This window comes from Thamnophis sirtalis, unplaced genomic scaffold, assembly GCF_051295495.1.
Source record: "Thamnophis sirtalis isolate CommonGarterSnake01/CBP01778 unplaced genomic scaffold, rThaSir2_p1.2 scaffold_6, whole genome shotgun sequence".
Classification (NCBI taxonomy): domain Eukaryota; kingdom Metazoa; phylum Chordata; class Lepidosauria; order Squamata; family Natricidae; genus Thamnophis; species Thamnophis sirtalis.
The window spans coordinates 16428323-16500411 of NW_028261386.1; positions in this window are offsets into that span (position 1 = coordinate 16428323).

The window sequence follows — 72089 nt, forward strand, 5'->3', positions numbered from 1 at the left end:
GAATTCGCAGAGCAAAATGGACGTCGCAATTGGATTTGGAGCCCATCAGTATGGTTGGGAGGGAGCACAACTTTTTAACCAGACTTATGTATATTTCCTAATAAAATACATGGGGAATGCCATTGGGGAAAATTCCAGTTAGGGTTAGGGTTAGCTCTCCATGAATTCGCAGAGCAAAATGGACGTCGCCATTGGATTTGGAGCCCATCAGTATGGTTGGGAGGGAGCACAACTTTTTAACCAGACTTATGTATATTTCCTAATAAAATACATGGGGAATGCCATTGGGGAAAATTCCAGTTAGGGTTAGGGTTAGCTCTCCATGAATTCGCAGAGGAAAATGGATATTGCCATTGGATTTGGAGGCCATCAGTATAGTTAGGAGGGAGCACGACTTTTTAACCAGACTTATGTATATTTCCTTGTAAAATACATGGGGAATGCCATTGGGGAAAATTCCACTTAGGGTTAGGGTTAGCTCTCCATGAATTCGCAGAGCAAAATGGAGGTCGCCATTGGATTTGGAGCCCATCAGTATGGTTAGGAGGGAGCACAACTTTTTAACCAGACTTATGTATATTTCCTAATAAAATACATGGGGAATGCCATTGGGGAAAATTCCACTTAGGGTTAGGGTTAGCTCTCCATGAATTCGCAGAGCAAAATGGACGTCGCCATTGGATTTGGAGCCCATCAGTATGGTTAGGAGGGAGCACAACTTTTTAACCAGACTTATGTATATTTCCTAATAAAATACATGGGGAATGCCATATGGGAAAATTCCAGTTAGGGTTAGGGTTAGCTCTCCATGAATTCGCAGAGCAAAATGGACGTCGCCATTGGATTTGGAGCCCATCAGTATGGTTAGGAGGGAGCAGGACTTTTTAACCAGACTTATGTATATTTCCTAATAAAATACATGGGGAATGCCATTGGGGAAAATTCCACTTAGGGTTAGGGTTAGCTCTCCATGAATTCGCAGAGCAAAATGGACGTCGCCATTGGATTTGGAGCCCATCAGTATGGTTAGGAGGGAGCACAACTTTTTAACCAGACTTATGTATATTTCCTAATAAAATACATGGGGAATGCCATATGGGAAAATTCCAGTTAGGGTTAGGGTTAGCTCTCCATGAATTCGCAGAGCAAAATGGACGTCGCCATTGGATTTGGAGCCCATCAGTATGGTTAGGAGGGAGCACGACTTTTTAACCAGACTTATGTATATTTCCTAATAAAATACCTGGGGAATGCCATTGGGGAAAATTCTACTTAGGGTTAGGGTTAGCTCTCCATGAATTCGCAGAGCAAAATGGACGTCGCCATTGGATTTGGAGCCCATCAGTATAGTTAGGAGGGAGCACGACTTTTTAGTTGGCCTTATATACATTTCCTGGCAAAATCCATGGGGAAATGCCTTTGGGGAAAATTCCACTTAGGGTTAGGGTTAGCTCTCCATGAATTCGCAGAGCAAAATGGACGTCGCCATTGGATTTGGAGCCCATCAGTATGGTTAGGAGGGAGCACAACTTTTTAACGAGACTTTTGTATATTTCCTTGTAAAATACATGGGGAATGCCATTGGGGAAAATTCCACTTAGGGTTAGGGATAGCTCTCCATGAATTCGCAGAGCAAAATGGACGTCGCCATTGGATTTGGAGCCCATCAGTATGGTTGGGTGGGAGCACAACTTTTTAACCAGACTTATGTATATTTCCTAATAAAATACATGGGGAATGCCATTGGGGAAAATTCCAGTTAGGGTTAGGGTTAGCTCTCCATGAATTCGCAGAGGAAAATGGATATTGCCATTGGATTTGGAGGCCATCAGTATAGTTAGGAGGGAGCACGACTTTTTAGCTGGCGTTATATACATTTCCTGGCAAAATCCATGGGGAAATGCCTTTGGGGAAAATTCCACTTAGGGTTAGGGTTAGCTCTCCATGAATTCGCAGAGCAAAATGGACGTCGCCATTGGATTTGGAGCCCATCAGTATGGTTAGGAGGGAGCACAACTTTTTAACGAGACTTTTGTATATTTCCTTGTAAAATACATGGGGAATGCCATTGGGGAAAATTCCACTTAGGGTTAGGGATAGCTCTCCATGAATTCGCAGAGCAAAATGGACGTCGCAATTGGATTTGGAGCCCATCAGTATGGTTGGGAGGGAGCACAACTTTTTAACCAGACTTATGTATATTTCCTAATAAAATACATGGGGAATGCCATTGGGGAAAATTCCAGTTAGGGTTAGGGTTAGCTCTCCATGAATTCGCAGAGGAAAATGGATATTGCCATTGGATTTGGAGGCCATCAGTATAGTTAGGAGGGAGCACGACTTTTTAGCTGGCCTTATATACATTTCCTGGCAATATCCATGGGGAAATGCCTTTGGGGAAAATTCCACTTAGGGTTAGGGTTAGCTCTCCATGAATTCGCAGAGCAAAATGGACGTCGCCATTGGATTTGGAGCCCATCAGTATGGTTGGGTGGGAGCACAACTTTTTAACCAGACTTATGTATATTTCCTAATAAAATACATGGGGAATACCATTGGGGAAAATTCCAGTTAGGGTTAGGGTTAGCTCTCCATGAATTCGCAGAGGAAAATGGATATTGCCATTGGATTTGGAGGCCATCAGTATAGTTAGGAGGGAGCACGACTTTTTAGCTGGCGTTATATACATTTCCTGGCAAAATCCATGGGGAAATGCCTTTGGGGAAAATTCCACTTAGGGTTAGGGTTAGCTCTCCATGAATTCGCAGAGCAAAATGGACGTCGCCATTGGATTTGGAGCCCATCAGTATGGTTAGGAAAGAGCACAACTTTTTAACGAGACTTTTGTATATTTCCTTGTAAAATACATGGGGAATGCCATTGGGGAAAATTCCACGTAGGGTTAGGGTTAGCTCTCCATGAATTCGCAGAGCAAAATGGATGTCGCCATTGGATTTGGAGCCCATCAGTATGGTTAGGAGGGAGCACAACTTCTTAACCAGACTTATGTATATTTCCTTGTAAAATACATGGGGAATGCCATTGGGGAAAATTCCACTTAGGGTTAGGGTTAGCTCTCCATGAATTCGCAGAGCAAAATGGAGGTTGCCATTGGATTTGGAGCCCATAAGTATGGTTAGGAGGGAGCACGACTTTTTAACCAGACTTATGTATATTTCCTAATAAAATACATGTGGAATGCCATTGGGGAAAATTCCACTTAGGGTTAGGGTTAGCTCTGCATTAATTCGCAGAGCAAAATGGATGTCGCCATTGGATTTGGAGCCCATCAGTATAGTTAGGAGGGAGCACGACTTTTTAGCTGGCCTTATATACATTTCCTGGCAAAATCCATGGGGAAATGCCTTTGGGGAAAATTCCACTTAGGGTTAGGGTTAGCTCTCCATGAATTCGCAGAGCAAAATGGACGTCGCCATTGGATTTGGAGCCCATCAGTATGGTTAGGAAAGAGCACAACTTTTTAACGAGACTTTTGTATATTTCCTTGTAAAATACATGGGGAATGCCATTGGGGAAAATTCCACGTAGGGTTAGGGTTAGCTCTCCATGAATTCGCAGAGCAAAATGGATGTCGCCATTGGATTTGGAGCCCATCAGTATGGTTAGGAGGGAGCACAACTTCTTAACCAGACTTATGTATATTTCCTTGTAAAATACATGGGGAATGCCATTGGGGAAAATTCCACTTAGGGTTAGGGTTAGCTCTCCATGAATTCGCAGAGCAAAATGGAGGTTGCCATTGGATTTGGAGCCCATAAGTATGGTTAGGAGGGAGCACGACTTTTTAACCAGACTTATGTATATTTCCTAATAAAATACATGTGGAATGCCATTGGGGAAAATTCCACTTAGGGTTAGGGTTAGCTCTGCATTAATTCGCAGAGCAAAATGGATGTCGCCATTGGATTTGGAGCCCATCAGTATAGTTAGGAGGGAGCACGACTTTTTAGCTGGCCTTATATACATTTCCTGGCAAAATCCATGGGGAAATGCCTTTGGGGAAAATTCCACTTAGGGTTAGGGTTAGCTCTCCATGAATTCGCAGAGCAAAATGGACGTCGCCATTGGATTTGGAGCCCATCAGTATGGTTAGGAGGGAGCACAACTTTTTAACGAGACTTTTGTATATATCCTTGTAAAATACATGGGGAATGCCATTGGGGAAAATTCCACTTAGGGTTAGGGTTAGCTCTCCATGAATTCGCAGAGCAAAATGGACGTCGCCATTGGATTTGGAGCCCATCAGTATGGTTAGGAGGGAGCACAACTTTTTAACCAGACTTATGTATATTTCCTAATAAAATACATGGGGAATGCCATATGGGAAAATTCCAGTTAGGGTTAGGGTTAGCTCTCCATGAATTCGCAGAGCAAAATGGACGTCGCCATTGGATTTGGAGCCCATCAGTATGGTTAGGAGGGAGCAGGACTTTTTAACCAGACTTATGTATATTTCCTAATAAAATACATGGGGAATGCCATTGGGGAAAATTCCACTTAGGGTTAGGGTTAGCTCTCCATGAATTCGCAGAGCAAAATGGACGTCGCCATTGGATTTGGAGCCCATCAGTATGGTTAGGAGGGAGCACAACTTTTTAACCAGACTTATGTATATTTCCTAATAAAATACATGGGGAATGCCATATGGGAAAATTCCAGTTAGGGTTAGGGTTAGCTCTCCATGAATTCGCAGAGCAAAATGGACGTCGCCATTGGATTTGGAGCCCATCAGTATGGTTAGGAGGGAGCACGACTTTTTAACCAGACTTATGTATATTTCCTAATAAAATACATGGGGAATGCCATTGGGGAAAATTCCACTTAGGGTTAGGGTTAGCTCTCCATGAATTCGCAGAGCAAAATGGACGTCGCCATTGGATTTGGAGCCCATCAGTATAGTTAGGAGGGAGCACGACTTTTTAGCTGGCCTTATATACATTTCCTGGCAAAATCCATGGGGAAATGCCTTTGGGGAAAATTCCACTTAGGGTTAGGGTTAGCTCTCCATGAATTCGCAGAGCAAAATGGACGTCGCCATTGGATTTGGAGCCCATCAGTATGGTTAGGAGGGAGCACAACTTTTTAACGAGACTTTTGTATATATCCTTGTAAAATACATGGGGAATGCCATTGGGGAAAATTCCACTTAGGGTTAGGGTTAGCTCTCCATGAATTCGCAGAGCAAAATGGACGTCGCAATTGGATTTGGAGCCCATCAGTATGGTTGGGAGGGAGCACAACTTTTTAACCAGACTTATGTATATTTCCTAATAAAATACATGGGGAATGCCATTGGGGAAAATTCCAGTTAGGGTTAGGGTTAGCTCTCCATGAATTCGCAGAGCAAAATGGACGTCGCCATTGGATTTGGAGCCCATCAGTATGGTTAGGAGGGAGCACAACTTTTTAACCAGACTTATGTATATTTCCTAATAAAATACATGGGGAATGCCATATGGGAAAATTCCAGTTAGGGTTAGGGTTAGCTCTCCATGAATTTGCAGAGCAAAATGGACGTCGCCATTGGATTTGGAGCCCATCAGTATGGTTAGGAGGGAGCAGGACTTTTTAACCAGACTTATGTATATTTCCTAATAAAATACATGGGGAATGCCATTGGGGAAAATTCCACTTAGGGTTAGGGTTAGCTCTCCATGAATTCGCAGAGCAAAATGGACGTCGCCATTGGATTTGGAGCCCATCAGTATGGTTAGGAGGGAGCACAACTTTTTAACCAGACTTATGTATATTTCCTAATAAAATACATGGGGAATGCCATATGGGAAAATTCCAGTTAGGGTTAGGGTTAGCTCTCCATGAATTCGCAGAGCAAAATGGACGTCGCCATTGGATTTGGAGCCCATCAGTATGGTTAGGAGGGAGCACGACTTTTTAACCAGACTTATGTATATTTCCTAATAAAATACATGGGGAATGCCATTGGGGAAAATTCCACTTAGGGTTAGGGTTAGCTCTCCATGAATTCGCAGAGCAAAATGGACGTCGCCATTGGATTTGGAGCCCATCAGTATAGTTAGGAGGGAGCACGACTTTTTAGTTGGCCTTATATACATTTCCTGGCAAAATCCATGGGGAAATGCCTTTGGGGAAAATTCCACTTAGGGTTAGGGTTAGCTCTCCATGAATTCGCAGAGCAAAATGGACGTCGCCATTGGATTTGGAGCCCATCAGTATGGTTAGGAGGGAGCACAACTTTTTAACGAGACTTTTGTATATTTCCTTGTAAAATACATGGGGAATGCCATTGGGGAAAATTCCACTTAGGGTTAGGGATAGCTCTCCATGAATTCGCAGAGCAAAATGGACGTCGCAATTGGATTTGGAGCCCATCAGTATGGTTGGGAGGGAGCACAACTTTTTAACCAGACTTATGTATATTTCCTAATAAAATACATGGGGAATGCCATTGGGGAAAATTCCAGTTAGGGTTAGGGTTAGCTCTCCATGAATTCGCAGAGGAAAATGGATATTGCCATTGGATTTGGAGGCCATCAGTATAGTTAGGAGGGAGCACGACTTTTTAGCTGGCCTTATATACATTTCCTGGCAAAATCCATGGGGAAATGCCTTTGGGGAAAATTCCACTTAGGGTTAGGGTTAGCTCTCCATGAATTCGCAGAGCAAAATGGACGTCGCCATTGGATTTGGAGCCCATCAGTATGGTTAGGAGGGAGCACAACTTTTTAACGAGACTTTTGTATATATCCTTGTAAAATACATGGGGAATGCCATTGGGGAAAATTCCACTTAGGGTTAGGGTTAGCTCTCCATGAATTCGCAGAGCAAAATGGACGTCGCCATTGGATTTGGAGCCCATCAGTATGGTTGGGAGGGAGCACAACTTTTTAACCAGACTTATGTATATTTCCTAATAAAATACATGGGGAATGCCATTGGGGAAAATTCCAGTTAGGGTTAGGGTTAGCTCTCCATGAATTCGCAGAGGAAAATGGATATTGCCATTGGATTTGGAGGCCATCAGTATAGTTAGGAGGGAGCACGACTTTTTAGCTGGCGTTATATACATTTCCTGGCAAAATCCATGGGGAAATGCCTTTGGGGAAAATTCCACTTAGGGTTAGGGTTAGCTCTCCATGAATTCGCAGAGCAAAATGGACGTCGCCATTGGATTTGGAGCCCATCAGTATGGTTAGGAGGGAGCACAACTTTTTAACGAGACTTTTGTATATATCCTTGTAAAATACATGGGGAATGCCATTGGGGAAAATTCCACTTAGGGTTAGGGTTAGCTCTCCATGAATTCGCAGAGCAAAATGGACTTCGCCATTGGATTAGGAGCCCATCAGTATGGTTAGGAGGGAGCAGAACTTTTTAACCAGACTTATGTATATTTCCTAATAAAATACATGGGGAATGCCATATGGGAAAATTCCAGTTAGGGTTAGGGTTAGCTCTCCATGAATTCGCAGAGCAAAATGGACGTCGCCATTGGATTTGGAGCCCATCAGTATGGTTAGGAGGGAGCACGACTTTTTAACCAGACTTATGTATATTTCCTAATAAAATACATGGGGAATGCCATTGGGGAAAATTCCACTTAGGGTTAGGGTTAGCTCTCCATGAATTCGCAGAGCAAAATGGACGTCGCCATTGGATTTGGAGCCCATCAGTATGGTTAGGAGGGAGCACAACTTTTTAACCAGACTTATGTATATTTCCTAATAAAATACATGGGGAATGCCATATGGGAAAATTCCAGTTAGGGTTAGGGTTAGCTCTCCATGAATTCGCAGAGCAAAATGGACGTCGCCATTGGATTTGGAGCCCATCAGTATGGTTAGGAGGGAGCACGACTTTTTAACCAGACTTATGTATATTTCCTAATAAAATACATGGGGAATGCCATTGGGGAAAATTCCACTTAGGGTTAGGGTTAGCTCTCCATGAATTCGCAGAGCAAAATGGATATTGCCATTGGATTTGGAGCGCATCAGTATAGTTAGGAGGGAGCACGACTTTTTAGCTGGCATTATATACATTTCCTGGCAAAATCCATGGGGAAATGCCTTTGGGGAAAATTCCACTTAGGGTTAGGATTAGCTCTCCATGAATTCGCAGAACAAAACGGACGTCGCTATTGGATTTGGAGCCCATCAGTATGGTTACGAGGGAGCACAACTTTTTAACCAGACTTATGTATATTTCCTAATAAAATACATGGGGAATGCCATATGGGAAAATTCCAGTTAGGGTTAGGGTTAGCTCTCCATGAATTTGCAGAGCAAAATGGACGTCGCCATTGGATTTGGAGCCCATCAGTATGGTTAGGAGGGAGCACGACTTTTTAACCAGACTTATGTATATTTCCTAATAAAATACATGGGGAATGCCATTGGGGAAAATTCCACTTAGGGTTAGGGTTAGCTCTCCATGAATTCGCAGAGCAAAATGGACGTCGCCATTGGATTTGGAGCCCATCAGTATGGTTAGGAGGGAGCACAACTTTTTAACCAGACTTATGTATATTTCCTAATAAAATACATGGGGAATGCCATATGGGAAAATTCCAGTTAGGGTTAGGGTTAGCTCTCCATGAATTCGCAGAGCAAAATGGACGTCGCCATTGGATTTGGAGCCCATCAGTATGGTTAGGAGGGAGCAGGACTTTTTAACCAGACTTATGTATATTTCCTAATAAAATACATGGGGAATGCCATTGGGGAAAATTCCACTTAGGGTTAGGGTTAGCTCTCCATGAATTCGCAGAGCAAAATGGACGTCGCCATTGGATTTGGAGCCCATCAGTATGGTTAGGAGGGAGCACAACTTTTTAACCAGACTTATGTATATTTCCTAATAAAATACATGGGGAATGCCATATGGGAAAATTCCACTTAGGGTTAGGGTTAGCTCTCCATGAATTCGCAGAGCAAAATGGACGTCGCCATTGGATTTGGAGCCCATCAGTATGGTTAGGAGGGAGCACGACTTTTTAACCAGACTTATGTATATTTCCTAATAAAATACATGGGGAATGCCATTGGGGAAAATTCCACTTAGGGTTGGGGTTAGCTCTCCATGAATTCGCAGAGCAAATTGGACGTCGCCATTGGATTTGGAGCCCATCAGTATAGTTAGGAGGGAGCACGACTTTTTAGCTGGCCTTATATACATTTCCTGGCAAAATCCATGGGGAAATGCCTTTGGGGAAAATTCCACTTAGGGTTAGGGTTAGCTCTCCATGAATTCGCAGAGCAAAATGGACGTCGCCATTGGATTTGGAGCCCATCAGTATGGTTAGGAGGGAGCACAACTTTTTAACCAGACTAATGTATATTTCCTAATAAAATACATGGGGAATGCCATATGGGAAAATTCCAGTTAGGGTTAGGGTTAGCTCTCCATGAATTCGCAGAGCAAAATGGACGTCGCCATTGGATTTGGAGCCCATCAGTATGGTTAGGAGGGAGCACGACTTTTTAACCAGACTTATGTATATTTCCTAATAAAATACATGGGGAATGCCATTGGGGAAAATTCCACTTAGGGTTAGGGTTAGCTCTCCATGAATTCGCAGAGCAAAACGGACGTCGCCATTGGATTTGGAGCCCATCAGTATGGTTAGGAGGGAGCACGACTTTTTAACCAGACTTATGTATATTTCCTAATAAAATACATGGGGAATGCCATTGGGGAAAATTCCACTTAGGGTTAGGGTTAGCTCTCCATGAATTCGCAGAGCAAAACGGACGTCGCCATTGGATTTGGAGCCCATCAGTATGATTAGGAGGGAGCACGACTTTTTAACCAGACTTATGTATATTTCCTAATAAAATACATGGGGAATGCCATTGGGGAAAATTCCACTTAGGGTTAGGGTTAGCTCTCCATGAATTCGCAGAGCAAAATGGACGTTGCCATTGGATTTGGAGCCCATCAGTATGGTTAGGAGGGAGCACAACTTTTTAACCAGACTTATGTATATTTCCTTGTAAAATACATGGGGAATGCCATTGGGGAAAATTCCACTTAGGGTTAGGGTTAGCTCTCCATGAATTCGCAGAGCAAAATGGACGTCGCCATTGGATTTGGTGCCCATCAGTATGGTTAGGAGGGAGCACGACTTTTTAACTAGACTTATGTATATTTCCTTGTAAAATACATGGGGAATGCCATATGGGAAAATTCCAGTTAGGGTTAGGGTTAGCTCTCCATGAATTCGCAGAGCAAAATGGACGTCGCCATTGGATTTGGAGCCCATCAGTATGATTAGGAGGGAGCACGACTTTTTAACCAGACTTATGTATAATTCCTAATAAAATACATGGGGAATGCCATTGGGGACAATTCCACTTAGGGTTAGGGTTAGCTCTCCATGAATTCGCAGAGCAAAATGGACGTCGCCGTTGGATTTGGAGCCCATCAGTATGGTTAGGAGGGAGCACGACTTTTTAACCAGACTTATATATATTTCCTAATAAAATACATGGGGAATGCCATTGGGGAAAATTCCACTTAGGGTTAGGGTTAGCTCTCCATGAATTCGCAGAGCAAAATGGATATTGCCATTGGATTTGGAGCGCATCAGTATAGTTAGGAGGGAGCACGACTTTTTAGCTGGCCTTATATACATTTCCTGGCAAAATCCATGGGGAAATGCCTTTGGGGAAAATTCCACTTAGGGTTAGGATTAGCTCTCCATGAATTCGCAGAACAAAACGGACGTCGCTATTGGATTTGGAGCCCATCAGTATGGTTAGGAGGGAGCACGACTTTTTAACCAGACTTATGTATATTTCCTTGTGAAATACATGGGGAATGCCATTGGGGAAAATTCCAGTTAGGGTTAGGGTTAGGTCTGCATGAATTCGCAGAGCAAAATGGACGTCGCCATTGGATTTGGAGCCCATCAGTATGGTTAGGAGGGAGCACAACTTTTTAACCAGACTTATGTATATTTCCTTGTAAAATACATGGGGAATGCCATATGGGAAAATTCCAGTTAGGGTTAGGGTTAGCTCTCCATGAATTCGCAGAGCAAAATGGACGTCGCCATTGGATTTGGAGCCCTTCAGTATGGTTAGGAGGGAGCACGACTTTTTAACCAGACTTATGTATATTTCCTAATAAAATACATGGGGAATGCCATATGGGAAAATTCCAGTTAGGGTTAGGGTTAGCTCTCCATGAATTCGCAGAGCAAAATGGACGTCGCCATTGGATTTGGAGCCCATCAGTATGGTTAGGAGGGAGCACGACTTTTTAACCAGACTTATGTATATTTCCTAATAAAATACATGGGGAATGCCATTGGGGAAAATTCCAGTTAGGGTTAGGGTTAGCTCTCCATGAATTCTCAGAGCAAAATGGACGTCGCCATTGGATTTGGAGCCCATCAGTATGGTTAGGAGGGAGCACAACTTTTTAACCAGACTTATGTATATTTCCTAATAAAATACATGGGGAATGCCATATGGGAAAATTCCAGTTAGGGTTAGGGTTAGCTCTCCATGAATTCGCAGAGCAAAATGGACGTCGCCATTGGATTTGGAGCCCATCAGTATGGTTAGGAGGGAGCACGACTTTTTAACCAGACTTATGTATATTTCCTAATAAAATACATGGGGAATGCCATTGGGGAAAATTCCACTTAGGGTTAGGGTTAGCTCTCCATGAATTCGCAGAGCAAAATGGACGTCGCCATTGGATTTGGAGCCCATCAGTATGGTTAGGAGGGAGCACGACTTTTTAACCAGACTTATATATATTTCCTAATAAAATACATGGGGAATGCCATTGGGGAAAATTCCACTTAGGGTTAGGGTTAGCTCTCCATGAATTCGCAGAGCAAAATGGATATTGCCATTGGATTTGGAGCGCATCAGTATAGTTAGGAGGGAGCACGACTTTTTAGCTGGCCTTATATACATTTCCTGGCAAAATCCATGGGGAAATGCCTTTGGGGAAAATTCCACTTAGGGTTAGGGTTAGCTCTCCATGAATTCGCAGAGCAAAATGGACGTCGCCATTGGATTTGGAGCCCATCAGTATGGTTAGGAGGGAGCACAACTTTTTAACGAGACTTTTGTATATTTCCTTGTAAAATACATGGGGAATGCCATTGGGGAAAATTCCACTTGGGGTTAGGGTTAGCTCTCCATGAATTCGCAGAGCAAATTGGACGTCGCCATTGGATTTGGAGCCCATCAGTATAGTTAGGAGGGAGCACGACTTTTTAGCTGGCCTTATATACATTTCCTGGCAAAATCCATGGGGAAATGCCTTTGGGGAAAATTCCACTTAGGGTTAGGGTTAGCTCTCCATGAATTCGCAGAGCAAAATGGACGTCGCCATTGGATTTGGAGCCCATCAGTATGGTTAGGAGGGAGCACGACTTTTTAACCAGACTTATGTATATTTCCTAATAAAATACATGGGGAATGCCATTGGGGAAAATTCCACTTAGGGTTAGGGTTAGCTCTCCATGAATTCGCAGAGCAAAACGGACGTCGCCATTGGATTTGGAGCCCATCAGTATGGTTAGGAGGGAGCACGACTTTTTAACCAGACTTATGTATATTTCCTAATAAAATACATGGGGAATGCCATTGGGGAAAATTCCACTTAGGGTTAGGGTTAGCTCTCCATGAATTCGCAGAGCAAAACGGACGTCGCCATTGGATTTGGAGCCCATCAGTATGATTAGGAGGGAGCACGACTTTTTAACCAGACTTATGTATATTTCCTAATAAAATACATGGGGAATGCCATTGGGGAAAATTCCACTTAGGGTTAGGGTTAGCTCTCCATGAATTCGCAGAGCAAAATGGACGTTGCCATTGGATTTGGAGCCCATCAGTATGGTTAGGAGGGAGCACAACTTTTTAACCAGACTTATGTATATTTCCTTGTAAAATACATGGGGAATGCCATTGGGGAAAATTCCACTTAGGGTTAGGGTTAGCTCTCCATGAATTCGCAGAGCAAAATGGACGTCGCCATTGGATTTGGTGCCCATCAGTATGGTTAGGAGGGAGCACGACTTTTTAACTAGACTTATGTATATTTCCTTGTAAAATACATGGGGAATGCCATATGGGAAAATTCCAGTTAGGGTTAGGGTTAGCTCTCCATGAATTCGCAGAGCAAAATGGACGTCGCCATTGGATTTGGAGCCCATCAGTATGATTAGGAGGGAGCACGACTTTTTAACCAGACTTATGTATATTTCCTAATAAAATACATGGGGAATGCCATTGGGGACAATTCCACTTAGGGTTAGGGTTAGCTCTCCATGAATTCGCAGAGCAAAATGGACGTCGCCGTTGGATTTGGAGCCCATCAGTATGGTTAGGAGGGAGCACGACTTTTTAACCAGACTTATATATATTTCCTAATAAAATACATGGGGAATGCCATTGGGGAAAATTCCACTTAGGGTTAGGGTTAGCTCTCCATGAATTCGCAGAGCAAAATGGATATTGCCATTGGATTTGGAGCGCATCAGTATAGTTAGGAGGGAGCACGACTTTTTAGCTGGCCTTATATACATTTCCTGGCAAAATCCATGGGGAAATGCCTTTGGGGAAAATTCCACTTAGGGTTAGGATTAGCTCTCCATGAATTCGCAGAACAAAACGGACGTCGCTATTGGATTTGGAGCCCATCAGTATGGTTAGGAGGGAGCACGACTTTTTAACCAGACTTATGTATATTTCCTTGTGAAATACATGGGGAATGCCATTGGGGAAAATTCCAGTTAGGGTTAGGGTTAGGTCTGCATGAATTCGCAGAGCAAAATGGACGTCGCCATTGGATTTGGAGCCCATCAGTATGGTTAGGAGGGAGCACAACTTTTTAACCAGACTTATGTATATTTCCTTGTAAAATACATGGGGAATGCCATATGGGAAAATTCCAGTTAGGGTTAGGGTTAGCTCTCCATGAATTCGCAGAGCAAAATGGACGTCGCCATTGGATTTGGAGCCCTTCAGTATGGTTAGGAGGGAGCACGACTTTTTAACCAGACTTATGTATATTTCCTAATAAAATACATGGGGAATGCCATTGGGGAAAATTCCACTTAGTGTTAGGGTTAGCTCTCCATGAATTCGCAGAGCAAAATGGAGGTCGCCATTGGATTTGGAGCCCATCAGTATGGTTAGGAGGGAGCACGACTTTTTAACCAGACTTATGTATATTTCCTAATAAAATACATGGGGAATGCCATTGGGGAAAATTCCAGTTAGGGTTAGGGTTAGCTCTCCATGAATTCTCAGAGCAAAATGGACGTCGCCATTGGATTTGGAGCCCATCAGTATGGTTAGGAGGGAGCACAACTTTTTAACCAGACTTATGTATATTTCCTAATAAAATACATGGGGAATGCCATATGGGAAAATTCCAGTTAGGGTTAGGGTTAGCTCTCCATGAATTCGCAGAGCAAAATGGACGTCGCCATTGGATTTGGAGCCCATCAGTATGGTTAGGAGGGAGCACGACTTTTTAACCAGACTTATGTATATTTCCTAATAAAATACATGGGGAATGCCATTGGGGAAAATTCCACTTAGGGTTAGGGTTAGCTCTCCATGAATTCGCAGAGCAAAATGGACGTCGCCATTGGATTTGGAGCCCATCAGTATGGTTAGGAGGGAGCACGACTTTTTAACCAGACTTATATATATTTCCTAATAAAATACATGGGGAATGCCATTGGGGAAAATTCCACTTAGGGTTAGGGTTAGCTCTCCATGAATTCGCAGAGCAAAATGGATATTGCCATTGGATTTGGAGCGCATCAGTATAGTTAGGAGGGAGCACGACTTTTTAGCTGGCCTTATATACATTTCCTGGCAAAATCCATGGGGAAATGCCTTTGGGGAAAATTCCACTTAGGGTTAGGGTTAGCTCTCCATGAATTCGCAGAGCAAAATGGACGTCGCCATTGGATTTGGAGCCCATCAGTATGGTTAGGAGGGAGCACAACTTTTTAACGAGACTTTTGTATATTTCCTTGTAAAATACATGGGGAATGCCATTGGGGAAAATTCCACTTGGGGTTACGGTTAGCTCTCCATGAATTTGCAGAGCAAAATGGATGTCGCCATTGGATTTGGAGCCCATCAGTATGGTTAGGAGGGAGCACGACTTTTTAACCAGACTTATGTATATTTCCTTGTAAAATACATGGGGAATGTCATTGGGGAAAATTCCACTTAGGGTTAGGGTTAGCTCTCCATGAATTCGCAGAGCAAAATGGAGGTCGCCATTGGATTTGGAGCCCATCAGTATGGTTAGGAGGGAGCAGGACTTTTTACCCAGACTTATTTATATTTCCTAATAAAATACATGGGGAATGCCATTGGGGAAAATTCCACTTAGGGTTAGGGTTAGCTCTCCATGAATTCGCAGAGCAAAATGGACGTCGCCATTGGATTTGGAGCCCATCAGTATGGTTAGGAGGGAGCACAACTTTTTAACCAGACTTATGTATATTTCCTAATAAAATACATGGGGAATGCCATTGGGGAAAATTCCACTTAGGGTTAGGGTTAGCTCTCCATGAATTCGCAGAGCAAAATGGACGTCGCCATTGGATTTGGAGCCCATCAGTATGGTTAGGAGGGAGCAAAACTTTTTAACGAGACTATTGTATATTTCCTTGTAAAATACATGGGGAATGCCATTGGGGAAAATTCCAGTTAGGGTTAGGGTTAGCTCTCCATGAATTCGCAGAGCAAAATGGACTTCGCCATTGGATTTGGAGCCCATCAGTATGGTTAGGAGGGAGCACAACTTTTTAACCAGACTTATGTATATTTCCTTGTAAAATACATGGGGAATGCCATTGGGGAAAATTCCACTTAGGGTTAGGGTTAGCTCTCCATGAATTCGCAGAGCAAAATGGAGGTCGCCATTGGATTTGGAGCCCATCAGTATGGTTAGGAGGGAGCACGACTTTTAAACCAGACTTATGTATATTTCCTAATAAAATACATGGGGAATGCCATTGGGGAAAATTCCACTTAGGGTTAGGGTTAGCTCTCCATGAATTCGCAGAGCAAAATGGAGGTCGCCATTGGATTTGGAGCCCATCAGTATGGTTAGGAGGGAGCACGACTTTTAAACCAGACTTATGTATATTTCCTAATAAAATACATGGGGAATGCCATTGGGGAAAATTCCACTTAGGGTTAGGGTTAGCTCTCCATGAATTCGCAGAGCAAAATGGACGTCGCCATTGGATTTGGAGCCCATCAGTATGGTTAGGAGGGAGCACGACTTTTTAACCAGACTTATGTATATTTCCTAATAAAATACATGGGGAATGCCATTGGGGAAAATTCCACTTAGGGTTAGGGTTAGCTCTCCATGAATTGGCAGAGCAAAATGGATATTGCCATTGGATTTGGAGCGCATCAGTATAGTTAGGAGGGAGCACGACTTTTTAGCTGGCCTTATATACATTTCCTGGCAAAATCCATGGGGAAATGCCTTTGGGGAAAATTCCACTTAGGGTTAGGATTAGCTCTCCATGAATTCGCAGAACAAAACGGACGTCGCTATTGGATTTGGAGCCCATCAGTATGGTTAGGAGGGAGCACGACTTTTTAACGAGACTTATGTATATTTCCTAATAAAATACATGGGGAATGCCATTGGGGAAAATTCCTCTTAGGGTTAGGGTTAGCTCTCCATGAATTCGCAGAGCAAAATGGACGTCGCCATTGGATTTGGAGCCCATCAGTATGGTTAGGAGGGAGCACGACTTTTTAACTAGACTTATGTATATTTCCTTGTAAAATACATGGGGAATGCCATATGGGAAAATTCCAGTTAGGGTTAGGGTTAGCTCTCCATGAATTCGCAGAGCAAAATGGACGTCGCCATTGGATTTGGAGCCCATCAGAATGGTTAGGAGGGAGCACAACTTTTTAACTAGACTTTTGTATATTTCCTTGTAAAATACATGGGGAATGCCATTGGGGAAAATTCCACTTAGGGTTAGGGTTAGCTCTCCATGAATTCGCAGAGCAAAATGGACGTTGCCATTGGATTTGGAGCCCATCAGTATGGTTAGGAGGGAGCACGACTTTTTAACGAGACTTTTGTATATTTCCTTGTAAAATACAAGGGAAATGCCATTGGGGAAAATTCCACTTAGGGTTTGGGTTAGCTCTCCATGAATTCGCAGAGCAAAATGGACTTCGCCATTGGATTTGGAGCCCATCAGTATGGTTAGGAGGGAGCACAACTTTTTAACCAGACTTATGTATATTTCCTTGTAAAATACATGGGCAATGCCATTGGGGAAAATTCCACTTAGGGTTAGGGTTAGCTCTCCATGAATTCGCAGAGCAAAATGGAGGTCGCCATTGGATTTGGAGCCCATCAGTATGGTTAGGAGGGAGCACGACTTTTTAACCAGACTTATGTATATTTCCTAATAAAATACATGGGGAATGCCATTGGGGAAAATTCCAGTTAGGGTTAGGGTTAGCTCTCCATGAATTCTCAGAGCAAAATGGACGTCGCCATTGGATTTGGAGCCCATCAGTATGGTTAGGAGGGAGCACAACTTTTTAACCAGACTTATGTATATTTCCTAATAAAATACATGGGGAATGCCATATGGGAAAATTCCAGTTAGGGTTAGGGTTAGCTCTCCATGAATTCGCAGAGCAAAATGGACGTCGCCATTGGATTTGGAGCCCATCAGTATGGTTAGGAGGGAGCACGACTTTTTAACCAGACTTATGTATATTTCCTAATAAAATACATGGGGAATGCCATTGGGGAAAATTCCACTTAGGGTTAGGGTTAGCTCTCCATGAATTCGCAGAGCAAAATGGACGTCGCCATTGGATTTGGAGCCCATCAGTATGGTTAGGAGGGAGCACGACTTTTTAACCAGACTTATATATATTTCCTAATAAAATACATGGGGAATGCCATTGGGGAAAATTCCACTTAGGGTTAGGGTTAGCTCTCCATGAATTCGCAGAGCAAAATGGATATTGCCATTGGATTTGGAGCGCATCAGTATAGTTAGGAGGGAGCACGACTTTTTAGCTGGCCTTATATACATTTCCTGGCAAAATCCATGGGGAAATGCCTTTGGGGAAAATTCCACTTAGGGTTAGGGTTAGCTCTCCATGAATTCGCAGAGCAAAATGGACGTCGCCATTGGATTTGGAGCCCATCAGTATGGTTAGGAGGGAGCACAACTTTTTAACGAGACTTTTGTATATTTCCTTGTAAAATACATGGGGAATGCCATTGGGGAAAATTCCACTTGGGGTTACGGTTAGCTCTCCATGAATTTGCAGAGCAAAATGGATGTCGCCATTGGATTTGGAGCCCATCAGTATGGTTAGGAGGGAGCACGACTTTTTAACCAGACTTATGTATATTTCCTTGTAAAATACATGGGGAATGTCATTGGGGAAAATTCCACTTAGGGTTAGGGTTAGCTCTCCATGAATTCGCAGAGCAAAATGGAGGTCGCCATTGGATTTGGAGCCCATCAGTATGGTTAGGAGGGAGCAGGACTTTTTACCCAGACTTATTTATATTTCCTAATAAAATACATGGGGAATGCCATTGGGGAAAATTCCACTTAGGGTTAGGGTTAGCTCTCCATGAATTCGCAGAGCAAAATGGACGTCGCCATTGGATTTGGAGCCCATCAGTATGGTTAGGAGGGAGCACAACTTTTTAACCAGACTTATGTATATTTCCTAATAAAATACATGGGGAATGCCATTGGGGAAAATTCCACTTAGGGTTAGGGTTAGCTCTCCATGAATTCGCAGAGCAAAATGGACGTCGCCATTGGATTTGGAGCCCATCAGTATGGTTAGGAGGGAGCAAAACTTTTTAACGAGACTATTGTATATTTCCTTGTAAAATACATGGGGAATGCCATTGGGGAAAATTCCAGTTAGGGTTAGGGTTAGCTCTCCATGAATTCGCAGAGCAAAATGGACTTCGCCATTGGATTTGGAGCCCATCAGTATGGTTAGGAGGGAGCACAACTTTTTAACCAGACTTATGTATATTTCCTTGTAAAATACATGGGGAATGCCATTGGGGAAAATTCCACTTAGGGTTAGGGTTAGCTCTCCATGAATTCGCAGAGCAAAATGGAGGTCGCCATTGGATTTGGAGCCCATCAGTATGGTTAGGAGGGAGCACGACTTTTAAACCAGACTTATGTATATTTCCTAATAAAATACATGGGGAATGCCATTGGGGAAAATTCCACTTAGGGTTAGGGTTAGCTCTCCATGAATTCGCAGAGCAAAATGGAGGTCGCCATTGGATTTGGAGCCCATCAGTATGGTTAGGAGGGAGCACGACTTTTAAACCAGACTTATGTATATTTCCTAATAAAATACATGGGGAATGCCATTGGGGAAAATTCCACTTAGGGTTAGGGTTAGCTCTCCATGAATTCGCAGAGCAAAATGGACGTCGCCATTGGATTTGGAGCCCATCAGTATGGTTAGGAGGGAGCACGACTTTTTAACCAGACTTATGTATATTTCCTAATAAAATACATGGGGAATGCCATTGGGGAAAATTCCACTTAGGGTTAGGGTTAGCTCTCCATGAATTGGCAGAGCAAAATGGATATTGCCATTGGATTTGGAGCGCATCAGTATAGTTAGGAGGGAGCACGACTTTTTAGCTGGCCTTATATACATTTCCTGGCAAAATCCATGGGGAAATGCCTTTGGGGAAAATTCCACTTAGGGTTAGGATTAGCTCTCCATGAATTCGCAGAACAAAACGGACGTCGCTATTGGATTTGGAGCCCATCAGTATGGTTAGGAGGGAGCACGACTTTTTAACGAGACTTATGTATATTTCCTAATAAAATACATGGGGAATGCCATTGGGGAAAATTCCTCTTAGGGTTAGGGTTAGCTCTCCATGAATTCGCAGAGCAAAATGGACGTCGCCATTGGATTTGGAGCCCATCAGTATGGTTAGGAGGGAGCACGACTTTTTAACTAGACTTATGTATATTTCCTTGTAAAATACATGGGGAATGCCATATGGGAAAATTCCAGTTAGGGTTAGGGTTAGCTCTCCATGAATTCGCAGAGCAAAATGGACGTCGCCATTGGATTTGGAGCCCATCAGAATGGTTAGGAGGGAGCACAACTTTTTAACTAGACTTTTGTATATTTCCTTGTAAAATACATGGGGAATGCCATTGGGGAAAATTCCACTTAGGGTTAGGGTTAGCTCTCCATGAATTCGCAGAGCAAAATGGACGTTGCCATTGGATTTGGAGCCCATCAGTATGGTTAGGAGGGAGCACGACTTTTTAACGAGACTTTTGTATATTTCCTTGTAAAATACAAGGGAAATGCCATTGGGGAAAATTCCACTTAGGGTTTGGGTTAGCTCTCCATGAATTCGCAGAGCAAAATGGACTTCGCCATTGGATTTGGAGCCCATCAGTATGGTTAGGAGGGAGCACAACTTTTTAACCAGACTTATGTATATTTCCTTGTAAAATACATGGGCAATGCCATTGGGGAAAATTCCACTTAGGGTTAGGGTTAGCTCTCCATGAATTCGCAGAGCAAAATGGAGGTCGCCATTGGATTTGGAGCCCATCAGTATGGTTAGGAGGGAGCACAACTTTTTAACCAGACTTATGTATATTTCCTTGTAAAATACATGGGGAATGCCATTGGGGAAAATTCCACTTAGGGTTAGGGTTAGCTCTCCATGAATTCGCAGAGCAAAATGGACGTCGCCATTGGATTTGGAGCCCATCAGTATGGTTAGGAGGGAGCACAACTTTTTAACCAGACTTATGTATATTTCCTAATAAAATACATGGGGAATGCCATATGGGAAAATTCCAGTTAGGGTTAGGGTTAGCTCTCCATGAATTCGCAGAGCAAAATGGACGTCGCCATTGGATTTGGAGCCCATCAGTATGGTTAGGAGGGAGCACGACTTTTTAACCAGACTTATGTATATTTCCTAATAAAATACATGGGGAATGCCATTGGGGAAAATTCCACTTAGGGTTAGGGTTAGCTCTCCATGAATTCCCAGAGCAAAACGCACGTCGCCATTGCATTTGGAGCCCATCAGTATGATTAGGAGGGAGCACGACTTTTTAACCAGACTTATGTATATTTCCTAATAAAATACATGGGGAATGCCATTGGGGAAAATTCCACTTAGGGTTAGGGTTAGCTCTCCATGAATTCGCAGAGCAAAATGGACGTCGCCATTGGATTTGGAGCCCATCAGTATGGTTAGGAGGGAGCACAACTTTTTAACCAGACTTATGTATATTTCCTAATAAAATACATGGGGAATGCCATTGGGGAAAATTCCACTTAGGGTTAGGGTTAGCTCTCCATGAATTCGCAGAGCAAAATGGACGTCGCCATTGGATTTGGAGCCCATCAGTATGGTTAGGAGGGAGCAAAACTTTTTGACGAGACTATTGTATATTTCCTTGTAAAATACATGGGGAATGCCATTGGGGAAAATTCCAGTTAGGGTTAGGGTTAGCTCTCCATGAATTCGCAGAGCAAAATGGACTTCGCCATTGGATTTGGAGCCCATCAGTATGGTTAGGAGGGAGCACAACTTTTTAACCAGACTTATGTATATTTCCTTGTAAAATACATGGGGAATGCCATTGGGGAAAATTCCACTTAGGGTTAGGGTTAGCTCTCCATGAATTCGCAGAGCAAAATGGACGTCGCCATTGGATTTGGAGCCCATCAGTATGGTTAGGAGGGAGCACAACTTTTTAACCAGACTTATGTATATTTCCTAATAAAATACATGGGGAATGCCATATGGGAAAATTCCAGTTAGGGTTAGGGTTAGCTCTCCATGAATTCGCAGAGCAAAATGGACGTCGCCATTGGATTTGGAGCCCATCAGTATGGTTAGGAGGGAGCACGACTTTTTAACCAGACTTATGTATATTTCCTAATAAAATACATGGGGAATGCCATTGGGGAAAATTCCACTTAGGGTTAGGGTTAGCTCTCCATGAATTCCCAGAGCAAAACGCACGTCGCCATTGCATTTGGAGCCCATCAGTATGATTAGGAGGGAGCACGACTTTTTAACCAGACTTATGTATATTTCCTAATAAAATACATGGGGAATGCCATTGGGGAAAATTCCACTTAGGGTTAGGGTTAGCTCTCCATGAATTCGCAGAGCAAAATGGACGTCGCCATTGGATTTGGAGCCCATCAGTATGGTTAGGAGGGAGCACAACTTTTTAACCAGACTTATGTATATTTCCTTGTAAAATACATGGGGAATGCCATTGGGGAAAATTCCTCTTAGGGTTAGGGTTAGCTCTCCATGAATTCGCAGAGCAAAATGGACGTCGCCATTGGATTTGGTGCCCATCAGTATGGTTAGGAGGGAGCACGACTTTTTAACTAGACTTATGTATATTTCCTTGTAAAATACATGGGGAATGCCATATGGGAAAATTCCAGTTAGGGTTAGGGTTAGCTCTCCATGAATTCGCAGAGCAAAATGGACGTCGCCATTGGATTTGGAGCCCATCAGTATGGTTAGGAGGGAGCACGACTTTTTAACCAGACTTATGTATATTTCCTAATAAAATACATGGGGAATGCCATTGGGGAAAATTCCACTTAGGGTTAGGGTTAGCTCTCCATGAATTCGCAGAGCAAAATGGACGTTGCCATTGGATTTGGAGCCCATCAGTATGGTTAAGAGGGAGCACAACTTTTTAACCAGACTTATGTATATTTCCTTGTAAAATACATGGGGAATGCCATTGGGGAAAATTCCACTTAGGGTTAGGGTTAGCTCTCCATGAATTCGCAGAGCAAAATGGACGTCGCCATTGGATTTGGTGCCCATCAGTATGGTTAGGAGGGAGCACGACTTTTTAACTAGACTTATGTATATTTCCTTGTAAAATACATGGGGAATGCCATATGGGAAAATTCCAGTTAGGGTTAGGGTTAGCTCTCCATGAATTCGCAGAGCAAAATGGACGTCGCCATTGGAATTGGAGCCCATCAGTATGATTAGGAGGGAGCACGACTTTTTAACCAGACTTATGTATATTTCCTAATAAAATACATGGGGAATGCCATTGGGGACAATTCCACTTAGGGTTAGGGTTAGCTCTCCATGAATTCGCAGAGCAAAATGGACGTCGCCGTTGGATTTGGAGCCCATCAGTATGGTTAGGAGGGAGCACGACTTTTTAACCAGACTTATATATATTTCCTAATAAAATACATGGGGAATGCCATTGGGGAAAATTCCACTTAGTGTTAGGGTTAGCTCTCCATGAATTCGCAGAGCAAAATGGAGGTCGCCATTGGATTTGGAGCCCATCAGTATGGTTAGGAGGGAGCACGACTTTTTAACCAGACTTATGTATATTTCCTAATAAAATACATGGGGAATGCCTTTGGGGAAAATTCCACTTAGGGTTAGGGTTAGCTCTCCATGAATTCTCAGAGCAAAATGGACGTCGCCATTGGATTTGGAGCCCATCAGTATGGTTAGGAGGGAGCACAACTTTTTAACCAGACTTATGTATATTTCCTAATAAAATACATGGGGAATGCCATATGGGAAAATTCCAGTTAGGGTTAGGGTTAGCTCTCCATGAATTCGCAGAGCAAAATGGACGTCGCCATTGGATTTGGAGCCCATCAGTATGGTTAGGAGGGAGCACGACTTTTTAACCAGACTTATGTATATTTCCTAATAAAATACATGGGGAATGCCATTGGGGAAAATTCCACTTAGGGTTAGGGTTAGCTCTCCATGAATTCGCAGAGCAAAATGGACGTCGCCATTGGATTTGGAGCCCATCAGTATGGTTAGGAGGGAGCACGACTTTTTAACCAGACTTATATATATTTCCTAATAAAATACATGGGGAATGCCATTGGGGAAAATTCCACTTAGGGTTAGGGTTAGCTCTCCATGAATTCGCAGAGCAAAATGGATATTGCCATTGGATTTGGAGCGCATCAGTATAGTTAGGAGGGAGCACGACTTTTTAGCTGGCCTTATATACATTTCCTGGCAAAATCCATGGGGAAATGCCTTTGGGGAAAATTCCACTTAGGGTTAGGGTTAGCTCTCCATGAATTCGCAGAGCAAAATGGACGTCGCCATTGGATTTGGAGCCCATCAGTATGGTTAGGAGGGAGCACAACTTTTTAACGAGACTTTTGTATATTTCCTTGTAAAATACATGGGGAATGCCATTGGGGAAAATTCCACTTGGGGTTAGGGTTAGCTCTCCATGAATTTGCAGAGCAAAATGGATGTCGCCATTGGATTTGGAGCCCATCAGTATGGTTAGGAGGGAGCACGACTTTTTAACCAGACTTATGTATATTTCCTTGTAAAATACATGGGGAATGTCATTGGGGAAAATTCCACTTAGGGTTAGGGTTAGCTCTCCATGAATTCGCAGAGCAAAATGGAGGTCGCCATTGGATTTGGAGCCCATCAGTATGGTTAGGAGGGAGCAGGACTTTTTACCCAGACTTATTTATATTTCCTAATAAAATACATGGGGAATGCCATTGGGGAAAATTCCACTTAGGGTTAGGGTTAGCTCTCCATGAATTCGCAGAGCAAAATGGACGTCGCCATTGGATTTGGAGCCCATCAGTATGGTTAGGAGGGAGCACAACTTTTTAACCAGACTTATGTATATTTCCTAATAAAATACATGGGGAATGCCATTGGGGAAAATTCCACTTAGGGTTAGGGTTAGCTCTCCATGAATTCGCAGAGCAAAATGGACGTCGCCATTGGATTTGGAGCCCATCAGTATGGTTAGGAGGGAGCAAAACTTTTTAACGAGACTATTGTATATTTCCTTGTAAAATACATGGAGAATGCCATTGGGGAAAATTCCACTTAGGGTTAGGGTTAGCTCTCCATGAATTCGCAGAGCAAAATGGACTTCGCCATTGGATTTGGAGCCCATCAGTATGGTTAGGAGGGAGCACAACTTTTTAACCAGACTTATGTATATTTCCTTGTAAAATACATGGGGAATGCCATTGGGGAAAATTCCACTTAGAGTTAGGGTTAGCTCTCCATGAATTCGCAGAGCAAAATGGAGGTCGCCATTGGATTTGGAGCCCATCAGTATGGTTAGGAGGGAGCACGACTTTTAAACCAGACTTATGTATATTTCCTAATAAAATACATGGGGAATGCCATTGGGGAAAATTCCACTTAGGGTTAGGGTTAGCTCTCCATGAATTCGCAGAGCAAAATGGACGTCGCCATTGGATTTGGAGCCCATCAGTATGGTTAGGAGGGAGCACGACTTTTTAACCAGACTTATGTATATTTCCTAATAAAATACATGGGGAATGCCATTGGGGAAAATTCCACTTAGGGTTAGGGTTAGCTCTCCATGAATTGGCAGAGCAAAATGGATATTGCCATTGGATTTGGAGCGCATCAGTATAGTTAGGAGGGAGCACGACTTTTTAGCTGGCCTTATATACATTTCCTGGCAAAATCCATGGGGAAATGCCTTTGGGGAAAATTCCACTTAGGGTTAGGATTAGCTCTCCATGAATTCGCAGAACAAAACGGACGTCGCTATTGGATTTGGAGCCCATCAGTATGGTTAGGAGGGAGCACGACTTTTTAACGAGACTTATGTATATTTCCTAATAAAATACATGGGGAATGCCATTGGGGAAAATTCCTCTTAGGGTTAGGGTTAGCTCTCCATGAATTCGCAGAGCAAAATGGACGTCGCCATTGGATTTGGAGCCCATCAGTATGGTTAGGAGGGAGCACGACTTTTTAACTAGACTTATGTATATTTCCTTGTAAAATACATGGGGAATGCCATATGGGAAAATTCCAGTTAGGGTTAGGGTTAGCTCTCCATGAATTCGCAGAGCAAAATGGACGTCGCCATTGGATTTGGAGCCCATCAGAATGGTTAGGAGGGAGCACAACTTTTTAACTAGACTTTTGTATATTTCCTTGTAAAATACATGGGGAATGCCATTGGGGAAAATTCCACTTAGGGTTAGGGTTAGCTCTCCATGAATTCGCAGAGCAAAATGGACGTCGCCATTGGATTTGGAGCCCATCAGTATGGTTAGGAGGGAGCACGACTTTTTAACGAGACTTTTGTATATTTCCTTGTAAAATACAAGGGCAATGCCATTGGGGAAAATTCCACTTAGGGTTTGGGTTAGCTCTCCATGAATTCGCAGAGCAAAATGGACTTCGCCATTGGATTAGGAGCCCATCAGTATGGTTAGGAGGGAGCACAACTTTTTAACCAGACTTATGTATATTTCCTTGTAAAATACATGGGCAATGCCATTGGGGAAAATTCCACTTAGGGTTAGGGTTAGCTCTCCATGAATTCGCAGAGCAAAATGGAGGTCGCCATTGGATTTGGAGCCCATCAGTATGGTTAGGAGGGAGCACAACTTTTTAACCAGACTTATGTATATTTCCTTGTAAAATACATGGGGAATGCCATTGGGGAAAATTCCACTTAGGGTTAGGGTTAGCTCTCCATGAATTCGCAGAGCAAAATGGACGTCGCCATTGGATTTGGAGCCCATCAGTATGGTTAGGAGGGAGCACAACTTTTTAACCAGACTTATGTATATTTCCTAATAAAATACATGGGGAATGCCATATGGGAAAATTCCAGTTAGGGTTAGGGTTAGCTCTCCATGAATTCGCAGAGCAAAATGGACGTCGCCATTGGATTTGGAGCCCATCAGTATGGTTAGGAGGGAGCACGACTTTTTAACCAGACTTATGTATATTTCCTAATAAAATACATGGGGAATGCCATTGGGGAAAATTCCACTTAGGGTTAGGGTTAGCTCTCCATGAATTCCCAGAGCAAAACGGACGTCGCCATTGCATTTGGAGCCCATCAGTATGATTAGGAGGGAGCACGACTTTTTAACCAGACTTATGTATATTTCCTAATAAAATACATGGGGAATGCCATTGGGGAAAATTCCACTTAGGGTTAGGGTTAGCTCTCCATGAATTCGCAGAGCAAAATGGACGTCGCCATTGGATTTGGAGCCCATCAGTATGGTTAGGAGGGAGCACAACTTTTTAACCAGACTTATGTATATTTCCTTGTAAAATACATGGGGAATGCCATTGGGGAAAATTCCTCTTAGGGTTAGGGTTAGCTCTCCATGAATTCGCAGAGCAAAATGGACGTCGCCATTGGATTTGGTGCCCATCAGTATGGTTAGGAGGGAGCACGACTTTTTAACTAGACTTATGTATATTTCCTTGTAAAATACATGGGGAATGCCATATGGGAAAATTCCAGTTAGGGTTAGGGTTAGCTCTCCATGAATTCGCAGAGCAAAATGGACGTCGCCATTGGATTTTGAGCCCATCAGTATGATTAGGAGGGAGCACGACTTTTTAAACAGACTTATGTATATTTCCTAATAAAATACATGGGGAATGCCATTGGGGAAAATTCCACTTAGGGTTAGGGTTAGCTCTCCATGAATTCGCAGAGCAAAATGGACGTCGCCGTTGGATTTGGAGCCCATCAGTATGGTTAGGAGGGAGCACGACTTTTTAACCAGACTTATATATATTTCCTAATAAAATACATGGGGAATGCCATTGGGGAAAATTCCACTTAGGGTTAGGGTTAGCTCTCCATGAATTCGCAGAGCAAAATGGATATTGCCATTGGATTTGGAGCCCATCAGTATAGTTAGGAGGGAGCACGACTTTTTAGCTGGTCTTATGTACATTTCCTGGCAAAATCCATGGGGAAATGCCTTTGGGGAAAATTCCACTTAGGGTTAGGATTAGCTCTCCATGAATTCGCAGAACAAAACGGACGTCGCTATTGGATTTGGAGCCCATCAGTATGGTTAGGAGGGAGCACGACTTTTTAACCAGACTTATGTATATTTCCTTGTGAAATACATTGGGAATGCCATTGGGGAAAATTCCAGTTAGGGTTAGGGTTACGTCTGCATGAATTCGCAGAGCAAAATGGACGTCGCCATTGGATTTGGAGCCCATCAGTATGGTTAGGAGGGAGCACAACTTTTTAACCAGACTTATGTATATTTCCTTGTAAAATACATGGGGAATGCCATATGGGAAAATTCCGGTTAGGGTTAGCTCTCCATGAATTTGCAGAGCAAAATGGACGTCGCCATTGGATTTGGAGCCCATCAGTATGGTTAGGAGGGAGCACGACTTTTTAACCAGACTTATGTATATTTCCTAATAAAATACATGGGGAATGCCATTGGGGAAAATTCCACTTAGGTTTAGGGTTAGCTCTCCATGAATTCGCAGAGCAAAATGGAGGTCGCCATTGGATTTCGAGCCCATCAGTATGGTTAGGAGGGAGCACGACCTTTTAACCAGAGTTATGTATATTTCCTAATAAAATACATGGGGAATGCCATTGGGGAAAATTCCACTTAGGGTTAGGGTTAGCTCTCCATGAATTCGCAGAGCAAAATGGACGTCGCCATTGGATTTGGAGCCCATCAGTATGGTTAGGAGGGAGCACAACTTTTTAACCAGACTTATGTATATTTCCTAATAAAATACATGGGGAATGCCATATGGGAAAATTCCAGTTTGGGTTAGGGTTAGCTCTCCATGAATTCGCAGAGCAAAATGGACGTCGCCATTGGATTTGGAGCCCATCAGTATGGTTAGGAGGGAGCACGACTTTTTAACCAGACTTATGTATATTTCCTAATAAAATACATGAGGAATGCCATTGGGGAAAATTCCACTTAGGGTTAGGGTTAGCTCTCCATGAATTCGCAGAGCAAAATGGACGTCGCCGTTGGATTTGGAGCCCATCAGTATGGTTAGGAGGGAGCACGACTTTTTAACCAGACTTATGTATATTTCCTTGTAAAATACATGGGGAATGCCATTGGGGAAAATTCCACTTAGGGTTAGGATTAGCTCTCCATGAATTCGCAGAGCAAAATGGACGTCGCCATTGGATTTGGAGCCCATCAGTATGGTTAGGAGGGAGCACGACTTTTTAACCAGACTTATGTATATTTCCTTGTGAAATACATGGGGAATGCCATTGGGGAAAATTCCAGTTAGGGTTAGGGTTAGCTCTCCATGAATTCGCAGAGCAAAATGGAGGTCGCCATTGGATTTGGAGCCCATAAGTATGGTTAGGAGGGAGCACAACTTTTTAACCAGACTTATGTATATTTCCTTGTAAAATACATGGGGAATGCCATTGGGGAAAATTCCACTTAGGGTTAGGGTTAGCTCTCCATGAATTCGCAGAGCAAAATGGACGTCGCCATTGGATTTGGAGCCCATCAGTATGGTTAGGAGGGAGCACGACTTTTTAACTAGACTTATGTATATTTCCTTGTAAAATACATGGGGAATGCCATATGGGAAAATTAAAGTTAGGGTTAGGGTTAGCTCTCCATGAATTCGCAGAGCAAAATGGACGTCGCCATTGGATTTGGAGCCAATCAGAATGGTTAGGAGGGAGCACAACTTTTTAACTAGACTTTTGTATATTTCCTTGTAAAATACATGGGGAATGCCATTGGGGAAAATTCCACTTAGGGTTAGGGTTAGCTCTCCATGAATTCGCAGAGCAAAATGGACGTCGCCATTGGATTTGGAGCCCATCAGTATGGTTAGGAGGGAGCACGACTTTTTAACGAGACTTTTGTATATTTCCTTGTAAAATACATGGGGAATGCCATTGGGGAAAATTCCACTTAGGGTTAGGGTTAGCTCTCCATGAATTCGCAGAGCAAAATGGACTTCGCCATTGGATTTGGAGCCCATCAGTATGGTTAGGAGGGAGCACAACTTTTTAACCAGACTTATGTATATTTCCTTGTAAAATACATGGGGAATGCCATTGGGGAAAATTCCACTTAGGGTTAGGGTTAGCTCTCCATGAATTCGCAGAGCAAAATGGAGGTCGCCATTGGATTTGGAGCCCATCAGTATGGTTAGGAGGGAGCACAACTTTTTAACCAGACTTATGTATATTTCCTTGTAAAATACATGGGGAATGCCATTGGGGAAAATTCCACTTAGGGTTAGGGTTAGCTCTCCATGAATTCGCAGAGCAAAATGGAGGTCGCCATTGGATTTGGAGCCCATCAGTATGGTTAGGAGGGAGCACGACTTTTTAACCAGACTTATGTATATTTCCTTGTGAAATACATGGGGAATGCCATTGGGGAAAATTCCAGTTAGGGTTAGGGTTAGGTCTCCATGAATTCGCTGAGCAAAATGGACGTCGCCATTGGATTTGGAGCCCATCAGTATGGTTAGGAGGGAGCACAACTTTTTAACCAGACTTATGTATATTTCCTTGTAAAATACATGGGGAATGCCATATGGGAAAATTCCAGTTAGGGTTAGGGTTAGCTCTCCATGAATTCGCAGAGCAAAATGGACGTCGCCATTGGATTTGGAGCCCATCAGTATGGTTAGGAGGGAGCACGACTTTTTAACCAGACTTATGTATATTTCCTTGTGAAATACATGGGGAATGCCATTGGGGAAAATTCCAGTTAGGGTTAGGGTTAGGTCTCCATGAATTCGCAGAGCAAAATGGACGTCGCCATTGGATTTGGAGCCCATCAGTATGGTTAGGAGGGAGCACAACTTTTTAACCAGACTTATGTATATTTCCTTGTGAAATACATGGGGAATGCCATTGGTGAAAATTCCAGTTAGGGTTAGGGTTAGCTCTCCATGAATTCGCAGAGCAAAATGGAGGTCGCCATTGGATTTGGAGCCCATAAGTATGGTTAGGAGGGAGCACAACTTTTTAACCAGACTTATGTATATTTCCTTGTAAAATACATGGGGAATGCCATTGGGGAAAATTCCACTTAGGGTTAGGGTTAGCTCTCCATGAATTCGCAGAGCAAAATGGACGTCGCCATTGGATTTGGAGCCCATCAGTATGGTTAGGAGGGAGCACGACTTTTTAACTAGACTTATGTATATTTCCTTGTAAAATACATGGGGAATGCCATATGGGAAAATTAAAGTTAGGGTTAGGGTTAGCTCTCCATGAATTCGCAGAGCAAAATGGACGTCGCCATTGGATTTGGAGCCAATCAGAATGGTTAGGAGGGAGCACAACTTTTTAACTAGACTTTTGTATATTTCCTTGTAAAATACATGGGGAATGCCATTGGGGAAAATTCCACTTAGGGTTAGGGTTAGCTCTCCATGAATTCGCAGAGCAAAATGGACGTCGCCATTGGATTTGGAGCCCATCAGTATGGTTAGGAGGGAGCACGACTTTTTAACGAGACTTTTGTATATTTCCTTGTAAAATACATGGGGAATGCCATTGGGGAAAATTCCACTTAGGGTTAGGGTTAGCTCTCCATGAATTCGCAGAGCAAAATGGACTTCGCCATTGGATTTGGAGCCCATCAGTATGGTTAGGAGGGAGCACAACTTTTTAACCAGACTTATGTATATTTCCTTGTAAAATACATGGGGAATGCCATTGGGGAAAATTCCACTTAGGGTTAGGGTTAGCTCTCCATGAATTCGCAGAGCAAAATGGAGGTCGCCATTGGATTTGGAGCCCATCAGTATGGTTAGGAGGGAGCACAACTTTTTAACCAGACTTATGTATATTTCCTTGTAAAATACATGGGGAATGCCATTGGGGAAAATTCCACTTAGGGTTAGGGTTAGCTCTCCATGAATTCGCAGAGCAAAATGGAGGTCGCCATTGGATTTGGAGCCCATCAGTATGGTTAGGAGGGAGCACGACTTTTTAACCAGACTTATGTATATTTCCTTGTGAAATACATGGGGAATGCCATTGGGGAAAATTCCAGTTAGGGTTAGGGTTAGGTCTCCATGAATTCGCAGAGCAAAATGGACGTCGCCATTGGATTTGGAGCCCATCAGTATGGTTAGGAGGGAGCACAACTTTTTAACCAGACTTATGTATATTTCCTTGTAAAATACATGGGGAATGCCATATGGGAAAATTCCAGTTAGGGTTAGGGTTAGCTCTCCATGAATTCGCAGAGCAAAATGGACGTCGCCATTGGATTTGGAGCCCATCAGTATGGTTAGGAGGGAGCACGACTTTTTAACCAGACTTATGTATATTTCCTTGTGAAATACATGGGGAATGCCATTGGGGAAAATTCCAGTTAGGGTTAGGGTTAGGTCTCCATGAATTCGCAGAGCAAAATGGACGTCGCCATTGGATTTGGAGCCCATCAGTATGGTTAGGAGGGAGCACAACTTTTTAACCAGACTTATGTATATTTCCTTGTAAAATACATGGGGAATGCCATATGGGAAAATTCCAGTTAGGGTTAGGGTTAGCTCTCCATGAATTCGCAGAGCAAAATGGACGTCGCCATTGGATTTGGAGCCCATCAGTATGGTTAGGAGGGAGCACGACTTTTTAACCAGACTTATGTATATTTCCTAATAAAATACATGGGGAATGCCATTGGGGAAAATTCCACTTAGGGTTAGGGTTAGCTCTCCATGAATTCGCAGAGCAAAATGGAGGTCGCCATTGGATTTCGAGCCCATCAGTATGGTTAGGAGGGAGCACGACTTTTTAACCAGACTTATGTATATTTCCTAATAAAATACATGGGGAATGCCATTGGGGAAAATTCCACTTAGGGTTAGGGTTAGCTCTCCATGAATTCACAGAGCAAAATGGACGTCACCATTGGATTTGGAGCCCATCAGTATGGTTAGGAGGGAGCACAACTTTTTAACCAGACTTATGTATATTTCCTAATAAAATACATGGGGAATGCCATATGGGAAAATTCCAGTTAGGGTTAGGGTTAGCTCTCCATGAATTCGCAGAGCAAAATGGATATTGCCATTGGATTTGGAGCCCATCAGTATAGTTAGGAGGGAGCACGACTTTTTAGCTGGTCTTATATACATTTCCTGGCAAAATCCATGGGGAAATGCCTTTGGGGAAAATTCCACTTAGGGTTAGGATTAGCTCTCCATGAATTCGCAGAACAAAACGGACGTCGCTATTGGATTTGGAGCCCATCAGTATGGTTAGGAGGGAGCACGACTTTTTAACCAGACTTATGTATATTTCCTTGTGAAATACATTGCGAATGCCATTGGGGAAAATTCCAGTTAGGGTTAGGGTTACGTCTGCATGAATTCGCAGAGCAAAATGGACGTCGCCATTGGATTTGGAGCCCATCAGTATGGTTAGGAGGGAGCACAACTTTTTAACCAGACTTATGTATATTTCCTTGTAAAATACATGGGGAATGCCATATGGGAAAATTCCGGTTAGGGTTAGCTCTCCATGAATTTGCAGAGCAAAATGGACGTCGCCATTGGATTTGGAGCCCATCAGTATGGTTAGGAGGGAGCACGACTTTTTAACCAGACTTATGTATATTTCCTAATAAAATACATGGGGAATGCCATTGGGGAAAATTCCACTTAGGTTTAGGGTTAGCTCTCCATGAATTCGCAGAGCAAAATGGAGGTCGCCATTGGATTTCGAGCCCATCAGTATGGTTAGGAGGGAGCACGACCTTTTAACCAGAGTTATGTATATTTCCTAATAAAATACATGGGGAATGCCATTGGGGAAAATTCCACTTAGGGTTAGGGTTAGCTCTCCATGAATTCGCAGAGCAAAATGGACGTCGCCATTGGATTTGGAGCCCATCAGTATGGTTAGGAGGGAGCACAACTTTTTAACCAGACTTATGTATATTTCCTAATAAAATACATGGGGAATGCCATATGGGAAAATTCCAGTTTGGGTTAGGGTTAGCTCTCCATGAATTCGCAGAGCAAAATGGACGTCGCCATTGGATTTGGAGCCCATCAGTATGGTTAGGAGGGAGCACGACTTTTTAACCAGACTTATGTATATTTCCTAATAAAATACATGAGGAATGCCATTGGGGAAAATTCCACTTAGGGTTAGGGTTAGCTCTCCATGAATTCGCAGAGCAAAATGGACGTCGCCGTTGGATTTGGAGCCCATCAGTATGGTTAGGAGGGAGCACGACTTTTTAACCAGACTTATGTATATTTCCTTGTAAAATACATGGGGAATGCCATTGGGGAAAATTCCACTTAGGGTTAGGATTAGCTCTCCATGAATTCGCAGAGCAAAATGGACGTCGCCATTGGATTTGGAGCCCATCAGTATGGTTAGGAGGGAGCACGACTTTTTAACCAGACTTATGTATATTTCCTTGTGAAATACATGGGGAATGCCATTGGGGAAAATTCCAGTTAGGGTTAGGGTTAGCTCTCCATGAATTCGCAGAGCAAAATGGAGGTCGCCATTGGATTTGGAGCCCATAAGTATGGTTAGGAGGGAGCACAACTTTTTAACCAGACTTATGTATATTTCCTTGTAAAATACATGGGGAATGCCATTGGGGAAAATTCCACTTAGGGTTAGGGTTAGCTCTCCATGAATTCGCAGAGCAAAATGGACGTCGCCATTGGATTTGGAGCCCATCAGTATGGTTAGGAGGGAGCACGACTTTTTAACTAGACTTATGTATATTTCCTTGTAAAATACATGGGGAATGCCATATGGGAAAATTAAAGTTAGGGTTAGGGTTAGCTCTCCATGAATTCGCAGAGCAAAATGGACGTCGCCATTGGATTTGGAGCCAATCAGAATGGTTAGGAGGGAGCACAACTTTTTAACTAGACTTTTGTATATTTCCTTGTAAAATACATGGGGAATGCCATTGGGGAAAATTCCACTTAGGGTTAGGGTTAGCTCTCCATGAATTCGCAGAGCAAAATGGACGTCGCCATTGGATTTGGAGCCCATCAGTATGGTTAGGAGGGAGCACGACTTTTTAACGAGACTTTTGTATATTTCCTTGTAAAATACATGGGGAATGCCATTGGGGAAAATTCCACTTAGGGTTAGGGTTAGCTCTCCATGAATTCGCAGAGCAAAATGGACTTCGCCATTGGATTTGGAGCCCATCAGTATGGTTAGGAGGGAGCACAACTTTTTAACCAGACTTATGTATATTTCCTTGTAAAATACATGGGGAATGCCATTGGGGAAAATTCCACTTAGGGTTAGGGTTAGCTCTCCATGAATTCGCAGAGCAAAATGGAGGTCGCCATTGGATTTGGAGCCCATCAGTATGGTTAGGAGGGAGCACAACTTTTTAACCAGACTTATGTATATTTCCTTGTAAAATACATGGGGAATGCCATTGGGGAAAATTCCACTTAGGGTTAGGGTTAGCTCTCCATGAATTCGCAGAGCAAAATGGAGGTCGCCATTGGATTTGGAGCCCATCAGTATGGTTAGGAGGGAGCACGACTTTTTAACCAGACTTATGTATATTTCCTTGTGAAATACATGGGGAATGCCATTGGGGAAAATTCCAGTTAGGGTTAGGGTTAGGTCTCCATGAATTCGCAGAGCAAAATGGACGTCGCCATTGGATTTGGAGCCCATCAGTATGGTTAGGAGGGAGCACAACTTTTTAACCAGACTTATGTATATTTCCTTGTAAAATACATGGGGAATGCCATATGGGAAAATTCCAGTTAGGGTTAGGGTTAGCTCTCCATGAATTCGCAGAGCAAAATGGACGTCGCCATTGGATTTGGAGCCCATCAGTATGGTTAGGAGGGAGCACGACTTTTTAACCAGACTTATGTATATTTCCTTGTGAAATACATGGGGAATGCCATTGGGGAAAATTCCAGTTAGGGTTAGGGTTAGGTCTCCATGAATTCGCAGAGCAAAATGGACGTCGCCATTGGATTTGGAGCCCATCAGTATGGTTAGGAGGGAGCACAACTTTTTAACCAGACTTATGTATATTTCCTTGTGAAATACATGGGGAATGCCATTGGTGAAAATTCCAGTTAGGGTTAGGGTTAGCTCTCCATGAATTCGCAGAGCAAAATGGAGGTCGCCATTGGATTTGGAGCCCATAAGTATGGTTAGGAGGGAGCACAACTTTTTAACCAGACTTATGTATATTTCCTTGTAAAATACATGGGGAATGCCATTGGGGAAAATTCCACTTAGGGTTAGGGTTAGCTCTCCATGAATTCGCAGAGCAAAATGGACGTCGCCATTGGATTTGGAGCCCATCAGTATGGTTAGGAGGGAGCACGACTTTTTAACTAGACTTATGTATATTTCCTTGTAAAATACATGGGGAATGCCATATGGGAAAATTAAAGTTAGGGTTAGGGTTAGCTCTCCATGAATTCGCAGAGCAAAATGGACGTCGCCATTGGATTTGGAGCCAATCAGAATGGTTAGGAGGGAGCACAACTTTTTAACTAGACTTTTGTATATTTCCTTGTAAAATACATGGGGAATGCCATTGGGGAAAATTCCACTTAGGGTTAGGGTTAGCTCTCCATGAATTCGCAGAGCAAAATGGACGTCGCCATTGGATTTGGAGCCCATCAGTATGGTTAGGAGGGAGCACGACTTTTTAACGAGACTTTTGTATATTTCCTTGTAAAATACATGGGGAATGCCATTGGGGAAAATTCCACTTAGGGTTAGGGTTAGCTCTCCATGAATTCGCAGAGCAAAATGGACTTCGCCATTGGATTTGGAGCCCATCAGTATGGTTAGGAGGGAGCACAACTTTTTAACCAGACTTATGTATATTTCCTTGTAAAATACATGGGGAATGCCATTGGGGAAAATTCCACTTAGGGTTAGGGTTAGCTCTCCATGAATTCGCAGAGCAAAATGGAGGTCGCCATTGGATTTGGAGCCCATCAGTATGGTTAGGAGGGAGCACAACTTTTTAACCAGACTTATGTATATTTCCTTGTAAAATACATGGGGAATGCCATTGGGGAAAATTCCACTTAGGGTTAGGGTTAGCTCTCCATGAATTCGCAGAGCAAAATGGAGGTCGCCATTGGATTTGGAGCCCATCAGTATGGTTAGGAGGGAGCACGACTTTTTAACCAGACTTATGTATATTTCCTTGTGAAATACATGGGGAATGCCATTGGGGAAAATTCCAGTTAGGGTTAGGGTTAGGTCTCCATGAATTCGCAGAGCAAAATGGACGTCGCCATTGGATTTGGAGCCCATCAGTATGGTTAGGAGGGAGCACAACTTTTTAACCAGACTTATGTATATTTCCTTGTAAAATACATGGGGAATGCCATATGGGAAAATTCCAGTTAGGGTTAGGGTTAGCTCTCCATGAATTCGCAGAGCAAAATGGACGTCGCCATTGGATTTGGAGCCCATCAGTATGGTTAGGAGGGAGCACGACTTTTTAACCAGACTTATGTATATTTCCTTGTGAAATACATGGGGAATGCCATTGGGGAAAATTCCAGTTAGGGTTAGGGTTAGGTCTCCATGAATTCGCAGAGCAAAATGGACGTCGCCATTGGATTTGGAGCCCATCAGTATGGTTAGGAGGGAGCACAACTTTTTAACCAGACTTATGTATATTTCCTTGTAAAATACATGGGGAATGCCATATGGGAAAATTCCAGTTAGGGTTAGGGTTAGCTCTCCATGAATTCGCAGAGCAAAATGGACGTCGCCATTGGATTTGGAGCCCATCAGTATGGTTAGGAGGGAGCACGACTTTTTAACCAGACTTATGTATATTTCCTAATAAAATACATGGGGAATGCCATTGGGGAAAATTCCACTTAGGGTTAGGGTTAGCTCTCCATGAATTCGCAGAGCAAAATGGAGGTCGCCATTGGATTTCGAGCCCATCAGTATGGTTAGGAGGGAGCACGACTTTTTAACCAGACTTATGTATATTTCCTAATAAAATACATGGGGAATGCCATTGGGGAAAATTCCACTTAGGGTTAGGGTTAGCTCTCCATGAATTCACAGAGCAAAATGGACGTCACCATTGGATTTGGAGCCCATCAGTATGGTTAGGAGGGAGCACAACTTTTTAACCAGACTTATGTATATTTCCTAATAAAATACATGGGGAATGCCATATGGGAAAATTCCAGTTAGGGTTAGGGTTAGCTCTCCATGAATTCGCAGAGCAAAATGGACGTCGCCATTGGATTTGGAGCCCATCAGTATGGTTAGGAGGGAGCACGACTTTTTAACCAGACTTATGTATATTTCCTAATAAAATACATGGGGAATGCCATTGGGGAAAATTCCACTTAGGGTTAGGGTTAGCTCTCCATGAATTCGCAGAGCAAAATGGACGTCGCCGTTGGATTTGGAGCCCATCAGTATGGTTAGGAGGGAGCACAACTTTTTAACCAGACTTATGTATATTTCCTTGTAAAATACATGGGGAATGCCATTGGGGAAAATTCCACTTAGGGTTAGGGTCAGCTCTCCATGAATTCGCAGAGCAAAATGGACGTTGCCATTGGATTTGGAGCCCATCAGTATGGTTAGGAGGGAGCACGACTTTTTAACCAGACTTATGTATATTTCCTAATAAAATACATGGGGAATGCCATTGGGGAAAATTCCACTTAGGGTTAGGGTTAGCTCTCCATGAATTCGCAAAGCAAAATGGACGTCGCCATTGGATTTGGAGCCTATCAGTATGGTTAGGGGAGAGCACAACTTTTTAACCAGACTTATGTATATTTCCTTGTAAAATACATGGGGAATGCCATTGGGGAAAATTCCACTTAGGGTTAGGGTTAGCTCTCCATGAATTCGCAGAACAAAACGGACGTCGCCATTGGATTTGGAGCCCATCAGTATGGTTAGGAGGGAGCACGACTTTTTAACTAGACTTATGTATATTTCCTTGTAAAATACATGGGGAATGCCATTGGGGAAAATTCCACTTAGGGTTAGGGTTAGCTCTCCATGAATTCGCAGAGCAAAATGGAGGTCGCCATTGGATTTGGAGCCCATCAGTATGGTTAGGAGGGAGCACGACTTTTTAACTAGACTTATGTATATTTCCTTGTAAAATACATGGGGAATGCCATATGGGAAAATTCCAGTTAGGGTTAGGGTTAGCTCTCCATGAATTCGCAGAGCAAAATGGACGTCGCCATTGGATTTGGAGCCCATCAGAATGGTTAGGAGGGAGCACAACTTTTTAACTAGACTTTTGTATATTTCCTTGTAAAATACATGGGGAATGCCATTGGGGAAAATTCCACTTAGGGTTAGGGTTAGCTCTCCATGAATTCGCAGAGCAAAATGGACGTCGCCATTGGATTTGGAGCCCATCAGTATGGTTAGGAGGGAGCACGACTTTTTAACGAGACTTTTGTATATTTCCTTGTAAAATACATGGGGAATGCCATTGGGGAAAATTCCACTTAGGGTTAGGGTTAGCTCTCCATGAATTCGCAGAGCAAAATGGACTTCGCCATTGGATTTGGAGCCCATCAGTATGGTTAGGAGGGAGCACAACTTTTTAACCAGACTTATGTATATTTCCTTGTAAAATACATGGGGAATGCCATTGGGGAAAATTCCACTTAGGGTTAGGGTTAGCTCTCCATGAATTCGCAGAGCAAAATGGAGGTCGCCATTGGATTTGGAGCCCATCAGTATGGTTAGGAGGGAGCACGACTTTTTAACTAGACTTATGTATATTTCCTTGTAAAATACATGGGGAATGCCATATGGGAAAATTCCAGTTAGGGTTAGGGTTAGCTCTCCATGAATTCGCAGAGCAAAATGGACGTCGCCATTGGATTTGGAGCCCATCAGAATGGTTAGGAGGGAGCACAACTTTTTAACTAGACTTTTGTATATTTCCTTGTAAAATACATGGGGAATGCCATTGGGGAAAATTCCACTTAGGGTTAGGGTTAGCTCTCCATGAATTCGCAGAACAAAACGGACGTCGCTATTGGATTTGGATCCCATCAGTATGGTTAGGAGGGAGCACGACTTTTTAACCAAACTTATGTATATTTCCTTGTGAAATACATGGGGAATGCCATTGGGGAAAATTCCAGTTAGGGTTAGGGTTAGCTCTCCATGAATTCGCAGAGCAAAATGGAGGTCGCCATTGGATTTGGAGCCCATCAGTATGGTTAGGAGGGAGCACAACTTTTTAACCAGACTTATGTATATTTCCTTGTAAAATACATGGGGAATGCCATTGGGGAAAATTCCAGTTAGGGTTAGGGTTAGGTCTCCATGAATTCGCAGAGCAAAATGGACGTCGCCATTGGATTTGGAGCCCATCAGTATGGTTAGGAGGGAGCACAACTTTTTAACCAGACTTATGTATATTTCCTTGTAAAATACATGGGGAATGCCATATGGGAAAATTCCAGTTAGGGTTAGGGTTAGCTCTCCATGAATTCGCAGAGCAAAATGGACGTCGCCATTGGATTTGGAGCCCATCAGTATGGTTAGGAGGGAGCACGACTTTTTAACCAGACTTATGTATATTTCCTAATAAAATACATGGGGAATGCCATTGGGGAAAATTCCACTTAGGGTTAGGGTTAGCTCTCCATGAATTCGCAGAGCAAAATGGAGGTCGCCATTGGATTTCGAGCCCATCAGTATGGTTAGGAGGGAGCACGACTTTTTAACCAGACTTATGTATATTTCCTAATAAAATACATGGGGAATGCCTTTGGGGAAAATTCCACTTAGGGTTAGGGTTAGCTCTCCATGAATTCACAGAGCAAAATGGACGTCACCATTGGATTTGGAGCCCATCAGTATGGTTAGGAGGGAGCACAACTTTTTAACCAGACTTATGTATATTTCCTAATAAAATACATGGGGAATGCCATATGGGAAAATTCCAGTTAGGGTTAGGGTTAGCTCTCCATGAATTCGCAGAGCAAAATGGACGTCGCCATTGGATTTGGAGCCCATCAGTATGGTTAGGAGGGAGCACGACTTTTTAACCAGACTTATGTATATTTCCTAATAAAATACATGGGGAATGCCATTGGGGAAAATTCCACTTAGGGTTAGGGTTAGCTCTCCATGAATTCGCAGAGCAAAATGGACGTCGCCGTTGGATTTGGAGCCCATCAGTATGGTTAGGAGGGAGCACAACTTTTTAACCAGACTTATGTATATTTCCTTGTAAAATACATGGGGAATGCCATTGGGGAAAATTCCACTTAGGGTTAGGGTTAGCTCTCCATGAATTCGCAGAGCAAAATGGACGTCGCCATTGGATTTGGAGCCATCAGTATGGTTAGGAGGGAGCACGACTTTTTAACCAGACTTATGTATATTTCCTAATAATATACATGGGGAATGCCATTGGGGAAAATTCCACTTAGGGTTAGGGTTAGCTCTCCATGAATTCGCAGAACAAAACGGACGTCGCTATTGGATTTGGATCCCATCAGTATGGTTAGGAGGGAGCACGACTTTTTAACCAAACTTATGTATATTTCCTTGTGAAATACATGGGGAATGCCATTGGGGAAAATTCCAGTTAGGGTTAGGGTTAGCTCTCCATGAATTCGCAGAGCAAAATGGAGGTCGCCATTGGATTTGGAGCCCATCAGTATGGTTAGGAGGGAGCACAACTTCTTAACCAGACTTATGTATATTTCCTTGTAAAATACATGGGGAATGCCATTGGGGAAATTCCACTTAGGGTTAGGGTTAGCTCTCCATGAATTCGCAGAGCAAAATGGACGTCGCCATTGGATTTGGAGCCCATCAGTATGGTTAGGAGGGAGCACGACTTTTTAACTAGACTTATGTATATTTCCTTGTAAAATACATGGGGAATGCCATATGGGAAAATTCCAGTTAGGGTTAGGGTTAGCTCTCCATGAATTCGCAGAGCAAAATGGTCGTCGCCATTGGATTTGGAGCCCATCAGAATGGTTAGGAGGAGCACAACTTTTTAACTAGACTTTTGTATATTTCCTTGTAAAATACATGGGGAATGCCATTGGGGAAAATTCCACTTAGGGTTAGGGTTAGCTCTCCATGAATTCGCAGAACAAAACGGACGTCGCTATTGGATTTGGATCCCATCAGTATGGTTAGGAGGGAGCACGACTTTTTAACCAAACTTATGTATATTTCCTTGTGAAATACATGGGGAATGCCATTGGGGAAAATTCCAGTTAGGGTTAGGGTTAGCTCTCCATGAATTCGCAGAGCAAAATGGACGTCGCAATTGGATTTGGAGCCCATAAGTATGGTTAGGAGGGAGCACAACTTCTTAACCAGACTTATGTATATTTCCTTGTAAAATACATGGGGAATGCCATTGGGGAAAAATTCCACTTAGGGTTAGGGTTAGCTCTCCATGAATTCGCAGAGCAAAATGGACGTCGCCATTGGATTTGGAGCCCATCAGTATGGTTAGGAGGGAGCACGACTTTTTAACTAGACTTATGTATATTTCCTTGTAAATACATGGGGAATGCCATATGGGAAAATTCCAGTTAGGGTTAGGGTTAGCTCTCCATGAATTCGCAGAGCAAAATGGACGTCGCCATTGGATTTGGAGCCCATCAGAATGGTTAGGAGGGAGCACAACTTTTTAACTAGACTTTTGTATATTTCCTTGTAAAATACATGGGGAATGCCATTGGGGAAAATTCCACTTAGGGTTAGGGTTAGCTCTCCATGAATTCGCAGAGCAAAATGGACGTCGCCATTGGATTTGGAGCCCATCAGTATGGTTAGGAGGGAGGCACAACTTTTTAACCAGACTTATGTATATTTCCTTGTAAAATACATGGGGAATGCCATATGGGAAAATTCCAGTTAGGGTTAGGGTTAGCTCTCCATGAATTCGCAGAGCAAAATGGACGTCGCCATTGGATTTGGAGCCCATCAGTATGGTTAGGAGGGAGCACGACTTTTTAACCAGACTTATGTATATTTCCTAATAAAATACATGGGGAATGCCATTGGGGAAATTCCACTTAGGGTTAGGGTTAGCTCTCCATGAATTCGCAGAGCAAAATGGAGGTCGCCATTGGATTTCGAGCCCATCAGTATGGTTAGGAGGGAGCACGACTTTTTAACCAGACTTATGTATATTTCCTAATAAAATACATGGGGAATGCCTTTGGGGGAAAATTCCACTTAGGGTTAGGGTTAGCTCTCCATGAATTCACAGAGCAAAATGGACATCACCATTGGATTTGGAGCCCATCAGTATGGTTAGGAGGGAGCACAACTTTTTAACCAGACTTATGTATATTTCCTAATAAAATACATGGGGAATGCCATATGGGAAAATTCCAGTTAGGGTTAGGGTTAGCTCTCCATGAATTCGCAGAGCAAAATGGACGTCGCCATTGGATTTGGAGCCCATCAGTATGGTTAGGAGGGAGCACGACTTTTTAACCAGACTTATGTATATTTCCTAATAAAATACATGGGGAATGCCATTGGGGAAAATTCCACTTAGGGTTAGGGTTAGCTCTCCATGAATTCGCAGAGCAAAATGGACGTCGCCGTTGGATTTGGAGCCCATCAGTATGGTTAGGAGGAGCACAACTTTTTAACCAGACTTATGTATATTTCCTTGTAAAATACATGGGGAATGCCATTGGGGAAAATTCCACTTAGGGTTAGGGTTAGCTCTCCATGAATTCGCAGAGCAAAATGGACGTCGCCATTGGATTTGGAGCCCATCAGTATGGTTAGGAGGGAGCACGACTTTTTAACCAGACTTATGTATATTTCCTAATAAAATACATGGGGAATGCCATTGGGGAAAATTCCACTTAGGGTTAGGGTTAGCTCTCCATGAATTCGCAGAACAAAACGGACGTCGCTATTGGATTTGGATCCCATCAGTATGGTTAGGAGGGAGCACGACTTTTTAACCAAACTTATGTATATTTCCTTGTGAAATACATGGGGAATGCCATTGGGGAAAATTCCAGTTAGGGTTAGGGTTAGCTCTCCATGAATTCGCAGAGCAAAATGGAGGTCGCCATTGGATTTGGAGCCCATCAGTATGGTTAGGAGGGAGCACAACTTCTTAACCAGACTTATGTATATTTCCTTGTAAAATACATGGGGAATGCCATTGGGGAAAATTCCACTTAGGGTTAGGGTTAGCTCTCCATGAATTCCGCAGAGCAAAATGGACGTCGCCATTGGATTTGGAGCCCATCAGTATGGTTAGGAGGGAGCACGACTTTTTAACTAGACTTATGTATATTTCCTTGTAAAATACATGGGGAATGCCATATGGGAAAATTCCAGTTAGGGTTAGGGTTAGCTCTCCATGAATTCGCAGAGCAAAATGGACGTCGCCATTGGATTTGGAGCCCATCAGAATGGTTAGGAGGGAGCACAACTTTTTAACTAGACTTTTGTATATTTCCTTGTAAAATACATGGGGAATGCCATTGGGGAAAATTCCACTTAGGGTTAGGGTTAGCTCTCCATGAATTCGCAGAGCAAAATGGACGTCGCCATTGGATTTGGAGCCCATCAGTATGGTTAGGAGGGAGCACGACTTTTTAACGAGACTTTTGTATATTTCCTTGTAAAATACATGGGGAATGCCATTGGGGAAAATTCCACTTAGGGTTAGGGTTAGCTCTCCATGAATTCGCAGAGCAAAATGGACTTCGCCATTGGATTTGGAGCCCATCAGTATGGTTAGGAGGGAGCACAACTTTTTAACCAGACTTATGTATATTTCCTTGTAAAATACATGGGGAATGCCATTGGGGAAAATTCCACTTAGGGTTAGGGTTAGCTCTCCATGAATTCGCAGAGCAAAATGGAGGTCGCCATTGGATTTGGAGCCCATCAGTATGGTTAGGAGGGAGCACGACTTTTTAACCAGACTTATGTATATTTCCTTGTGAAATACATGGGGAATGCCATTGGGGAAAATTCCAGTTAGGGTTAGGGTTAGGTCTCCATGAATTCGCAGAGCAAAATGGACGTCGCCATTGGATTTGGAGCCCATCAGTATGGTTAGGAGGGAGCACAACTTTTTAACCAGACTTATGTATATTTCCTTGTAAAATACATGGGGAATGCCATATGGGAAAATTCCAGTTAGGGTTAGGGTTAGCTCTCCATGAATTCGCAGAGCAAAATGGACGTCGCCATTGGATTTGGAGCCCATCAGTATGGTTAGGAGGGAGCACGACTTTTTAACCAGACTTATGTATATTTCCTAATAAAATACATGGGGAATGCCATTGGGGAAAATTCCACTTAGGGTTAGGGTTAGCTCTCCATGAATTCGCAGAGCAAAATGGAGGTCGCCATTGGATTTCGAGCCCATCAGTATGGTTAGGAGGGAGCACGACTTTTTAACCAGACTTATGTATATTTCCTAATAAAATACATGGGGAATGCCTTTGGGGAAAATTCCACTTAGGGTTAGGGTTAGCTCTCCATGAATTCACAGAGCAAAATGGACGTCACCATTGGATTTGGAGCCCATCAGTATGGTTAGGAGGGAGCACAACTTTTTAACCAGACTTATGTATATTTCCTAATAAAATACATGGGGAATGCCATATGGGAAAATTCCAGTTAGGGTTAGGGTTAGCTCTCCATGAATTCGCAGAGCAAAATGGAGGTCGCCATTGGATTTGGAGCCCATCAGTATGGTTAGGAGGGAGCACGACTTTTTAACTAGACTTATGTATATTTCCTTGTAAAATACATGGGGAATGCCATATGGGAAAATTCCAGTTAGGGTTAGGGTTAGCTCTCCATGAATTCGCAGAGCAAAATGGACGTCGCCATTGGATTTGGAGCCCATCAGAATGGTTAGGAGGGAGCACAACTTTTTAACTAGACTTTTGTATATTTCCTTGTAAAATACATGGTGAATGCCATTGGGGAAAATTCCACTTAGGGTTAGGGTTAGCTCTCCATGAATTCGCAGAACAAAACGGACGTCGCTATTGGATTTGGATCCCATCAGTATGGTTAGGAGGGAGCACGACTTTTTAACCAAACTTATGTATATTTCCTTGTGAAATACATGGGGAATGCCATTGGGGAAAATTCCAGTTAGGGTTAGGGTTAGCTCTCCATGAATTCGCAGAGCAAAATGGACGTCGCAATTGGATTTGGAGCCCATAAGTATGGTTAGGAGGGAGCACAACTTCTTAACCAGACTTATGTATATTTCCTTGTAAAATACATGGGGAATGCCATTGGGGAAAATTCCACTTAGGGTTAGGGTTAGCTCTCCATGAATTCGCAGAGCAAAATGGACGTCGCCATTGGATTTGGAGCCCATCAGTATGGTTAGGAGGGAGCACGACTTTTTAACTAGACTTATGTATATTTCCTTGTAAAATACATGGGGAATGCCATTGGGGAAAATTCCACTTAGGGTTAGGGTTAGCTCTCCATGAATTCGCAGAGCAAAATGGAGGTCGCCATTGGATTTGGAGCCCATCAGTATGGTTAGGAGGGAGCACAACTTTTTAACCAGACTTATGTATATTTCCTTGTAAAATACATGGGGAATGCCATTGGGGAAAATTCCACTTAGGGTTAGGGTTAGCTCTCCATGAATTCGCAGAGCAAAATGGAGGTCGCCATTGGATTTGGAGCCCATCAGTATGGTTAGGAGGGAGCACGACTTTTTAACCAGACTTATGTATATTTCCTTGTGAAATACATGGGGAATGCCATTGGGGAAAATTCCAGTTAGGGTTAGGGTTAGGTCTCCATGAATTCGCAGAGCAAAATGGACGTCGCCATTGGATTTGGAGCCCATCAGTATGGTTAGGAGGGAGCACAACTTTTTAACCAGACTTATGTATATTTCCTTGTAAAATACATGGGGAATGCCATATGGGAGAATTCCAGTTAGGGTTAGGGTTAGCTCTCCATGAATTCGCAGAGCAAAATGGACGTCGCCATTGGATTTGGAGCCCATCAGTATGGTTAGGAGGGAGCACGACTTTTTAACCAGACTTATGTATATTTCCTAATAAAATACATGGGGAATGCCATTGGGGAAAATTCCACTTAGGGTTAGGGTTAGCTCTCCATGAATTCGCAGAGCAAAATGGAGGTCGCCATTGGATTTCGAGCCCATCAGTATGGTTAGGAGGGAGCACGACTTTTTAACCAGACTTATGTATATTTCCTAATAAAATACATGGGGAATGCCTTTGGGGAAAATTCCACTTAGGGTTAGGGTTAGCTCTCCATGAATTCAGAGAGCAAAATGGACGTCACCATTGGATTTGGAGCCCATCAGTATGGTTAGGAGGGAGCACAACTTTTTAACCAGACTTATGTATATTTCCTAATAAAATACATGGGGAATGCCATATGGGAAAATTCCAGTTAGGGTTAGGGTTAGCTCTCCATGAATTCGCAGAGCAAAATGGACGTCGCCATTGGATTTGGAGCCCATCAGTATGGTTAGGAGGGGGCACGACTTTTTAACCAGACTTATGTATATTTCCTAATAAAATACATGGGGAATGCCATTGGGGAAAATTCCACTTAGGGTTAGGGTTAGCTCTCCATGAATTCGCAGAGCAAAATGGACGTCGCCGTTGGATTTGGAGCCCATCAGTATGGTTAGGAGGGAGCACAACTTTTTAACCAGACTTATGTATATTTCCTTGTAAAATACATGGGGAATGCCATTGGGGAAAATTCCACTTAGGGTTAGGGTTAGCTCTCCATGAATTCGCAGAGCAAAATGGACGTCGCCATTGGATTTGGAGCCCATCAGTATGGTTAGGAGGGAGCACGACTTTTTAACCAGACTTATGTATATTTCCTAATAATATACATGGGGAATGCCATTGGGGAAAATTCCACTTAGGGTTAGGGTTAGCTCTCCATGAATTCGCAGAACAAAACGGACGTCGCTATTGGATTTGGATCAAATCAGTATGGTTAGGAGGGAGCACGACTTTTTAACCAAACTTATGTATATTTCCTTGTGAAATACATGGGGAATGCCATTGGGGAAAATTCCAGTTAGGGTTAGGGTTAGCTCTCCATGAATTCGCAGAGCAAAATGGAGGTCGCCATTGGATTTGGAGCCCATCAGTATGGTTAGGAGGGAGCACAACTTCTTAACCAGACTTATGTATATTTCCTTGTAAAATACATGGGGAATGCCATTGGGGAAAATTCCACTTAGGGTTAGGGTTAGCTCTCCATGAATTCGCAGAGCAAAATGGACGTCGCCATTGGATTTGGAGCCCATCAGTATGGTTAGGAGGGAGCACGACTTTTTAACTAGACTTATGTATATTTCCTTGTAAAATACATGGGGAATGCCATATGGGAAAATTCCAGTTAGGGTTAGGGTTAGCTCTCCATGAATTCGCAGAGCAAAATGGACGTCGCCATTGGATTTGGAGCCCATCAGAATGGTTAGGAGGGAGCACAACTTTTTAACCAAACTTATGTATATTTCCTTGTGAAATACATGGGGAATGCCATTGGGGAAAATTCCAGTTAGGGTTAGGGTTAGCTCTCCATGAATTCGCAGAGCAAAATGGACGTCGCAATTGGATTTGGAGCCCATAAGTATGGTTAGGAGGGAGCACAACTTCTTAACCAGACTTATCTATATTTCCTTGTAAAATACATGGGGAATGCCATTGGGGAAAATTCCACTTAGGGTTAGGGTTAGCTCTCCATGAATTCGCAGAGCAAAATGGACGTCGCCATTGGATTTGGAGCCCATCAGTATGGTTAGGAGGGAGCACGACTTTTTAACTAGACTTATGTATATTTCCTTGTAAAATACATGGGGAATGCCATATGGGAAAATTCCATTTAGGGTTAGGGTTAGCTCTCCATGAATTCGCAGAGCAAAATGGACGTCGCCATTGGATTTGGAGCCCATCAGAATGGTTAGGAGGGAGCACAACTTTTTAACTAGACTTTTGTATATTTCCTTGTAAAATACATGGGGAATGCCATTGGGGAAAATTCCACTTAGGGTTAGGGTTAGCTCTCCATGAATTCGCAGAGCAAAATGGACGTCGCCATTGGATTTGGAGCCCATCAGTATGGTTAGGAGGGAGCACGACTTTTTAACGAGACTTTTGTATATTTCCTTGTAAAATACATGGGGAATGCCATTGGGGAAAATTCCACTTAGGGTTAGGGTTAGCTCTCCATGAATTCGCAGAGCAAAATGGACTTCGCCATTGGATTTGGAGCCCATCAGTATGGTTAGGAGGGAGCACAACTTTTTAACCAGACTTATGTATATTTCCTTGTAAAATACATGGGGAATGCCATTGGGGAAAATTCCACTTAGGGTTAGGGTTAGCTCTCCATGAATTCGCAGAGCAAAATGGAGGTCGCCATTGGATTTGGAGCCCATCAGTATGGTTAGGAGGGAGCACAACTTTTTAACCAGACTTATGTATATTTCCTTGTAAAATACATGGGGAATGCCATTGGGGAAAATTCCACTTAGGGTTAGGGTTAGCTCTCCATGAATTCGCAGAGCAAAATGGAGGTCGCCATTGGATTTGGAGCCCATCAGTATGGTTAGGAGGGAGCACGACTTTTTAACCAGACTTATGTATATTTCCTTGTGAAATACATGGGGAATGCCATTGGGGAAAATTCCACTTAGGGTTAGGGTTAGGTCTCCATGAATTCGCAGAGCAAAATGGACGTCGCCATTGGATTTGGAGCCCATCAGTATGGTTAGGAGGGAGCACAACTTTTTAACCAGACTTATGTATATTTCCTTGTAAAATACATGGGGAATGCCATATGGGAAAATTCCAGTTAGGGTTAGGGTTAGCTCTCCATGAATTCGCAGAGCAAAATGGACGTCGCCATTGGATTTGGAGCCCATCAGTATGGTTAGGAGGGAGCACACCTTTTTAACCAGACTTATGTATATTTCCTAATAAAATACATGGGGAATGCCATTGGGGAAAATTCCACTTAGGGTTAGGGTTAGCTCTCCATGAATTCGCAGAGCAAAATGGAGGTCGCCATTGGATTTCGAGCCCATCAGTATGGTTAGGAGGGAGCACGACTTTTTAACCAGACTTATGTATATTTCCTAATAAAATACATGGGGAATGCCTTTGGGGAAAATTCCACTTAGGGTTAGGGTTAGCTCTCCATGAATTCACAGAGCAAAATGGACATCACCATTGGATTTGGAGCCCATCAGTATGGTTAGGAGGGAGCACAACTTTTTAACCAGACTTATGTATATTTCCTAATAAAATACATGGGGAATGCCATATGGGAAAATTCCAGTTAGGGTTAGGGTTAGCTCTCCATGAATTCGCAGAGCAAAATGGACGTCGCCATTGGATTTGGAGCCCATCAGTATGGTTAGGAGGGAGCACGACTTTTTAACCAGACTTATGTATATTTCCTAATAAAATACATGGGGAATGCCATTGGGGAAAATTCCACTTAGGGTTAGGGTTAGCTCTCCATGAATTCGCAGAGCAAAATGGACGTCGCCGTTGGATTTGGAGCCCATCAGTATGGTTAGGAGGGAGCACAACTTTTTAACCAGACTTATGTATATTTCCTTGTAAAATACATGGGGAATGCCATTGGGGAAAATTCCACTTAGGGTTAGGGTTAGCTCTCCATGAATTCGCAGAGCAAAATGGACGTCGCCATTGGATTTGGAGCCCATCAGTATGGTTAGGAGGGAGCACGACTTTTTAACCAGACTTATGTATATTTCCTAATAAAATACATGGGGAATGCCATTGGGGAAAATTCCACTTAGGGTTAGGGTTAGCTCTCCATGAATTCGCAGAACAAAACGGACGTCGCTATTGGATTTGGATCCCATCAGTATGGTTAGGAGGGAGCACGACTTTTTAACCAAACTTATGTATATTTCCTTGTGAAATACATGGGGAATGCCATTGGGGAAAATTCCAGTTAGGGTTAGGGTTAGCTCTCCATGAATTCGCAGAGCAAAATGGAGGTCGCCATTGGATTTGGAGCCCATCAGTATGGTTAGGAGGGAGCACAACTTCTTAACCAGACTTATGTATATTTCCTTGTAAAATACATGGGGAATGCCATTGGGGAAAATTCCACTTAGGGTTAGGGTTAGCTCTCCATGAATTCGCAGAGCAAAATGGACGTCGCCATTGGATTTGGAGCCCATCAGTATGGTTAGGAGGGAGCACGACTTTTTAACTAGACTTATGTATATTTCCTTGTAAAATACATGGGGAATGCCATATGGGAAAATTCCAGTTAGGGTTAGGGTTAGCTCTCCATGAATTCGCAGAGCAAAATGGACGTCGCCATTGGATTTGGAGCCCATCAGAATGGTTAGGAGGGAGCACAACTTTTTAACTAGACTTTTGTATATTTCCTTGTAAAATACATGGGGAATGCCATTGGGGAAAATTCCACTTAGGGTTAGGGTTAGCTCTCCATGAATTCGCAGAGCAAAATGGACGTCGCCATTGGATTTGGAGCCCATCAGTATGGTTAGGAGGGAGCACGACTTTTTAACGAGACTTTTGTATATTTCCTTGTAAAATACATGGGGAATGCCATTGGGGAAAATTCCACTTAGGGTTAGGGTTAGCTCTCCATGAATTCGCAGAGCAAAATGGACTTCGCCATTGGATTTGGAGCCCATCAGTATGGTTAGGAGGGAGCACAACTTTTTAACCAGACTTATGTATATTTCCTTGTAAAATACATGGGGAATGCCATTGGGGAAAATTCCACTTAGGGTTAGGGTTAGCTCTCCATGAATTCGCAGAGCAAAATGGAGGTCGCCATTGGATTTGGAGCCCATCAGTATGGTTAGGAGGGAGCACAACTTTTTAACCAGACTTATGTATATTTCCTTGTAAAATACATGGGGAATGCCATTGGGGAAAATTCCACTTAGGGTTAGGGTTAGCTCTCCATGAATTCGCAGAGCAAAATGGAGGTCGCCATTGGATTTGGAGCCCATCAGTATGGTTAGGAGGGAGCACGACTTTTTAACCAGACTTATGTATATTTCCTTGTGAAATACATGGGGAATGCCATTGGGGAAAATTCCAGTTAGGGTTAGGGTTAGGTCTCCATGAATTCGCAGAGCAAAATGGACGTCGCCATTGGATTTGGAGCCCATCAGTATGGTTAGGAGGGAGCACAACTTTTTAACCAGACTTATGTATATTTCCTTGTAAAATACATGGGGAATGCCATATGGGAAAATTCCAGTTAGGGTTAGGGTTAGCTCTCCATGAATTCGCAGAGCAAAATGGACGTCGCCATTGGATTTGGAGCCCATCAGTATGGTTAGGAGGGAGCACGACTTTTTAACCAGACTTATGTATATTTCCTAATAAAATACATGGGGAATGCCATTGGGGAAAATTCCACTTAGGGTTAGGGTTAGCTCTCCATGAATTCGCAGAGCAAAATGGAGGTCGCCATTGGATTTCGAGCCCATCAGTATGGTTAGGAGGGAGCACGACTTTTTAACCAGACTTATGTATATTTCCTAATAAAATACATGGGGAATGCCTTTGGGGAAAATTCCACTTAGGGTTAGGGTTAGCTCTCCATGAATTCACAGAGCAAAATGGACGTCACCATTGGATTTGGAGCCCATCAGTATGGTTAGGAGGGAGCACAACTTTTTAACCAGACTTATGTATATTTCCTAATAAAATACATGGGGAATGCCATATGGGAAAATTCCAGTTAGGGTTAGGGTTAGCTCTCCATGAATTCGCAGAGCAAAATGGACGTCGCCATTGGATTTGGAGCCCATCAGTATGGTTAGGAGGGAGCACGACTTTTTAACCAGACTTATGTATATTTCCTAATAAAATACATGGGGAATGCCATTGGGGAAAATTCCACTTAGGGTTAGGGTTAGCTCTCCATGAATTCGCAGAGCAAAATGGACGTCGCCGTTGGATTTGGAGCCCATCAGTATGGTTAGGAGGGAGCACAACTTTTTAACCAGACTTATGTATATTTCCTTGTAAAATACATGGGGAATGCCATTGGGGAAAATTCCACTTAGGGTTAGGGTTAGCTCTCCATGAATTCGCAGAGCAAAATGGACGTCGCCATTGGATTTGGAGCCCATCAGTATGGTTAGGAGGGAGCACGACTTTTTAACCAGACTTATGTATATTTCCTAATAAAATACATGGGGAATGCCATTGGGGAAAATTCCACTTAGGGTTAGGGTTAGCTCTCCATGAATTCGCAAAGCAAAATGGACGTCGCCATTGGATTTGGAGCCTATCAGTATGGTTAGGGGAGAGCACAACTTTTTAACCAGACTTATGTATATTTCCTTGTAAAATACATGGGGAATGCCATTGGGGAAAATTCCAGTTAGGGTTAGGGTTAGGTCTCCATGAATTCGCAGAGCAAAATGGACGTCGCCATTGGATTTGGAGCCCATCAGTATGGTTAGGAGGGAGCACAACTTTTTAACCAGACTTATGTATATTTCCTTGTAAAATACATGGGGAATGCCATATGGGAAAATTCCAGTTAGGGTTAGGGTTAGCTCTCCATGAATTCGCAGAGCAAAATGGACGTCGCCATTGGATTTGGAGCCCATCAGTATGGTTAGGAGGGAGCACGACTTTTTAACCAGACTTATGTATATTTCCTAATAAAATACATGGGGAATGCCATTGGGGAAAATTCCACTTAGGGTTAGGGTTAGCTCTCCATGAATTCGCAGAGCAAAATGGAGGTCGCCATTGGATTTCGAGCCCATCAGTATGGTTAGGAGGGAGCACGACTTTTTAACCAGACTTATGTATATTTCCTAATAAAATACATGGGGAATGCCTTTGGGGAAAATTCCACTTAGGGTTAGGGTTAGCTCTCCATGAATTCACAGAGCAAAATGGACGTCACCATTGGATTTGGAGCCCATCAGTATGGTTAGGAGGGAGCACAACTTTTTAACCAGACTTATGTATATTTCCTAATAAAATACATGGGGAATGCCATATGGGAAAATTCCAGTTAGGGTTAGGGTTAGCTCTCCATGAATTCGCAGAGCAAAATGGACGTCGCCATTGGATTTGGAGCCTATCAGTATGGTTAGGGGAGAGCACAACTTTTTAACCAGACTTATGTATATTTCCTTGTAAAATACATGGGGAATGCCATTGGGGAAAATTCCACTTAGGGTTAGGGTTAGCTCTCCATGAATTCGCAGAACAAAACGGACGTCGCTATTGGATTTGGATCCCATCAGTATGGTTAGGAGGGAGCACGACTTTTTAACCAAACTTATGTATATTTCCTTGTGAAATACATGGGGAATGCCATTGGGGAAAATTCCAGTTAGGGTTAGGGTTAGCTCTCCATGAATTCGCAGAGCAAAATGGAGGTCGCCATTGGATTTGGAGCCCATCAGTATGGTTAGGAGGGAGCACAACTTCTTAACCAGACTTATGTATATTTCCTTGTAAAATACATGGGGAATGCCATTGGGGAAAATTCCACTTAGGGTTAGGGTTAGCTCTCCATGAATTCGCAGAGCAAAATGGACGTCGCCATTGGATTTGGAGCCCATCAGTATGGTTAGGAGGGAGCACGACTTTTTAACTAGACTTATGTATATTTCCTTGTAAAATACATGGGGAATGCCATATGGGAAAATTCCAGTTAGGGTTAGGGTTAGCTCTCCATGAATTCGCAGAGCAAAATGGACGTCGCCATTGGATTTGGAGCCCATCAGAATGGTTAGGAGGGAGCACAACTTTTTAACTAGACTTTTGTATATTTCCTTGTAAAATACATGGGGAATGCCATTGGGGAAAATTCCACTTAGGGTTAGGGTTAGCTCTCCATGAATTCGCAGAGCAAAATGGACGTCGCCATTGGATTTGGAGCCCATCAGTATGGTTAGGAGGGAGCACGACTTTTTAACGAGACTTTTGTATATTTCCTTGTAAAATACATGGGGAATGCCATTGGGGAAAATTCCACTTAGGTATGGGTTAGCTCTCCATGAATTCGCAGAGCAAAATGGACTTCGCCATTGGATTTGGAGCCCATCAGTATGGTTAGGAGGGAGCACAACTTTTTAACCAGACTTATGTATATTTCCTTGTAAAATACATGGGGAATGCCATTGGGGAAAATTCCACTTAGGGTTAGGGTTAGCTCTCCATGAATTCGCAGAGCAAAATGGAGGTCGCCATTGGATTTGGAGCCCATCAGTATGGTTAGGAGGGAGCACAACTTTTTAACCAAACTTATGTATATTTCCTTGTAAAATACATGGGGAATGCCATTGGGGAAAATTCCACTTAGGGTTAGGGTTAGCTCTCCATGAATTCGCAGAGCAAAATGGAGGTCGCCATTGGATTTGGAGCCCATCAGTATGGTTAGGAGGGAGCACGACTTTTTAACCAGACTTATGTATATTTCCTAATAAAATACATGGGGAATGCCATTGGGGAAAATTCCACTTAGGGTTAGGGTTAGCTCTCCATGAATTCGCAGAGCAAAATGGACGTCGCCATTGGATTTGGAGCCCATCAGTATGGTTAGGAGGGAGCACAACTTTTTAACCAGACTTATGTATATTTCCTAATAAAATACATGGGGAATGCCATTTGGGAAAATTCCAGTTAGGGTTAGGGTTAGCTCTCCATGAATTCGCAGAGCAAAATGGACGTCGCCATTGGATTTGGAGCCCATCAGTATGGTTAGGAGGGAGCACGACTTTTTAACCAGACTTATGTATATTTCCTAATAAAATACATGGGGAATGCCATTGGGGAAAATTCCACTTAGGGTTAGGGTTAGCTCTCCATGAATTCGCAGAGCAAAATGGACGTCGCCATTGGATTTGGAGCCCATCAGTATGGTTAGGAGGGAGCACGACTTTTTAAGTAGACTTATGTATATTTCCTTGTAAAATACATGGGGAATGCCATATGGGAAAATTCCACTTAGGGTTAGGGTTAGCTCTCCATGAATTCGCAGAGCAAAATGGATATTGCCATTGGATTTGGAGCGCATCAGTATAGTTAGGAGGGAGCACAACTTTTTAGCTGGCCTTATATACATTTCCTGGCAAAATCCATGGGGAAATGCCTTTGGGGAAAATTCCACTTAGGGTTAGGATTAGCTCTCCATGAATTCGCAGAACAAAACGGACGTCGCTATTGGATGTGGAGCCCATCAGTATGGTTAGGAGGGAGCACGACTTTTTAACCAGACTTATGTATATTTCCTAATAAAATACATGGGGAATGCCTTTGGGGAAAATTCCACTTAGGGTTAGGGTTAGCTCTCCATGAATTCACAGAGCAAAATGGACGTCACCATTGGATTTGGAGCCCATCAGTATGGTTAGGAGGGAGCACAACTTTTTAACCAGACTTATGTATATTTCCTAATAAAATACATGGGGAATGCCATATGGGAAAATTCCAGTTAGGGTTAGGGTTAGCTCTCCATGAATTCACAGAGCAAAATGGACGTCGCCATTGGATTTGGAGCCCATCAGAATGGTTAGGAGGGAGCACAACTTTTTAACTAGACTTTTGTATATTTCCTTGTAAAATACATGGGGAATGCCATTGGGGAAAATTCCACTTAGGGTTAGGGTTAGCTCTCCATGAATTCGCAGAGCAAAATGGACGTCGCCATTGGATTTGGAGCCCATCAGTATGGTTAGGAGGGAGCACGACTTTTTAACGAGACTTTTGTATATTTCCTTGTAAAATACATGGGGAATGCCATTGGGGAAAATTCCACTTAGGGTTAGGGTTAGCTCTCCATGAATTCGCAGAGCAAAATGGACTTCGCCATTGGATTTGGAGCCCATCAGTATGGTTAGGAGGGAGCACAACTTTTTAACCAGACTTATGTATATTTCCTTGTAAAATACATGGGGAATGCCATTGGGGAAAATTCCACTTAGGGTTAGGGTTAGCTCTCCATGAATTCGCAGAGCAAAATGGACTTCGCCATTGGATTTGGAGCCCATCAGTATGGTTAGGAGGGAGCACAACTTTTTAACCAGACTTATGTATATTTCCTTGTAAAATACATGGGGAATGCCATTGGGGAAAATTCCACTTAGGGTTAGGATTAGCTCTCCATGAATTCGCAGAGCAAAATGGAGGTCGCCATTGGATTTGGAGCCCATCAGTATGGTTAGGAGGGAGCACAACTTTTTAACCAGACTTATGTATATTTCCTTGTAAAATACATGGGGAATGCCATTGGGGAAAATTCCACTTAGGGTTAGGGTTAGCTATCCATGAATTCGCAGAGCAAAATGGAGGTCGCCATTGGATTTGGAGCCCATCAGTATGGTTAGGAGGGAGCACGACTTTTTAACCAGACTTATGTATATTTCCTTGTGAAATACATGGGGAATGCCATTGGGGAAAATTCCAGTTAGGGTTAGGGTTAGGTCTCCATGAATTCGCAGAGCAAAATGGACGTCGCCATTGGATTTGGAGCCCATCAGTATGGTTAGGAGGGAGCACAACTTTTTAACCAGACTTATGTATATTTCCTTGTAAAATACATGGGGAATGCCATATGGGAAAATTCCAGTTAGGGTTAGGGTTAGCTCTCCATGAATTCGCAGAGCAAAATGGACGTCGCCATTGGATTTGGAGCCCATCAGTATGGTTAGGAGGGAGCACGACTTTTTAACCAGACTTATGTATATTTCCTAATAAAATACATGGGGAATGCCATTGGGGAAAATTCCACTTAGGGTTAGGGTTAGCTCTCCATGAATTCGCAGAGCAAAATGGACGTCGCCGTTGGATTTGGAGCCCATCAGTATGGTTAGGAGGGAGCACAACTTTTTAACCAGACTTATGTATATTTCCTTGTAAAATACATGGGGAATGCCATTGGGGAAAATTCCACTTAGGGTTAGGGTTAGCTCTCCATGAATTCGCAGAGCAAAATGGAGGTCGCCATTGGATTTGGAGCCCATCAGTATGGTTAGGAGGGAGCACAACTTTTAAACCAGACTTATGTATATTTCCTAATAAAATACATGGGGAATGCCATATGGGAAAATTCCACTTAGGGTTAGGGTTAGCTCTCCATGAATTCGTAGAGCAAAATGGATATTGCCATTGGATTTGGAGCGCATCAGTATAGTTAGGAGGGAGCACGACTTTTTAGCTGGCCTTATATACATTTCCTGGCAAAATCCATGGGGAAATGCCTTTGGGGAAAATTCCACTTAGGGTTAGGATTAGCTCTCCATGAATTCACAGAACAAAACGGACGTCGCTATTGGATGTGGAGCCCATCAGTATGGTTAGGAGGGAGCACGACTTTTTAACCAGACTTATGTATATTTCCTTGTGAAATACATGGGGAATGCCATTGGGGAAAATTCCAGTTAGGGTTAGGGTTAGGTCTGCATGAATTCGCAGAGCAAAATGGACGTCGCCATTGGATTTGGAGCCCATCAGTATGGTTAGGAGGGAGCACAACTTTTTAACCAGACTTATGTATATTTCCTTGTAAAATACATGGGGAATGCCATTGGGGAAAATTCCACTTAGGGTTAGGGTTAGCTCTCCATGAATTCGCAGAGCAAAATGGACGTCGCCATTGGATTTGGAGCCCATCAGTATGGTTAGGAGGGAGCACGACTTTTTAACTAGACTTATGTCTATTTCCTTGTAAAATACATGCGGAATGCCATATGGGAAAATTCCAGTTAGGGTTAGGGTTAGCTCTCCATGAATTCGCAGAGCAAAATGGACATCGCCATTGGATTTGGAGCCCATCAGTATGGTTAGGAGGGAGCACAACTTTTTAACCAGACTTTTGTATATTTCCTTGTAAAATACATGGGGAATGCCATTGGGGAAAATTCCACTTAGGGTTAGGGTTAGCTCTCCATGAATTCGCAGAGCAAAATGGAGGTCGCCATTTGATTTGGAGCCCATCAGTATGGTTAGGAGGGAGCACGACTTTTTAACCAGACTTATGTATATTTCCTAATACAATACATGGGGAATGCCATTGGGGAAAATTCCACTTAGGGTTAGGGTTAGCTCTCCATGAATTCGCAGAGCAAAATGGACGTCGCCATTGGATTTGGAGCCCATCAGTATGGTTAGGAGGGAGCACAACTTTTTAACCAGACTTATGTATATTTCCTAATAAAATACATGGGGAATGCCATATGGGAAAATTCCAGTTAGGGTTAGGGTTAGCTCTCCATGAATTCGCAGAGCAAAATGGACGTCGCCGTTGGATTTGGAGCCCATCAGTATGGTTAGGAGGGAGCACAACTTTTTAACCAGACTTATGTATATTTCCTTGTAAAATACATGGGGAATGCCATTGGGGAAAATTCCACTTAGGGTTAGGGTTAGTTCTCCATGAATTCGCAGAGCAAAATGGACGTCGCCATTGCATTTGGAGCCCATCAGTATGGTTAGGAGGGAGCACGACTTTTTAATCAGACTTATGTATATTTCCTAATAAAATACATGGGGAATGCCATTGGGGAAAATTCCACTTAGGGTTAGGGTTAGCTCTCCATGAATTCGCAGAGCAAAATGGACGTCGCCATTGGATTTGGAGCCTATCAGTATGGTTAGGGGAGAGCACAACTTTTTAACCAGACTTATGTATATTTCCTAATAAAATACATGGGGAATGCCATATGGGAAAATTCCAGTTAGGGTTAGGGTTAGCTGTCCATGAATTCGCAGAGCAAAATGGACGTCGCCATTGGATTTGGAGCCCATCAGTATGGTTAGGAGGGAGCACGACTTTTTAACCAGACTTATGTATATTTCCTTGTAAAATACATGGGGAATGCCATTGGGGAAAATTCCACTTAGGGTTAGGGTTAGCTCTCCATGAATTCGCAGAGCAAAATGGACGTCGCCATTGGATTTGGAGCCTATCAGTATGGTTAGGGGAGAGCACAACTTTTTAACCAGACTTATGTATATTTCCTAATAAAATACATGGGGAATGCCATATGGGAAAATTCTAGTTAGGGTTAGGGTTAGCTCCCCATGAATTCGCACAGGAAAATGGATATTGCCATTGGATTTGGAGCGCATCAGTATAGTTAGGAGGGAGCACGACTTTTTAGCTGGCCTTATATACATTTCCTGGCAAAATCCATGGGGAAATGCCTTTGGGGAAAATTCCACTTAGGGTTAGGGTTAGCTCTCCATGAATTCGCAGAGCAAAATGGATATTGCCATTGGATTTGGAGCGCATCAGTATAGTTAGGAGGGAGCACGACTTTTTAGCTGGCCTTATATACATTTCCTGGCAAAATCCATGGGGAAATGCCTTTGGGGAAAATTCCACTTAGGGTTAGGATTAGCTCTCCATGAATTCGCAGAACAAAACGGACGTCGCTATTGGATGTGGAGCCCATCAGTATGGTTAGGAGGGAGCACGACTTTTTAACCAGATTTATGTATATTTCCTTGTGAAATACATGGGGAATGCCATTGGGGAAAATTCCAGTTAGGGTTAGGGTTAGGTCTGCATGAATTCGCAGAGCAAAATGGACGTCGCCATTGGATTTGGAGCCCATCAGTATGGTTAGGAGGGAGCACAACTTTTTAACCAGACTTATGTATATTTCCTTGTAAAATACATGGGGAATGCCATTGGGGAAAATTCCACTTAGGGTTAGGGTTAGCTCTCCATGAATTCGCAGAGCAAAATGGACGTCGCCATTGGATTTGGAGCCCATCAGTATGGTTAGGAGGGAGCACGACTTTTTAACTAGACTTATGTATATTTCCTTGTAAAATACATGCGGAATGCCATATGGGAAAATTCCAGTTAGGGTTAGGGTTAGCTCTCCATGAATTCGCACAGGAAAATGGATATTGCCATTGGATTTGGAGCGCATCAGTATAGTTAGGAGGGAGCACGACTTTTTAGCTGGCTTATATACATTTCCTGGCAAAATCCATGGGGAAATGCCTTTGGGGAAAATTCCACTTAGGGTTAGGGTTAGCTCTCCATGAATTCGCAGAGCAAAATGCATATTGCCATTGGATTTGGAGCGCATCAGTATAGTTAGGAGGGAGCACGACTTTTTACCTGGCCTTATATACATTTCCTGGCAAAATCCATGGGGAAATGCCTTTGGGGAAAATTCCACTTAGGGTTAGGATTAGCTCTCCATGAATTCGCAGAACAAAACGGACGTCGCTATTGGATGTGGAGCCCATCAGTATGGTTAGGAGGGAGCACGACTTTTTAACCAGACTTATGTATATTTCCTTGTGAAATACATGGGGAATGCCATTGGGGAAAATTCCAGTTAGGGTTAGGGTTAGGTCTGCATGAATTCGCAGAGCAAAATGGACATCGCCATTGGATTTGGAGCCCATCAGTATGGTTAGGAGGGAGCACAACTTTTTAACCAGACTTATGTATATTTCCTTGTAAAATACATGGGGAATGCCATTGGGGAAAATTCCACTTAGGGTTAGGGTTAGCTCTCCATGAATTCGCAGAGCAAAATGGACGTCGCCATTGGATTTGGAGCCCATCAGTATGGTTAGGAGGGAGCACGACTTTTTAACTAGACTTATGTATATTTCCTTGTAAAATACATGCGGAATGCCATATGGGAAAATTCCAGTTAGGGTTAGGGTTAGCTCTCCATGAATTCGCAGAGCAAAATGGACATCGCCATTGGATTTGGAGCCCATCAGTATGGTTAGGAGGGAGCACAACTTTTTAACCAGACTTTTGTATATTTCCTTGTAAAATACATGGGGAATGCCATTGGGGAAAATTCCACTTAGGGTTAGGGTTAGCTCTCCATGAATTCGCAGAGCAAAATGGAGGTCGCCATTGGATTTGGAGACCATCAGTATGGTTAGGAGGGAGCACGACTTTTTAACCAGACTTATGTATATTTCCTAATAAAATACATGGGGAATGCCATTGGGGAAAATTCCACTTAGGGTTAGGGTTAGCTCTCCATGAATTCGCAGAGCAAAATGGATGTCGCCATTGGATTTGGAGCCCATCAGTATGGTTAGGAGGGAGCACAACTTTTTAACCAGACTTATGTATATTTCCTAATAAAATACATGGGGAATGCCATATGGGAAAATTCCAGTTAGGGTTAGGGTTAGCTCTCCATGAATTCGCAGAGCAAAATGGACGTCGCCGTTGGATTTGGAGCCCATCAGTATGGTTAGGAGGGAGCACAACTTTTTAACCAGACTTATGTATATTTCCTTGTAAAATACATGGGGAATGCCATATGGGAAAATTCTAGTTAGGGTTAGGGTTAGCTCTCCATGAATTCGCACAGGAAAATGGATATTGCCATTGGATTTGGAGCGCATCAGTATAGTTAGGAGGGAGCACGACTTTTTAGCTGGCCTTATATACATTTCCTGGCAAAATCCATGGGGAAATGCCTTTGGGGAAAATTCCACTTAGGGTTAGGGTTAGCTCTCCATGAATTCGCAGAGCAAAATGGATATTGCCATTGGATTTGGAGCGCATCAGTATAGTTAGGAGGGAGCACGACTTTTTAGCTGGCCTTATATACATTTCCTGGCAAAATCCATGGGGAAATGCCTTTGGGGAAAATTCCACTTAGGGTTAGGATTAGCTCTCCATGAATTCGCAGAACAAAACGGACGTCGCTATTGGATGTGGAGCCCATCAGTATGGTTAGGAGGGAGCACGACTTTTTAACCAGATTTATGTATATTTCCTTGTGAAATACATGGGGAATGCCATTGGGGAAAATTCCAGTTAGGGTTAGGGTTAGGTCTGCATGAATTCGCAGAGCAAAATGGACGTCGCCATTGGATTTGGAGCCCATCAGTATGGTTAGGAGGGAGCACAACTTTTTAACCAGACTTATGTATATTTCCTTGTAAAATACATGGGGAATGCCATTGGGGAAAATTCCACTTAGGGTTAGGGTTAGCTCTCCATGAATTCGCAGAGCAAAATGGACGTAGCCATTGGATTTGGAGCCCATCAGTATGGTTAGGAGGGAGCACGACTTTTTAACTAGACTTATGTATATTTCCTTGTAAAATACATGCGGAATGCCATATGGGAAAATTCCAGTTAGGGTTAGGGTTAGCTCTCCATGAATTCGCACAGGAAAATGGATATTGCCATTGGATTTGGACCGCATCAGTATAGTTAGGAGGGAACACGACTTTTTAGCTGGCTTATATACATTTCCTGGCAAAATCCATGGGGAAATGCCTTTGGGGAAAATTCCACTTAGGGTTAGGGTTAGCTCTCCATGAATTCGCAGAGCAAAATGCATATTGCCATTGGATTTGGAGCGCATCAGTATAGTTAGGAGGGAGCACGACTTTTTACCTGGCCTTATATACATTTCCTGGCAAAATCCATGGGGAAATGCCTTTGGGGAAAATTCCACTTAGGGTTAGGATTAGCTCTCCATGAATTCGCAGAACAAAACGGACGTCGCTATTGGATGTGGAGCCCATCAGTATGGTTAGGAGGGAGCACGACTTTTTAACCAGACTTATGTATATTTCCTTGTGAAATACATGGGGAATGCCATTGGGGAAAATTCCACTTAGGGTTAGGGTTAGCTCTCCATGAATTCGCAGAGCAAAATGGACGTCGCCATTGGATTTGGAGCCCATCAGTATGGTTAGGAGGGAGCACGACTTTTTAACTAGACTTATGTATATTTCCTTGTAAAATACATGCGGAATGCCATATGGGAAAATTCCAGTTAGGGTTAGGGTTAGCTCTCCATGAATTCGCAGAGCAAAATGGACATCGCCATTGGATTTGGAGCCCATCAGTATGGTTAGGAGGGAGCACAACTTTTTAACCAGACTTTTGTATATTTCCTTGTAAAATACATGGGGAATGCCATTGGGGAAAATTCCACTTAGGGTTAGGGTTAGCTCTCCATGAATTCGCAGAGCAAAATGGAGGTCGCCATTGGATTTGGAGACCATCAGTATGGTTAGGAGGGAGCACGACTTTTTAACCAGACTTATGTATATTTCCTAATAAAATACATGGGGAATGCCATTGGGGAAAATTCCACTTAGGGTTAGGGTTAGCTCTCCATGAATTCGCAGAGCAAAATGGATGTCGCCATTGGATTTGGAGCCCATCAGTATGGTTAGGAGGGAGCACAACTTTTTAACCAGACTTATGTATATTTCCTAATAAAATACATGGGGAATGCCATATGGGAAAATTCCAGTTAGGGTTAGGGTTAGCTCTCCATGAATTCGCAGAGCAAAATGGACGTCGCCGTTGGATTTGGAGCCCATCAGTATGGTTAGGAGGGAGCACAACTTTTTAACCAGACTTATGTATATTTCCTTGTAAAATACATGGGGAATGCCATTGGGGAAAATTCCACTTAGGGTTAGGGTTAGCTCTCCATGAATTCGCAGAGCAAAATGGACGTCGCCGTTGGATTTGGAGCCCATCAGTATGGTTAGGAGGGAGCACAACTTTTTAACCAGACTTATGTATATTTCCTTGTAAAATACATGGGGAATGCCATTGGGGAAAATTCCAGTTAGGGTTAGGGTTAGCTCTCCATGAATTCGCAGAGCAAAATGGACGTCGCCTTTGGATTTGGAGCCTATCAGTATGGTTAGGGGAGAGCACAACTTTTTAACCAGACTTATGTATATTTCCTAATAAAATACATGGGGAATGCCATATGGGAAAATTCTAGTTAGGGTTAGGGTTAGCTCTCCATGAATTCGCACAGGAAAATGGATATTGCCATTGGATTTGGAGCGCATCAGTATAGTTAGGAGGGAGCACGACTTTTTAGCTGGCCTTATATACATTTCCTGGCAAAATCCATGGGGAAATGCCTTTGGGGAAAATTCCACTTAGGGTTAGGGTTAGCTCTCCATGAATTCGCAGAGCAAAATGGATATTGCCATTGGATTTGGAGCGCATCAGTATAGTTAGGAGGGAGCACGACTTTTTAGCTGGCCTTATATACATTTCCTGGCAAAATCCATGGGGAAATGCCTTTGGGGAAAATTCCACTTAGGGTTAGGATTAGCTCTCCATGAATTCGCAGAACAAAACGGACGTCGCTATTGGATGTGGAGCCCATCAGTATGGTTAGGAGGGAGCACGACTTTTTAACTAGACTTATGTATATTTCCTTGTGAAATACATGGGGAATGCCATTGGGGAAAATTCCAGTTAGGGTTAGGGTTAGGTCTGCATGAATTCGCAGAGCAAAATGGACGTCGCCATTGGATTTGGAGCCCATCAGTATGGTTAGGAGGGAGCACAACTTTTTAACCAGACTTATGTATATTTCCTTGTAAAATACATGGGGAATGCCATTGGGGAAAATTCCACTTAGGGTTAGGGTTAGCTCTCCATGAATTCGCAGAGCAAAATGGACGTCGCCATTGGATTTGGAGCCCATCAGTATGGTTAGGAGGGAGCACGACTTTTTAACTAGACTTATGTATATTTCCTTGTAAAATACATGCGGAATGCCATATGGGAAAATTCCAGTTAGGGTTAGGGTTAGCTCTCCATGAATTTGCACAGGAAAATGGATATTGCCATTGGATTTGGAGCGCATCAGTATAGTTAGGAGGGAGCACGACTTTTTAGCTGGCCTTATATACATTTCCTGGCAAAATCCATGGGGAAATGCCTTTGGGGAAAATTCCACTTAGGGTTAGGGTTAGCTCTCCATGAATTCACAGAACAAAACGGACGTCGCTATTGGATGTGGAGCCCATCAGTATGGTTAGGAGGGAGCACGACTTTTTAACTAGACTTATGTATATTTCCTTGTAAAATACATGCGGAATGCCATATGGGAAAATTCCAGTTAGGGTTAGGGTTAGCTCTCCATGAATTCGCAGAGCAAAATGGACGTCGCCATTGGATTTGGAGGCCATCAGTATGGTTAGGAGGGAGCACGACTTTTTAACTAGACTTATGTATATTTCCTTGTAAAATACATGCGGAATGCCATATGGGAAAATTCCAGTTAGGGTTAGGGTTAGCTCTCCATGAATTCGCAGAGCAAAATGGACGTCGCCATTGGATTTGGAGCCCATCAGTATGGTTAGGAGGGAGCACAACTTTTTAACTAGACTTATGTATATTTCCTTGTAAAATACATGCGGAATGCCATATGGGAAAATTCCAGTTAGGGTTAGGGTTAGCTCTCCATGAATTCGCAGAGCAAAATGGACGTCGCCATTGGATTTGGAGCCCATCAGTATGGTTAGGAGGGAGCACAACTTTTTAACCAGACTTTTGTATATTTCCTTGTAAAATACATGGGGAATGCCATTGGGGGAAATTCCACTTAGGGTTAGGGTTAGCTCTCCATGAATTCGCAGAGCAAAATGGAGGTCGCCATTGGATTTGGAGCCCATCAGTATGGTTAGGAGGGAGCACGACTTTTTAACCAGACTTATGTATATTTCCTAATAAAATACATGGGGAATGCCATTGGGGAAAATTCCACTTAGGGTTAGGGTTAGCTCTCCATGAATTCGCAGAGCAAAATGGACGTCGCCATTGGATTTGGAGCCCATCAGTATGGTTAGGAGGGAGCACAACTTTTTAACCAGACTTATGTATATTTCCTAATAAAATACATGGGGAATGCCATATGGGAAAATTCCAGTTAGGGTTAGGGTTAGCTCTCCATGAATTCGCAGAGCAAAATGGACGTCGCCATTGGATTTGGAGCCCATCAGTATGGTTAGGAGGGAGCACGACTTATTAACCAGACTTATGTATATTTCCTAATAAAATACATAGGGAATGCCATTGGGGAAAATTCCACTTAGGGTTAGGGTTAGCTCTCCATGAATTCGCAGAGCAAAATGGACGTCGCCATGGGATTTGGAGCCCATCAGTATGATTAGGAGGGAGCACGACTTTTTAACCAGACTTATGTATATTTCCTAATAAAATACATGGGGAATGCCATTGGGGAAAATTCCACTTAGGGTTAGGGTTAGCTCTCCATGAATTCGCAGAGCAAAATGGACGTCGCCGTTGGATTTGGAGCCCATAAGTATGGTTAGGAGGGAGCACAACTTTTTAACCAGACTTATGTATATTTCCTTGTAAAATACATGGGGAATGCCATATGGGAAAATTCCAGTTAGGGTTAGGGTTAGCTCTCCATGAATTCGCAGAGCAAAATGGACGTCGCCATTGGATTTGGAGCCCATCAGTATGGTTAGGAGGGAGCACGACTTTTTAACCAGACTTATGTATATTTCCTATTAAAATACATGGGGAATGCCATTGGGGAAAATTCCACTTAGGGTTAGGGTTAGCTCTCCATGAATTCGCAGAGCAAAATGGACGTCGCCATTGGATTTGGAGCCCATCAGTATGATTAGGAGGGAGCACGACTTTTTAACCAGACTTATGTATATTTCCTAATAAAATACATGGGGAATGCCATTGGGGAAAATTCCACTTAGGGTTAGGGTTAGCTCTCCATGAATTCGCAGAGCAAAATGGACGTCGCCGTTGGATTTGGAGCCCATCAGTATGGTTAGGATGGAGCACGACTTTTTAATCAGACTTATGTATATTTCCTAATAAAATACATGGGGAATGCCATATGGGAAAATTCCAGTTAGGGTTAGGGTTAGCTCTCCATGAATTCGCAGAGCAAAATGGACGTCGCCATTGGATTTGGAGCCCATCAGTATGGTTAGGAGGGAGCACGACATTTTAACCAGACTTACGTATATTTCCTAATAAAATACATGGGAATGCCATTGGGGAAAATTCCACTTAGGGTTAGGGTTAGCTCTCCATGAATTCGCAGAGCAAAATGGACGTCGCCTTTGGATTTGGAGCCTATCAGTATGGTTAGGGGAGAGCACAACTTTTTAACCAGACTTATGTATATTTCCTAATAAAATACATGGGGAATGCCATATGGGAAAATTCTAGTTAGGGTTAGGGTTAGCTCTCCATGAATTCGCACAGGAAAATGGATATTGCCATTGGATTTGGAGCGCATCAGTATAGTTAGGAGGGAGCACGACTTTTTAGCTGGCCTTATATACATTTCCTGGCAAAATCCATGGGGAAATGCCTTTGGGGAAAATTCCACTTAGGGTTAGGGTTAGCTCTCCATGAATTCGCAGAGCAAAATGGATATTGCCATTGGATTTGGAGCGCATCAGTATAGTTAGGAGGGAGCACGACTTTTTAGCTGGCCTTATATACATTTCCTGGCAAAATCCATGGGGAAATGCCTTTGGGGAAAATTCCACTTAGGGTTAGGATTAGCTCTCCATGAATTCGCAGAACAAAACGGACGTCGCTATTGGATGTGGAGCCCATCAGTATGGTTAGGAGGGAGCACGACTTTTTAACGAGACTTATGTATATTTCCTAATAAAATACATGGGGAATGCCATATGGGAAAATTCCAGTTAGGGTTAGGGTTAGCTCTCCATGAATTCGCAGAGCAAAATGGACGTCGCCATTGGATTTGGAGCCCATCAGTATGGTTAGGAGGGAGCACGACTTATTAACCAGACTTATGTATATTTCCTAATAAAATACATAGGGAATGCCATTGGGGAAAATTCCACTTAGGGTTAGGGTTAGCTCTCCATGAATTCGCAGAGCAAAATGGACGTCGCCATTGGATTTGGAGCCCATCAGTATGATTAGGAGGGAGCACGACTTTTTAACCAGACTTATGTATATTTCCTAATAAAATACATGGGGAATGCCATTGGGGAAAATTCCACTTAGGGTTAGGGTTAGCTCTCCATGAATTCGCAGAGCAAAATGGACGTCGCCGTTGGATTTGGAGCCCATAAGTATGGTTAGGAGGGAGCACAACTTTTTAACCAGACTTATGTATATTTCCTTGTAAAATACATGGGGAATGCCATATGGGAAAATTCCAGTTAGGGTTAGGGTTAGCTCTCCATGAATTCGCAGAGCAAAATGGACGTCGCCATTGGATTTGGAGCCCATCAGTATGGTTAGGAGGGAGCACGACTTTTTAACCAGACTTATGTATATTTCCTATTAAAATACATGGGGAATGCCATTGGGGAAAATTCCACTTAGGGTTAGGGTTAGCTCTCCATGAATTCGCAGAGCAAAATGGACGTCGCCATTGGATTTGGAGCCCATCAGTATGATTAGGAGGGAGCACGACTTTTTAACCAGACTTATGTATATTTCCTAATAAAATACATGGGGAATGCCATTGGGGAAAATTCCACTTAGGGTTAGGGTTAGCTCTCCATGAATTCGCAGAGCAAAATGGACGTCGCCGTTGGATTTGGAGCCCATCAGTATGGTTAGGATGGAGCACGACTTTTTAATCAGACTTATGTATATTTCCTAATAAAATACATGGGGAATGCCATTGGGGAAAATTCCACTTAGGGTTAGGGTTAGCTCTCCATGAATTCGCAGAGCAAAATGGACGTCGCCATTGGATTTGGAGCCTATCAGTATGGTTAGGGGAGAGCACAACTTTTTAACCAGACTTATGTATATTTCCTAATAAAATACATGGGGAATGCCATATGGGAAAATTCCAGTTAGGGTTAGGGTTAGCTCTCCATGAATTCGCAGAGCAAAATGGACGTCGCCATTGGATTTGGAGCCCATCAGTATGGTTAGGAGGGAGCACGACATTTTAACCAGACTTATGTATATTTCCTAATAAAATACATGGGAATGCCATTGGGGAAAATTCCACTTAGGGTTAGGGTTAGCTCTCCATGAATTCGCAGAGCAAAATGGACGTCGCCTTTGGATTTGGAGCCTATCAGTATGGTTAGGGGAGAGCACGACTTTTTAACCAGACTTATGTATATTTCCTAATAAAATACATGGGGAATGCCATATGGGAAAATTCTAGTTAGGGTTAGGGTTAGCTCTCCATGAATTCGCACAGGAAAATGGATATTGCCATTGGATTTGGAGCGCATCAGTATAGTTAGGAGGGAGCACGACTTTTTAGCTGGCCTTATATACATTTCCTGGCAAAATCCATGGGGAAATGCCTTTGGGGAAAATTCCACTTAGGGTTAGGGTTAGCTCTCCATGAATTCGCAGAGCAAAATGGATATTGCCATTGGATTTGGAGCGCATCAGTATAGTTAGGAGGGAGCACGACTTTTTAGCTGGCCTTATATACATTTCCTGGCAAAATCCATGGGGAAATGCCTTTGGGGAAAATTCCACTTAGGGTTAGGATTAGCTCTCCATGAATTCGCAGAACAAAACGGACGTCGCTATTGGATGTGGAGCCCATCAGTATGGTTAGGAGGGAGCACGACTTTTTAACGAGACTTATGTATATTTCCTAATAAAATACATGGGGAATGCCATATGGGAAAATTCCAGTTAGGGTTAGGGTTAGCTCTCCATGAATTCGCAGAGCAAAATGGACGTCGCCATTGGATTTGGAGCCCATCAGTATGGTTAGGAGGGAGCACGACTTATTAACCAGACTTATGTATATTTCCTAATAAAATACATAGGGAATGCCATTGGGGAAAATTCCACTTAGGGTTAGGGTTAGCTCTCCATGAATTCGCAGAGCAAAATGGACGTCGCCATTGGATTTGGAGCCCATCAGTATGATTAGGAGGGAGCACGACTTTTTAACCAGACTTATGTATATTTCCTAATAAAATACATGGGGAATGCCATTGGGGAAAATTCCACTTAGGGTTAGGGTTAGCTCTCCATGAATTCGCAGAGCAAAATGGACGTCGCCGTTGGATTTGGAGCCCATAAGTATGGTTAGGAGGGAGCACAACTTTTTAACCAGACTTATGTATATTTCCTATTAAAATACATGGGGAATGCCATTGGGGAAAATTCCACTTAGGGTTAGGGTTAGCTCTCCATGAATTCGCAGAGCAAAATGGACGTCGCCATTGGATTTGGAGCCCATCAGTATGATTAGGAGGGAGCACGACTTTTTAACCAGACTTATGTATATTTCCTAATAAAATACATGGGGAATGCCATTGGGGAAAATTCCACTTAGGGTTAGGGTTAGCTCTCCATGAATTCGCAGAACAAAATGGACGTCGCCGTTGGATTTGGAGCCCATCAGTATGGTTAGGATGGAGCACGACTTTTTAATCAGACTTATGTATATTTCCTAATAAAATACATGGGGAATGCCATTGGGGAAAATTCCACTTAGGGTTAGGGTTAGCTCTCCATGAATTCGCAGAGCAAAATGGACGTCGCCATTGGATTTGGAGCCTATCAGTATGGTTAGGGGAGAGCACAACTTTTTAACCAGACTTATGTATATTTCCTAATAAAATACATGGGGAATGCCATATGGGAAAATTCCAGTTAGGGTTAGGGTTAGCTCTCCATGAATTCGCAGAGCAAAATGGACGTCGCCATTGGATTTGGAGCCCATCAGTATGGTTAGGAGGGAGCACGACATTTTAACCAGACTTATGTATATTTCCTAATAAAATACATGGGAATGCCATTGGGGAAAATTCCACTTAGGGTTAGGGTTAGCTCTCCATGAATTCGCAGAGCAAAATGGACGTCGCCTTTGGATTTGGAGCCTATCAGTATGGTTAGGGGAGAGCACAACTTTTTAACCAGACTTATGTATATTTCCTAATAAAATACATGGGGAATGCCATATGGGAAAATTCTAGTTAGGGTTAGGGTTAGCTCTCCATGAATTCGCACAGGAAAATGGATATTGCCATTGGATTTGGAGCGCATCAGTATAGTTAGGAGGGAGCACGACTTTTTAGCTGGCCTTATATACATTTCCTGGCAAAATCCAGGGGGAAATGCCTTTGGGGAAAATTCCACTTAGGGTTAGGGTTAGCTCTCCATGAATTCGCAGAGCAAAATGGATATTGCCATTGGATTTGGAGCGCATCAGTATAGTTAGGAGGGAGCACGACTTTTTAGCTGGCCTTATATACATTTCCTGGCAAAATCCATGGGGAAATGCCTTTGGGGAAAATTCCACTTAGGGTTAGGATTAGCTCTCCATGAATTCGCAGAACAAAACGGACGTCGCTATTGGATGTGGAGCCCATCAGTATGGTTAGGAGGGAGCACGACTTTTTAACCAGATTTATGTATATTTCCTTGTGAAATACATGGGGAATGCCATTGGGGAAAATTCCAG